Source organism: Oncorhynchus nerka, linkage group LG9b (genome assembly GCF_034236695.1).
Source record: "Oncorhynchus nerka isolate Pitt River linkage group LG9b, Oner_Uvic_2.0, whole genome shotgun sequence".
Classification (NCBI taxonomy): domain Eukaryota; kingdom Metazoa; phylum Chordata; class Actinopteri; order Salmoniformes; family Salmonidae; genus Oncorhynchus; species Oncorhynchus nerka.
In genome coordinates, this window is record NC_088424.1 from 6,655,239 (window position 1) to 6,715,848 (window position 60,610).

The following is a 60,610-nucleotide window of genomic DNA, read 5'->3' on the forward strand; positions in this document are numbered from 1 at the left end:
TCACCCCCCAAACTGTTGCCACAATGGCGGTGAGCTTTACACCACTCAATCGTATGGCATTGCGCATGGTGATCTTGTGTGCGGCTGCTTGGCCATGGAAACCCATTTCATGAAGTTCCCGACTAACCGTTATAGTGCTGACGTTGCTTACAGAGGCAGTTTGGAACTCGGTAGTTTGTGTTGCAACCAAGTACAGACAACTTTTATGCGCTAAGCGCTTCAGCACTCAGCGGTCCCATTCTGTGAGCTTGTGTGGCCTACCACTTCGCAGCTGAGCTTTTGTTGCTCCTAGATGTTTCCACTTGTTGCACTTCACAGTTCCACAATAAAAGCACGTACAGTTGACCAGGGCAGAAATTTGATAAACTGACTAGTTGGAAAGGTGGCATCCTATGATAGTGCTCTTCAGTAAGGACATTTTACTGCCAATGTTTGTCAATGGAGATTGCATGGCTGTGTCCACATACTTTTTTGTATATATATATATATAGTGTATTCTATTTATATCATATTTATCATCCTTGGTGTGGTAGAATGTGTTCAAAACGTGATGCATTACATTTCCTCTGGTCTCATGAAGTTTATTGGAGTGTGTTTTGCATCGACAGTACATTCACTATTTCATGTGATAAAATAATTAATAGAAAAACAAAGTTAAGACAGGTAAAATATCTTTCAGTCACCGTGAATGTGCTCATTCTGTACTATATAAGATGTCTTTGGCTTATAAGGTGCTGAATAAGACATTTATTTCAGGCATGCAGATGTTTCGCCATGCTTTTTCCACATCAAATCTGATGAATGGAAAGACAAAATATGGGATGGAATAAACTGCCATCCAGATCTTATCGCTTCATGATGATCAGAACCACAAGTCATGCAGTCTTAATAACTGCATTTAGTTATGGTACTAGGGAGGGCCTCATTCAAAGGGGTAAACTGTTACAATTTGTACATAGTATACACTTAGGGTGTCAGTATATAGAACAGATATAGCCTATATTTACTGTCATATCATTTGGATGGTGGAGAATGAATCCAAAACCTGACCTTACATTACATCTTAGCTTATTTAGTTGATTCAGTATGACCTAAACCATGTTGATATGTTAACAAGAATAACAAGTTATTGTTCTCTGCATCCCTTTCTTACATTTTACATATTGCCATGATGATTGACTAACACTTGGAGCCAGAAGTGTCAGTATCGTTAGATTGTCTTGTTTGTTTCTCTCCTCTCGCTCTCAGACGAGGGTAACAACTCGCCTGAGGGAGTTGTATTCAGGTCCTGCCTGGTGGGCTGACTGTTAGGAGTCGTTTGGGGGGTAGCATCGCCTGGTTTGGACAGCTGAGGCCCGTTGGCACATACCACTGCCCCCTCTGATCTGCTAAAGCTGAACAGCTTCCCTGGGCTGAAGGTCCTGTTGGGGGACTGGGACCTTTCCTGGTTCACGGACGCAGCCGTCACCACGGTCCCCGGTGCTGGTGTTACAGACAACGGCTCCTTCTTCAACTCCGGAGACTTCCGAAACTTGAAGCTGAGGAAGCCTGCTAGTTTGGCTTCTCCCCCGGTTGGGGACTGAGGGGTGAGGGCTGTGCCTGAGGAGAACTTCCCCTGCTGGGGGAAGATCTGCTTGAGCTTCATTACATTGCTGTTGCCCAGCAGAGAGCTGGGTCTCTTGGGCTTGTCCACAGGCTTCCACTGGGCCTTCTCATGGTGGTGCTGTTTGTCAGCCTTGTGGTACTCGCTTTCCTGCTGGGCCTCGGCCTGGAGCTCCACCTGACGCTGCAGCTCCTCCTCCTCAAGCTGCCTCCTCAGCTGTTGCTGGGAGTGCTGCTGGGCCTGACGCTCGTGCTTCTGCATATGAACAAGGTAATACTGTATGTATAATATGTGGCAGAAAGAAAGCAGACTTGGCAGTTAACACTATCTGTAACCACGTTCCCATACACAGTTTTTATGTGAGTAAAGTCATATATCATATATTATATCATAAGTTTCAGTGTAATTTTCGAAATGCCGGCAGATAATTTGTTAATTCGACATGATGGGATCTTTTTGCGTCTGTAAAATGTATTATGCTGGAAATGGCGGTGGAAATGCCTTTATACTTAAATATTGATATAATAACCATCACATCATCGTAAATCACATCATCGTAAATTTGGAGACACCCGATGATATGGTATGTGGTCCTCCCACTACGACTCGGGAGACAGTTTATTAGGCTACACTACAGTTTGTTAGGTCCGCACTACTCGCTGCCATTTCCGACTCCGACTCCAGCCATGTCTTCCTTCAAAAACACAACAGCCCAAGAAAGTTTTCTTCTTAGGCCTTGGATATCATTCACCATTTAGTCCACTTTTATCCATGGATTAGCAACATTTTACTTCTCATTCTGAACAAGTCATATGACATTACATGCATGCACTTCCGTCTGCTCTGGACTTTACATCGAGAGCCATGATTTCCTCTCGACAGCTGCTCTTGACGTCTTTCCTACTTCAAACTTTGAATTTCGGCGGATTTTTGGCCAAACATCAGTGGTGCGTGAAAACATCCCCATAACATGCTGACCACACCACTCTCATTACGTGTGCAAGCATTGCAAAATAAATGTACACAATACATGTTATTAAATAATTTCATCCAAACTGCTCGCGAGCGTCTGCATAGCCAGGCGCTACAATATAACTTGGTTCTATTTTTGACGCTTGACACGCTGCAAGTTCCGCCTCGCTGCAAGTCCCGCCTCTACCAACTCCTCATTGATTTAAGGAGCATATACCCATGTGTGCGATTGAAAGCTGAACTGAGGTCCATACTCTAGTCCAGTTGGTGGTGGCAATGCACCTATAAAGTCCACAGAAGACGACTGAAGGAGGAGAGATTATTAGAAACTAACAAAATGTCCCCTTTTTTCTGTGGATTAACTGTCGGAGTAAAAAACACACCATTTTGACTCAAAATGGGTCAAAATTCTACAAATATCCGGGACAAAAAGGACCTTGTGCATTTCAGGTAAAATAACACCCTTAATGTTTATATCCCAGGACAAATTAGCTAGCAACAGCAAGCTAGCTAGCTAAATTACCATGAATTTTTAATGCATTTCGACCTGTCCCCAAATTAATATAGTTGGTTCAGAGTTCGGTTTGATATTTCAACCTGCGTGTCCTGATCACGTCTGGTGTAGGTGGACAAAATCAACATGCGAGCGAGCGGTCTGGTCAGCATGTTAGAGTAGAGTGTTCGTTCTCCGCTGATCAAATTTGATCAACTAAATTGTCAAAAGAGCAGCACGACATCTTGCCTTGTAGTGCTGTTTTGTACAGATAACTGTACAAAACAAAATGATTTGTTGCCACTCCTGGCTCTGTCGCAGAATGCTTCCTTATGACTGCATGTGATAAGATAGCCTACTACAAGGGATTTTATTAACCAGCTTCATGAGGTAGTCACCTGGAATGCTATTCCAACAGTCTTGAAGGAGTTCCCACATACGCTGAGCACTTGTTGGATGCTTTTCCTTCACTCTGCGGTCCAACTCATCCCAAACCATCTCAATTGGGTTGAGTTCGGATGAATGTGGAGGCCAGGTCATCTGATGCAGCACTCCATCACTCTCCTTCTTGGTCAAATAGCCCTTACACATCCTGGAGGTGTGTTTTGGGTCATTGTCCGGTTGAAAAACAAAAGATATTCCCACTATGGGATGGCATATCGCAAACCAGATGGGATGGCATATCGCTGCAGAATGCTGTGGTAGCCATGCTGGTTAAGAGTGCCTTGAGTTCTAAATAAATCACAGACAGTGTCAACAGCAAAGCACCCTCTCACCATCACACCTCCTCCATGCTTCACGGTGGGAACCACACATGCGGAGATCATCCGTTCACCTACCCTGCGTCTCACAATGACGCGGCGGTTGGAAGCAAAATTCTCATTTTTGGAATCATCAGACCAAAGGACAGATTTCTACCATTCTAATGTCCACTGCTCGTGTTTCTTGACCTAAGCAAGTCTCTTCTTCTTATTGGTTCCCTTAAGTAGTGGTTTCTTTGCAGCAATTCGACCATGAAGGCCTGATTCACGCAGTCTCTGAACAGTTGATGATGAGATGTGTCTTTTACTTGAACTCTGTGAAGCATTTATTTGGGCTGCAATCTGAGGTGCAGTTAATTGACGATTTCTGAGGCTGGAAACTCTAATGAACTTAACCTCTGCAGCAGAGGTAACTCTGAGTCTTCCTTTCCTGACCTTCATGTCTTAAAGTAATGATGGACTGTTGTTTCTCTTGGCTATTTTGACCTGTTCTTGCCATAATATGGACTTGGTCTTTTACTAAATCGGGCCATCTTCTGTATACCAACCCTACCTTGTCACAACAAAACTGATTGGCTCAAACACATTAAGAAAAGACATTCCACAAATGAACTTTTAACAAGGTACACCTGTTAATTGAAATGCATTCCAGGTGACTACCTCCTGAAGCTGGCTGAGAGAATGCCAAGAGTGTGCAAAGTTGGCATCAAGGCAAAGGGTGGCTACTTTGAAGAATCTCAAATATAAAATATATTTTTATTATTTATTTTACTTTTTTGGTTACTACATGATTCCATATGTGTTATTTCAGAGTTTTGATGTCTTCACTATTATTCTACAATGTAGAAAATTGTAAAAAGAAAGAAAAATCCTGGAATGAGTAGGAGTGTCAACTTTTGACTGATACTGTAAACTTACGCGGAAAAAGTACATTTTGTGTGCACTATATCATCACGCACTGTTTAAAAAAAAATCCGCAACAAGTCTTTTTGGTGGAAACATACCACTGGTGGGGAAATGTACATATTTTCTTTATGCAGATTCTAGAATATTCGCATGCAAATCTGTCACGAATTGGATGGAAACCTAGCTTGTGACCAGCTTTGGTTTGTTTCATGACTGTGTAAAGTTAGATGCCATATGCTGACATCAGCTTTCATGACTGTATGAAATATGTCATGACATTATGACAGCATTATGTTATTATGAAGGCCAACGTTAACAGAGGGTTCAAATGAAGTTTCATACTTTTGTCAGTACAAAAGGATGCCCTTCCGTATGTATCAGAAAATGCAAAGAAAATCCACCAAAAGGACACAAACTTGGAGGATGTTAGTGATTGACAAAGGTGAGATGTGAAGTACATTATATGCTCTGTGGATTTAGCCAAGAGTGTTTTAGAGCTATGCGACTGTACCTTGAAAGCCTCCCTTCGACGGTACTCTAGTTTGGCCATCTCGTCTGCGACCCATCCAGGAATATCAGGGATGGCCACATGGATGACGTATTTGAGGAGGATGGCAAAATGCTGTATATCCCAAAACAAGAAAGGAAACAAACACTGACATGAGAACACAGAAAATTATAGATTGCTGGTATCAAATCCTAGATGCCATTGCCTGCCGTTGTGCCCTTGAGCAAGGCACTTAAACCCCCCCACAACAACTGCTCTGCGGGCATCCAATGTGGCAGCCCCTTGCTCCAACCTCTCCAACCTATGTATGTATATGTGTCTTACGGAGGGTTTGGGATAAAGCGGATGTCAAATTTCAGTTAGACCTTGCGTACAATTGAGGAATAATGTGATCTTAACCAGAGTGGATAGAGTATGTGTGATGTTGCAATGCTGTGTGTGGTGTGTAGAGGGAGCTGCTTGCTCTTCTCAAGCCCGGCTAGATCAGCCGGTGAAGCATTAGACTCTTACTCTCAGGGTCTTGGGTTTGAGCCACACATTGGGCACAAGCACTTTAGCAATAGTTTCTCAGTTACCTGTCCTTTCCTTTGTCATTTTGAAGACAGCACAATGTAGATCTAACCTATTGTACAATGCTGCAATTGATATTCAAAACAAGATGTCATCTTTGAGTGAAGGCTATTTACTTGGGTTTAGATAACACCTCCTCCTTTTTTTGCTATGGTCCATTGTTTTATATTCTGTAATCTTTGTGGATCTATGTACAGTGTCCTTGGTTTTGATAAAGGTAGTATATAAAAAGTACCACAATTGCTACGATTGTTGTCTGTATTTGTGGCATCGATCTACTCGGTGTCACAGAGTGAAGACAAAATGGCTGGCTACGTTTTACCTCCAGTACCACGATGGAGATGATGACCATCTCAGGGCTCAGCCAGGGGAAGAGACGCTGCAGCTGACCACACTGGCCAATGAGATAACAGTTCACCATAATGGCTATCAAGCCCATGGCCTCCATTGCTGTCTGCACACAGAGAGAGTGAAATCTCTGAGGAAAAATAACTTTATGAAATAAATAACAGTTAGCATGCTTTTTTTTGCAGAGATGCTTGAAATGCATGATTCTAAAATGGTTCTCTGACCTTAATTGCAGGTGGGGTAAATATACACTGAGTGTACAAATCATTATGAACACCTGTTCTTTCCAAGATATAGACTGACCAGGTGAATCCAGATGAAAGCTATGATCCCTTATTCAAATCAAATCAATGTTAATGCGAGTGTCGCAAAATGCTTGTGCTTCTAGTTCCGACAGTGCAGTAATATCTAACAAGTGACCTAACAATTGACCAACAACTACCAAATACACACAAATCTAAAGGGGTGAATGAGAATATATAAATATATGGATGAGCGATAGCCGAGCGGCATAGGCAAGGTGCAATAGATGGTATAAATACAGTAAACATTATTAAAGTGGCATTATTTAAAGTGACTAGTGATCCATTTATTAAGTGGCCAGTGATTGGGTCTCAATGTAGGCAGAAGCCTCTCTGAGTTAGTGATTGCTGATTAGCAGTCTGATGGCCTTGACATAGAAGTTGTTTTTAAGTCTCTCGGTCCCAGCTTTGATGCACCTGTACTGACCTCGCCTCCTGGAAGATAGCGGTGTGAATAGGCAGTGGCTCGGGTGGTTGTTGTCCTTGATTATCTTTTTGGCCTTTCTGTGACATTGGATGCTGTAGGTGTCATGGAGGGCAGGTAGTTTGCCCCGGTGATGCGTTGTGCAGACCGCACCACCCTCTGGAGAGCCTTGCGGTTGAGGGCGGTGCAGTTGCGTGATATAACCTGACAGGATGCTCTCGATTGTGCATCTTTAAAGGTTTGTCAGGGTTTTGGGTGACAAGCCACATTTCTTCAGCCTCCTGAGGTTGAAGAGGCGCTATTGCACCTCTTCTTTGGTACTGGAACAATGGTGGCCATCTTGAAGCATGTGGGGACAGCAGACTGGGATAGGGAGCAATTTAATATGTAAGGACAACACACCAGCAAGCTGGTCTGCACGCAGCTAGGGATGCCGTCTGGGCCAGCAGCCTTGCGAGGGTTAACACGTTTAAATGTTTTACTCACATCGCCCACAGAGAAGGAGAGGGGTGGGCGCAATCCTTGTTAGTGGGCTGTGACGGCGGCACTGTATTATCCTCTAAACTGGCAAAGAAGGTGTTTAGTTTGTCTGGAAGCTTGACGTCGGTGTCCTGGTTTTCTTTTTGTAGTCCGTGTCACATACGTCTCGTGTCTGAGCCGTTGAATTGCGACTCCACTTTGTCCCTGTACCGGCATTTCGCTTATTTGTTTGCCTTGCGGAGGGGATAACTACACTGTTTATATTCAGCCATATTCTCAGACCTCTTTCCATGGTTAAATGCAGTGGTTTGCCACCATTCATCCACGGTTTCTGGTTAGGGTAGATTTTAATAGTCACAGTGGGTACAACATCTCCAATGCACTTCTTTATAAACTCACTCACAGAGTCAGCGTATAGATCGATGTTGTTATCTGAGGCTGACCGGAACATATCCCAGACCGCGTGATCAAAACAATCTTGAAGCGTGGATTCCAATTGGTCAGACCAGCGTTTTGAATGTTTCTAGTCACTGGTTCATCCTGTTTGAATTTCTGCTTATAAGACGGTAGGAGCAAGATGGCGTCGTGGTCGGATTTTCCGAAGGGTGGGGGAGGGATTTGTATGCATCACAGGAGTTAGAGTAGCAGTGATCGAGTGTATTACACCCGTGCATAGTGCAATCAATATGCTGATAGAATTTAGGTAGCCTTGCTCTCAAAATTGCTCTATTAAAATCCTCAGCTACAATAAATGCAGCCTCAGGATATATGGTTCCAGTTTACATAGAGTCTAGTGAAGTTCCTTGAGGGCCGTCTTGGTGTCTGCTTGAGGGGGAATGTACACAGCGGTGACGATAACTGATGAGGATTCTCTTGGGAGATAATATAGCCGGCATTTGATTGTAAGGAATTATAGGTCGGGTGAGCAGAAAGACTTGAGTTCCTGTATGTTGTTATTATTACACCATCTTCCCAGAGAGGAGTTCTGTTGGCGCGATGCATGGAGAAGCCTGGTGGTTGAACTGATCCCGAGAGAGCCATGTTTCCATGAAACAGATAATGTTACAATCTCTGATGTCTCTCTGGAAGGCAACCCTTGCTCGAATTTCATCTACCTTGTTGTCAAGAGACTGGATATTTGTGAGTAGTATACTCGGGAGCGGTGGGCGATGTGCACGTCTATGGAACCTGACCTGGAGGTCGCTCCATCTGCGGCGCCGCTGTTTTAGGTCAGCTTCTGGGATTAGGTCCATTGTCCTGGGTGGTGGTCCGAACAGAGGATCCGCTTCGGGAAAGTCATATTCCTGGACGTAATGTTAGTAAGTTGACGTCGCTCTTATATCCAATAGTTCTTCCTGGCTGTATGTAATAAGACTTAAGATTTCCTGGGGTAACAATGTATGAAATAATGCATAAAAAAAACAAAATACTGCATAGTTTCCTAAGTACTCGAAGCGAGGCGACCATCTCTGTCGGCGCCATCTTGTTTTTCAGTATATTCACATAATTTAAACATACAGTATATAGATTTACATGGAGTGTATTGATGTCACTTGTTAAATCCACTTCAATCATTGTAGATGAAGGGGAGGAGACAACAGATTAAAGAAGGATTTTTATGCCTTGAGACAGTTGAGACATGGATTGTGTATGTGTGCTATTCAGAGGGTGAAAGGCAACACAAAAAGAAAAAAAAGTGCCTTTGAACGGGGTACCGTAGTTGGTGCCAGGCACACATGTTTGTGTCAAGAACTGCAACGCTGCTGGATTTTTCACACTTAACTGTCCACCAGCCAACTTGACGCGACTGTGGGAAGCATTGGAGTCAACATGGGCCAGCATCCCTGTGGAATGCTTTCGACACCTTGTAGAGTCCATGCCCAGATTAATTTAGGCTGTTCAGAGAGGGTGCAATTCATTATTTGGAAGGTGTTCTTAATGTTTTGTACACTCAGTGTAAATCTATATACTGTATGTCTAAATTATGTGAATATACTGTATGTCCTGGGTTATTCCAGGATAAACTCATATTGGAGAGTAGGAGTGCTGACCTAGGATGATTTTTACCATTTAGATCATAATGAATAGGATTATATGAACAAGGGGGGCCTGATTCTAGATCAACACTCCTACTATGAAACATATTTTAAATACGGGCCCAGATGTGAGCGACCAAATGACCTGCCACTGTCCAATGCTCTCCACCCTCTGGCCAAAGGGCCTCTGCAGGCCTGTGCAGAGCTTCAAGGCGTCACTCCGGATTTCGATGATGTTGTTGATGAGGGCCCACATGGCAGCCAGCGGAAAGGCGGAGGAGAAGAGCACCACGTAGCCAAACTGGATGAACATCTCCTGGTAGTCTTGCAGGGTGTCCTGTTGGGTCAGAGGTCAAAGGTATGAGGTCAAAGTCACAAAGTCACATAGAATAGCATTTGTGTTTCAAATCACTTTTTACTTTAGATTTGAATGTACTGCTGCATGTACCAGCTACTAACACTAGCCAGAAATACTCTCCAAGTCCATTAAATTAAACTAAACACGTGTCCAATATAAACTGACAGCAGGTCAGGTGCATAACAACAGATCTGATGACTAAGACACACCTCATATGTCTGCATGCAGCTCTCAACCTCTGATTGGCTGAGAATGACAGACTTGGGCTCATCAGGCGGGTCAATCCAGGACTTTGTTGCCTTTTTCTCTGGAATTGGACTCTTCCATCTCTGACATACTAGCGTGTCATAGTCATTTGGTGGGGAGACACTAGTCTCCTTGGTCTCAGAGGACTCATAGGTGACAATGTCAGTGACTATCTCAAAGATGCTGGAAGGATCCATGCCCTCCTCCACCAACGTGGGACTGTCCTCCAAGAAGCTGTCCTCTGGCTGAGTCGCCAAGGCAATGTCCCTGGCAACATGCACCTTCTCATTGAAGCTAATCTTCCGTTGCCTCAGTGTGTAATTTATGTCCCACTCTTCCTCTGTAAACCTATAGCCAGCTTTTAGATCTCCTCTCTTCTTCTGTTCTGTCTGTCCAGGAAGTGTGGCAGGGCCTTTGGGGCTTAGCAGGGACTGGATAGTCCATGAAGCCTGGGACTTTCCTAGAGCCAAGCGGCTGTATTTGAGCACTATGGCCTGGAGAATCTCCCACACGACCTTGGGGGTAAATACTCCTAGTTTGTGATGCTCGTACAGATAAGGCTGGAGCACTTCCTTGATGTTCTGGAGGAACTGGCGGAAGATCAGGAGAGTGGCTAGCGTCTGTGAGGAGACAGTGTGAGTGATTCAGTTGCTATTCATTGGGGATTTTTTTGTTGTTTGTTTGTTCAATCATGTTTTCCATTATCCAAATCTAATTGACAGATTTTACCTCCTTCAGTCGCTCCATGTCCTTGAGGTAGAATCCGATGTAGAAAAGGCTAAGGTAAGAATTGATAAACTCAAACTGCAAAATGAAGAGAAGGACTTTAAATCAGACATGGCATTTCTAAACATATATACAAAAGTGTTAGTCAATAATACACCCCCGTGAATAACAGTGGTTAGTATGGTCGAAAAAAAAGAAGAAGAAATATCTAACTTACAAAAACCATTTTAATGATGAGATTATTCTCATAGGCACTCTGAAGTCTGTAGTTCTCTGTAAGAAAATAATACCAATCATCAAAAGACATTGCTCCATTTGATACTGATTACTGAACAAACCTGTGTGATCACTTTGTACAACACTACATACCTGGTTTGAGGAGTTAGCGAGGTGACTTTGGTCAATTTTTGAGTTCAACTCGAGATATCCGGGGCTACAGAAGTGGCTCACATTTTAGACAGGTACATTTACATTTAACGATTCCTTCAGAACTAACCTGCTCCAGGGCAGGCTAACTCAGGGCTAACTCTACTAATCCTGAATGAAATGCCTGAGCTGCAAGTTGAGGACCAATTGAAACAGGTTTCCTCCCTTTGACAAAGATTGCGTTATCGGCATCTTCATTTGAGGAAAACGACTGATTTAAATATTGTTTCTGTGCGTGTTTAAGAAATAGTCATGTTAAAATACTTAATGAAAATATTTTTATCGATAGGAATGGGGAAAAAAAGCACACATTAATAAGCACACCAAAGACGACATTAACAATAAGTAATAAAATAAAGACGGGACTTGTAAAAGCCTACTTCACACCATAGCCTGCTAAATCTGCAAGATCACTTTTTAAATTTGGACTTCGGCACAAATGTGGCACTGAATCGCCCATGGATGTTTCAGCATTGTCTCAATGAAGAGTTCGGCATTCGACTAGCCACGTGCGACATGCACGCACAGTTTAAAGTCTGCTAGAGTTAGTGGCAGGTGGACGAGCAATATCCACCGTCAGTGGCGTAGCTGTGCCTGGAGAAGTGTGTATACTCTAATTTTGCTAAAATAAATCCAAACGGCCCGCCCGGTGAAGGAAAGGCGCCCTGTGTGAAAAATTCGGAGAAACCGTGACATACTCTGAATGATCTAAAATGATAAATCCCATATTGGTGTTTCACAGTCAGGCTGAGCAAGAAGGCTAATAGTAGGCCCACTATTGAAATAGATAAATGAGGCTGTCAACTGAGTCAGAAATTCACAGGTTTCAGATTTGTATTTTTTTTTTCTGGTTTCCCCTCTCAAAGTCACACTTTTATTCATAGAAAAACAACAAATTGCACGTTCTAAGTCCACAACAATGCTTAAACCACATCAGGTGACCACTTTTGAGGTCTGGGAAAAATCTGAGCTATTACATTTTTTTTGTGTTTTGTTACCCTTTTATTCAAGTGTGCAGGCACCTAGCACTGTTTGGTTAGCGGTGTTTTAGTAGCGCACATGAAATGGAGTTTGCAAAACAAATGGCCACTGTATTGATGCAAATAATCAAGATATTATTCTGCCAGGTACTAGGTAATAGGCTACTTTATAGCTAGTTAACATTTAACTGAGAAGATTTTTGTGAAAGCCTTTCCATCTACCCTAAGACAGTTAGGCCTATCATTAGCGCCAATATATTTCTTCTGTTCCTTACCTTGTTTCAAAGTAGCCAAGCCAAAAACTGATCATAGGAATGTTGAGGGATTTTTTAAAAACACTTCCTCATATGCGCTCTCCTGTTCTATTGGTTTTCAAATCAACTTTCTTGTCTATTGTCTAGCAGCCAAAGGCATTATCCTCGTCACAGTATTAGCAAACCGTGATAGTTGTTGCATCTTTAGATCTCCCCCTTTTTAAAATTCAAACAGATGTTTCCATCTCTGTCCATGAAACTGCTTGCTTGCGGTGAGCATTTTAGAACAGTGTTTTCCTACAAATTGCATTTTGGAACATTCGCGTGTAGGCCTACAGTACCACCATGTGCACGTTGCTGCACTTAAAATGTGAAAAAAATACTATTTTTATCCAAATTCTAAGCGAAACATTCAGATCTTTTCCATCAGCCTTATTAATTTATACGCCGTGTACCTCCACATCACTAATTTGATACCCATCAGTGGGGATTAAGAAATTAGTATATGCAATGCCGACTGAAAAAATAGTGGGTATATGGCGTATACCTGCGTATAGCCTCCACTACACCATTGTCCACAGTCGTAATACAGATGAAAAGCTAACTGAAGCTGGTTATCTTTTGAAAACCCTGAGTAGATCTAGCTTGCATCGTAGTATACCCCTCTGATGAGATCAAAGCCAGTGTTCTTAAAGCATCTCAGACTAAGAGTGCTGATCTAGGATCAGTTTTGCCTTGCATATCATAATGAATAAGATTGCATGGACAGGGAGGGACCTGATCCTAGATCCGTACTTCTATTCTGAGATGGGTGCTCACTGTTCCAATCATTCCTCACCTGTTGCTGATATGAATGAATCTCAGCTGCACAGCTTACCCATATAATTGAGCCAATGGGCGATCTTCCTATACACCTCATCACATACAGTCACAACGATGGCCAGCAGCATTTTAGGAATGAATCTTGTGATACTGGGTAACTCCTGAATTTCCATCACAAACTCCTATAAAAAGAGGAGATAAACCACAACATGGGCATATTGAATTACAGAAAGACAGGTTAATTAACACTGTAGCCATTCTCTTTTATCTTAAAAGTGCCTACTCCTCAAAAGTTCATTGGTTTGCATGTGATTTAAATGGGATAGTGTATTTAAATGGGGTGGCAGGTAGCCTAGTGGTTAGAGCATTAGGCCAGTAACTGAAAGGTTGCTAGATTGAATCCCTGAGCTGACAAGGTAACAAAATCTGTCATTCTGCCCCTGAACAAGGCAGTTAACCCACTGTTCCTAGGCTGTCATTGTAAATAAGAATTTGTTCTTAACTGACTTGCCTCGTTAAAAGAAAAAAAATCTCTGTAAAAAAAAAGAAGCACTAATCGTACCTGACATTAACACTACCAAGTGCTTTGACGAAAGGAGCTCCCCTCTAAACGTGTCAGCAATACATATTATTAACGGGAATTAAGCTGCCGCCCTGAACCTTCTTGCAATACCGGACCGTGTTTGATGATCATGACTTGGGAATATGTCGGATGAGGCTATTTCCTGTTGACTTAGCTGTCTCTTACCTGCATCTCCAGACAGACGAGCATGGCCAAGAAGACGAAGCAGAGACAGAGGAGACAGATGGGGAGGCTGACCATCCACCTGAACATTGTCCTCTTCCAGGGTGGGTAGTATAACTCCTCACAGCCTGTTATTGGACTGCACCGCTTCACACCCTGCACACAGAGATACAGGCTTCGTCGAGCACCAACTAAAATGCTTGCGCCCAGACTGGGGCTTGAACCTACGACCCTGAGACTAAGAGTCGCATGCTTTACTGAGTGAGCTAGCTCTGCCTTTATAAACCACAGGAGGCATGTGTCCCCCAAAAGATAAGACAGTAGTTGAGAAGCGGCTAACACATTACAGTAAAACGTGGGGCTCAAACCAACAACCCTGAGATGAAGAGTCCCACACGAGCTAGTCAGGCCTGATAGCAACAGTGACAACGGCCTGTTTAGAAACCACAGGAGGCATGTGTCCCCCCAAAGACACAATGGTAGTTGAGAAGATCAGGACCGCCAGCTAAAACATTTACGCCCAACGTGGGGCTCGAACCCACGACCCTGAGATTAAGAGTCTCATGCTCTACCGACTGAGCTAGCCGGGCCTGATAGCAACAGTAACAACTGCACGTTTAGAAATCTCAGGAGGCATGTCTCCCTGCCCCAACCCTTGGAATTCACACAACACTCTCCAAGCCTAGAGCTCATATTACTTATCACTGTAGACCCGTAAACTCTGGCCCTGGAACAACCCTGGAAAAGCTACTTGAGGCTGGTGATGGAATTTGTACTCTGGCCATAGTCCTGAAGGAACCAAACAGCACTGGTAGTAATCTAAGGCTGGGATTCAAACTAAGGTGTGTTGTAGAGCGCTATCGACAATACGTCTTTTAAATGCAATATTCCCACAGCAGATGTCGGCTCAATCGGAAAGTACCTTTAAATGTCAATGGCTCTACAACGCGCCACAGATTGAATCTCGGACTAATCTCCAGATCTAAAGTATTGCGTAATTGGCCCGCTGCTCGATCAAGTTCTGGGTCCAAACATTTTAAGAGAAGAGATGAAGAGATGCTAGAACAAGGAGCGGAACCAGAACGAGGAGCTCCACCCTCTCTCTTTGCACGTTACATCCCGAATGTTCCACCCCCTTCCAAAATTCGAAAGATTCTAACACCTTTGAAATCATGATATGTCCAAATAACCAGTGACTTTTGCTCATTAGCCACATTCCTTCCCGGCAGATTCTACGGTACCAGCTATGTTTACATAGATCTGTCCATGAGAGATTCATCTCAGCCTAACTCTGAAATGAGTAGGATGCAATAATAGGACACTCACCCGAAACTGGCGACGGGGCTCCTCAAGGGGCTCGGCGGGGGTGTCCAGTGTTCCCCACATGTATGCCAGCTCGGCCTCTCTCCGCTTCCATTTCTCCAGGAAGAGCGTCGCCCACACCACGTTGAAAAGGGCAAACACTACACAGCAGATGTCCTGGCTGGTCTGTTAGGGAGTGGGTGAGCCACATGAGATACATACAAAACACAGGGACCTTTGTACAGTAACTCAAAAGAACAAAGGGACTGTATCATTTTACATTGAAGTCATTTCGCAGACGCTCTTAATCCAGAGCGAATTAGATGAGCAATTAGGGTCAAGTGCCTTGCTCAAGGGTACGTCGACAGATTTGTCACCTTGTCGGCTTGGGGAATTAAGAGCTGTGGCGGGGGATACATTTTTGAAGTATCGGCCAACACATCCATGTTTTGTTACATGCTGTTTCATGCAGTGATTGTGAAAAGAAACACCTACACATATTCCCACAATAGGTGAGTCATTTGTATTGTATAACTGTGAAATCCCATTGTGTATGTTAGCTACATTTAGCCTAATCCACGATATGTTTGTGCTATCTTGCCAACTCCTACGTCACTGTCACTGGCAGATTAGGTAGTAGGCTGAACTACATTGTGTATGATACATTAGTTACCGTATATTGACAGGTTTATTGGCCAGTGTGTGGTCTCCATTGAGGCATGTGATGCTGGATCACCTACCTGGTCAGCCTCTGCCAGGATCCACATCAGGAAGCCAACGACGGCAGGGTACAGCATGGAGTTGGTGTAGAAGCCCAGCCAGGCAAAGTACATGCCGATTTTCACCCCAAAGTAATCACAGACGTCATCTAACACACAAGGATCAGCAGCCACGGACCAACAACATGGACAAAAGACAGACAAAATGGGTTATTGGTTTCAGCTAGTGAATGATCATTTGAAGAAATGTGCATCTTTCCATTGATATTGCATTTGTAGTGCAGATAATTGTAACAATAAGTAATGCTGTATTGTCTCAACAGTTGCTGCTCACCCAAAGGCTGTCTCTCACAGACAGCTTGGACCCATGACGTCATCAGCTGACTGAGGATCCGTTGCTCGTGTAGAGGAAACACTTGACAGATTACTCCTCTGGCCACCAGTTCTGGAACTATAATAAAAAGTGAATGCCATTTATCAGATGATTTTATCCATTGCAACTGACAGTCATATGAGTGCATATTTAAAAAAAACTTTTTTTAAAATTATTATTATTTTTTTTTTTTACGTATGTGTGGTCAGAGCTCCCTATCCTGACGTTTCAAACTCTACCAACTGAGCAATAGAGGAATACATTATTCATGTCCATACTCTCCAAGGATATTTAAACTCTACCAACTGAGCAATAGAGGAATACATTATTCATGTCCATACTCTCCAAGGATATTTAAACTCTACCAACTGAGCAATAGAGGAATGCATTATTCATGTCCATACTCTCCAAGGATATTTAAACTCTACCAACTGAGCAATAGAGGAATACATTATTCATGTCCATACTCTCCAAGGATATTTAAACTCTACCAACTGAGCAATAGAGGAATACATTATTCATGTCCATACTCTCCAAGGATATTTAAACTCTACCAACTGAGCAATAGAGGAATACATTATTCATGTCCAAACTCTCCAAGGATATTTAAACTCTACCAACTGAGCAATAGAGGAATACATTATTCATGTCCATACTCTCCAAGGATATTTAAACTCTACCAACTGAGCAATAGAGGAATACATTATTCATGTCCATACTCTCCAAGGATATTTAAACGTTTGGGATCAATCAACATAGTTATCAGTCAATAATGAAGCAGTCTTACTGTATATGTTGTCATGCTGTAGAGAAAGGGATTGATGAAATACAAAAATAACAGTTTACTGATTGGTTGTCCCTCCAGGAAGTGGATGTTGTGAAGGACCGCCCCTGGTTTGGCACGTAGGTTATCCAGCCAGTACTTGATGATACTCTGACGCTCCTAAAGACAAGGTAAGAGTGGAACAACCACATAGATTAAGGGATCAAGGTAAAAGTCAGCAACAGGACATACACTATATATGCAAAAGTATGTGGACACCCCTAGACATTAGTGGATTCGGCTATTTCAGTCACACCCGTTGCTGACAGGTGTATACAATCAAGCACACAGCCATGCAATCTCCATAGACAAACATTGACAGTAGAATGGCCTAACTGAAGAGCTTAGTGACTTTCAACGTGGCACTGTCATAGGATGCCACCTTTCCAACCAGTCAGTTTATCACATTTCTGCCCTGCTAGAGCTGCCCTGGTCAACTGTAAGTGCTGTTATTGTGAAGTGGAATCATCTAGGAGCAACAATGAAGTGGTAGGTAGGCCAGACAAGCTCACAGAACCGGACCGCCGAGTGCTGAAGCGCCTAGCACGTAAAAATCATCTGTCCTCGGTGGCAGCACTCACTACCGAGTTCCAAACTGACTCTGGAAGCAATGTTGCACAAGAACTGTTTGTCGGAGGCTTCATGAAATGGAAGATTACCATACACAATGCCAAGCGTCGGCTGGAGTGGTGTAAAGCTCGCCACCATTGGACTCTGGAGCAGTGGTCAAATGTTCTCTGGAGTGATGAATCACGCTTCACCATATGCCAGGCTGATGGACGAATCTGAGAACGCTACCTGCCCGAATGCGTAGTGCCAACTGTAAAGTTTGGTGATGGAGGAATAATAGTCTGGGGCTGTTTTTCATGGTTCAGGCCCCTTAGTTCCGGTAAAGGAAAATCTTAATGTTACAGCATACAATAACATTCTAGACGATTCTGTGCTTCCAACTTTGTGGCAACAGTTTAGGGAAGGCCCTTTCCTGTTTCAGCATGGCAATGCCCCCGTGCAGAAAGCAAGGTCCATACAGAAATGGTAGTCAAGATTGTTGTGGAAGAACTTGACTGGTCTGCACAGAGCCCTGACCTCAACCCCATCGAACACCTTTGGGATGAATTGGAACACCGACTGCGAGCCAGGCCTAATTGCCCAACATCAGTGCCCGACCTCATTAATGCTCTTATGGCTGAATGGAAGCAAGTCCCCGCAGCAATGTTCCAACATCTAGTGGAAAGCCTTCCCAGAAGAGTGGAGGCTGTTGTAGCAGCAATGGGGGGACCAACTACATGTTAATGCCCATGATTTTGGAATGAGATGTTCAACGAGCAGGTGTCCACATACTTCTGGATATTATGTGTATATCGGAGATGTTTAAATATATTTGCAGATTATGGCCATAACGGATACAAACCTGTGAGGTGAAAAAGATCAATTCGCTCTCTATGTTCTCATAGATGTTATCTTCATCACAGGAAAACCTGCGTGTTCCGCCTCCGTACTGTGGTTTCACCACTTTGTGCATTCCCAACAGCTCTGCACCACGCAGCAAGCTGAGGAGAAATGGAGGATGGGGGGATTAGGATTTCAGCGGGTCAGATATTGCCTTTAATTAACAGTCCTGTTTCAGTCTCTATTTACCGAGCCTGATCCCATATCTGACTTTGCTTGTCTTGCCAACTCCTCCTATGGTCATTGTGATACCAAACGTTGCGACACAGAACAAAAATACCTGGAACCAGGTCACTATTTACAAATTTGATGTTTACGAATGATGTGGTAACGATGTGAGTACGTCGGCTGCCAAATAGTGGTGCTTGTTTCAAACAATTACACAGAAACAAAATAGTACTTATTAGGTCATTATCAAGTTTTCAAGTTTTAATGTCATATGCACAAGTACAGTGAAATGCCTTTCTTGCAAGCTAACCCCAACAATGCAGTAATCAATCTCAATGTAACACAAAAAATTACATACCGTAGAACACTCGAGAGAAAAAAAAGAAGAAATGAGAAGAACATGAGAAAGTAAGTAAGCATACTATACAGTATGTCCATAGGGGCACAGGGGCATACTATACAGTGCCTTCTGAAAGTATTCAGAACTATTCACTAAGAGACCCTGTGAGTTAGCAGACCAGCACCGTGTCTCACAGATACAGCGGCCAGATGATTCTCTGAGGCGAAACGCCTTTCAATTCAATTCAGCAGGCGACACAAAATCAAATCAAATCAAATTGTATTGGTCACATACACATGGTTAGCAGATGTTATTGCGAGTGTAGCGAAATGCTTGTGCTTCCAGTTCCGACAGTGCAGTAATATAACAATTCCCCAACAACTATCTAATACACACACAGGAGTGAATGAGAATATATACATATACAGTTGAAGTCGGAAGTTTACATACACCTTAGCCAAATAGCCAGTTTTTCACAATTCCAAAAATTCTAGTACAAAATCCCTGTCTTAAGTCAGTTAGGATCATTTTAAGAATGTGAAATGTCAGCATAATAGTAGAGAGAATAATTTATTTCAGCTTTTATTTCTTTCATCACATTCCCAGTGGGTCAGAAGTTTACATACACTCAATTAGTATTTGGTTGCCTTTAAATTGGTTAACTTGGGTCAAACGTTTCAGGTAGCCTTCCACAAGTTTCCCACAATAAGTTGGGTGAATTTTGGCTCATTCCTCCAGACAGACAGAGCAGGTGTAACTGAGTCAGGTTTGTAAGCCTTGCTCGCACACACTTTTTCAGTTCTGCCCACACATTTTCTATAGGATTGAGGTCAGGGCTTTGTGATGGCCACTCCAATACCTTGACTCTGTTGTCCTTAAGCAATTTTGCCACATCTTTGGAAGTATGCTTGGGGTCATTGTCCATTTGGAAGACCCATTTGTGACCAAGCTTTAACTTGATGTCTTGAGATGATGCTTCAATATGTCCACTTAATTTTCCTCCCTCATGATGCCATCTATTTTGTGAAGTGCACCAGTCCCTCCTGCAGCAAAGCACCCCCACAACATGATGCTGCCACCCCGGTGCTTCACGGTTGGGATAGTGTTCTTCTGCTTGCAAGCCTCCCCCTTTTCCCTCCAAACATAACAATGGTCATCATGGCCAAACAGTTCTATTTTTGTTTCATCAGACCAGAGGACATTTCTCCAAAAAGTACAATCTTTGTCCCCATGTGCAAGCAAACCGTAGTCTGGCTTTTTTTATGGCGGTTTTGGAGCAGTGGCTTCTTCCTTGCTGAGCGGCCTTTCAGGTTATATCGATATTGGACTCGTTTTACTGTGGATATAGATACTCTTGTACCTATTTCCTCCAGCGTCTTCACAAGGTCCTTTGCTGTTGTTCTGGGATTGATTCACACTTTTCACACCAAAGTGCGTTAATCTCTAGGAGACAGAATGCGTCTCCTTCCTGAGCGGTATGACGGCTGCGTGGTCCCATGGTGTTTATACTTGCGTACTATTGTTTGTACAGATGAACGTGGTACCTTCAGGCGTTTGGAAATTGCTCCCAAGGATGAACCAGAGTTGTGGAGGTCTACAATATTTTCTCTGAGGTCTTGGCTGATTTCTTTAGATTTTCCCATGATGTCAAGCAAAGAAGCACTGAGTTTGAAGGTAGGCCTTGAAATACATCCACAGATACACTGCCAATTGACTCAAAGGATGTCAATTAGCCTATCAGAAGCTTCTTAAGCGATGACATCATTTTCTGGAATTTTCCAAGCTGTTTAAAGGCACAGTCAACTTAGTGTATGTAAACTTCTGACCCACTGGAATTGTGATACAGTGAATTACAAGTGGAATAATCTGTCTGTAAACAGTTGTTATAAAAATTACTTGTCATGCACAAAGTAGATGTCCTAACCGACTTGCCAAAACTATAGTTTGTTAACAAGAAATTTGTGGAGTGGTTGAAAAACGAGTTTTAATGACTCCAACCTAAGTGTATGTAAACTTCCGACTTCAACTGTAAGTATATGGATGAGCGATGGCCGAGCGGCATAGTCAAGGTGCAGTAGATGGTATAAAATATAATATAAACATGTGATATGAATAATGTAAGATATGTAAACATTATTATTTAAAGTGGCATTGCTTAAACACTGCAGGTCCTCGCTGCCACTCAGAAGCGTCATGCCCATAGGGGCGCAGGGGCATGTATACAGTGCCTTCGGTAAGTATTCAGACCCCTTGACTTTTTCCACATTTTGTTAAGTTACAGCCTTATTGTAAAATTTATTAATGCCATCTTGCTGTGGGGGAACCAGCCCAAATCTCTCCGGGTACTCATCAACTCTGGGGCCGATGAGAGCTTTGTGGACGCTACCCTGGCGTCCGAGCTGGGAATTCCCACTCAGCCCCTCTCCATTCCCATGGACATTAGAGCATTGGACGGGCACTCTATAGGCCGGGTCACCCACAATTACCACCCCATCAACCTACGTGTGTCAGGGAACCACAGCGAGAGAATCCAATTTCTGCATAAGTCTCCTCATGTTCCCATTGTATTGGGATTCTCTTGGCTTCAGCGACACAATCCCTCTGCTGGTGCCAACATGGTCTGGAGCCCATCCTGCCACTCTCATTGCCTGAAGTCAGCGCAGCCTGCCCACGGGACGTCTTCCTGGCGGCTCGGAAGTTGCACCGGACGTCTCCGCCGTTCCCGCGGAGTACCAGGACCTCTCGGAGGTGTTCGGTAAGGATCGACCTTCTCCCTGGCACCACTCTGCTCCGGGGACGACTGTACTCTCTGGCTATGGAGACCTACATTGAGGACTCCCTAGCTGCAGGGTTCATCCATCTTTCTGCCTCCCCTGCCGAGGCAGGGTTCCTCTTTGTGGAGAAGAAGGACAAAACCCTGCACCTGTGCATCGACTACCAGGGCCTCAACAACATCACTTGAAAAACCGCTACCCGCTACCACTCATCAACCTCGGCATTCGAGCCGCTCCAGGGGGCCACCATGTTCTCCAAGCTGGACCTTGGAGAACAAGTTGGAGTGTCAGTGTGCAAGAGTGTGTAGAGTTCTGTGAGTGTGCAAAGAGACCGTGCAAAAGGGTCAGCTCAGATAGTTAACATATAACCATTTCATTTTTGACAAAAATGTCAGGTCAGAAGTGGGATATCTTACTTCTCGAATGTGCTTGTAATGCAGAACGCATATCCCTGTGTGTGTTGATGCTGTCTGATCTGGATTTTAGCTTGTGGGATTCCCAGTCGGATATGGTTCAGCAGCCATAGCAAGGTGTGGTCATCTATGGTGTCTACAAAAAAAAAAAAAAAGTCAGTTTCTAGATCAGCTTTTGCATTCATTTTATGTAGGAGCCCATTTCCATGCATTAATATTGAACCTGTCGCAATTGCATGACCATTTTTTTAAACATTTTATATTCTTCTCATTCATCAGACAGTCTTGGAGCCACTTAATGAGTGTATTCACATAAGGATGTTGAAACAACGACATTCTCCAGAGCTTGGCAGAAGTAGCAGCAGTAACCGTGGGAGGACGGAGCCGTGGAAAGGTCAATCCAATCAAATAAGGTAAACACCTGAGAGTGTATGGGGCAAGGCACCACTGCATTAATGTCATCCCTTCTAACAGGAATAAGTGCAATAATTAATATCCAATTTGGATCCATGTTGGAAACTTGGTTTGACTTTGATTACTGAAATTGATCCATGTGTAGCATGCATTCCCACAGCATGTGCAGAATCCTAGAGTACCTTACTCTGTAATACACATACAGGTAATGCAGGGCTGCCCAACCATCTTCCTGGAGATCTACTGTCCAGTAGGTCTTCAGTCCAACCCTCTTATTGGAGATCTACTGTCCAGTAGGTCTTCAGTCCAACCCTCTTATTGGAGATCTACTGTCCTGTAGGTCTTCAGTCCAACCCTCTTATTGGAGATCTACTGTCCTGTGGGTTTTCAGTCCAACCCTCTTACTGGAGATCTACTGTCCTGTAGGTTTTCAGTCCAACCCTCTTACTGGAGATCTACTGTCCTGTACGTTTTCAGTCCAACCTTAATTTAGCATATCTGATTCAGCTATTTAAAGTCTTGTTGGGCAGCTAATTAGTAGAATCAGGTCTGTTAAATTAGCGTTGGACTGAAAAACCACAGGAAGGTAGATCTCCAGGAAGAGGGTTGGGCAGCCCTGAGGTAATGGATGTGATTCAGTATTCCCCGTGAACTGTTTCATGTCACGTCTCCGAGTGATTGGCTCATTGCCCACAACGGCTAATAAGATTCCCATCTACATTTCCCATCATGATTGAGGGGACTGAACCATAGAAGATGAATGTGGCGATTAAGTGTACCTGAGAATGTCATTAGGATATCACAGTCTTCCGTGGGAACCATTTTCAGCCAGGATTTATGGGACATGATGTACCGTCTGGCCTGCGATAGGCGTTTCCCAAACAATTTGTCTAAAGGAGGAGAGGTAGAAGGGAGGAGAGAGAGGGCAAAGGGGGGATGCATAGACAGATGGAGGGTAAGAACAGTTCTCATCAGTGCCGTGTAGTGGGGAAAGAGGTGACAGAAGGAGAGACGGAGGATTCTGCCAAAGTGCCAAATCCTCACGGCCAGCTTTGTCACTTTTCTAACTCGTCAACAAGGCCAAAGCAGTTTGTTACTCCTTTCTCTCCTCAGACAATTTGAAATGCGCACAGATCATCCCAAATCGTGAAAGAATCAGAAATGACATTTTTCTACATTTGCACAGGGCTTGTGCAATTCAAGTAGCTTCCTGCGCAACAGAACACGAGGCTCACCATTACATAAACACCAAACAAGTGTTTACTCCACTAAGCTGCAGTACTTGTAGGGTAGCTTTTGAAAACTGCTCTTGAAAACCACGTGGGAGGTACAAACCACAGGCTCCAACTTAATCAGGTCAAAGGACAGGATAACAATGAGAATCTGGAATGCTCTTGTCAGTGCATTTACCCACTGAAGTGGGATCTCACTCGTACATCACCTACTACTGGCATGAGAAGTAGTCCTCTAACCTTCCTTGCCCCTTCCCTCTCTCCTGTTCTCTCTCACACGCATACAGACACCCACAAACACCACTGGGCTGCAGTGGGTGAGCCTTGTGTATAGCTTGTGCAGTGAAATGCATCTTGTCACTCTCACAGGGCGCCACTGTAAGGGCTTGTGTTCTGAATAACATGCAGTACTCGATCCTTCCCCTTTCTTGCACAACCACATCTTATACTTTTATCTTCACTGCCAAGTTACAATGTTTAAACCAATGACAGCTCCATACCCGGGACTTTTAGTGCTGGGACTGTTAAGGGACTAATAGCTACACTTCACTGAACAAAAATATAAACGCAACATGTAAAGTGTTGGTCCCATATTTCATGAGCTGAAATAAAAGATCACAGAAATGTTCCATATGCACAAAAAGCTTATTTCTCTCAAATTTTGTGCACAAATTTGTTTACTTCCTAGTTATTGAGCATTTCTCCTTTGCCAAGATAATCCATCCACCTGACAGGTGTGGCAGAAGCTGATTAAACAGCATGAGCATTACACAGGTGCAGCTTGCGCTGGGGACAATAAAAGGCCATTCTAAAATGTGCAGTTTTGTCACACAACACAATGCCACAGATGTCTCAAGTTTTGAGGGGGCGTGCAATTGGCATGCTGACTGCAGGAATGTCCACCAGAGCTGTTGCCAGAGAATTGAATGTTAATTTCTCTACCATAAGTCGCCTCAAACATAGTTTTAGAGAAGTTCGCAGTACATCCAACCGGCCTCACAACCGCAGACCATGGTTTTTTTATGGTATCTGTGACTAACAGATGCATATCTGTATTCCCAGTCATGAGAAATCTGTAGATTAGGTAGGACCTAATGAATTTATTTTAATTTACTGATTTCCTCATATGACCTGTAAATTGTTGCATGTTGCGTGTATATTTTTGTTCATTATAGTAGCAGCACGTAAAACAGCAAATATAGACAACGTAACTTTGTGATTGTACCTACTACGGCTGTCCCCAACTAAAAAAATTGGTCGACCTAGTCATATGTTCTTTCAACCAAACGATTGGTCGAAATGTTAAAACGTGTATTTTTCCGTATATAGACATATCCTATGTGTTTTTCTTTTTGTTTTTTTTGTGTGTGTTTAAAAAAATGATTTTACCCCCTTTTTCTCCCCAATTTTGTGGTATCCAATTGGTAGTTAGTCTCGTCTCATCACTGCAACTACCGTACGAACTCCGGAGAGGCGAAGGTCAGGCGCCGTGCGTCCCCCGAAACACAACATGGCCAAGCCGCATTGCTTCTTGTCACAACACCCGCTTAACCCGGAATGAAATATAGGCGTAAATTACGATACAAAGACTAAACAAGATGCGCTCTTTGGCCTATACTAAGCCTAATGATAATGACATGACTTATTATTATAATGACAGTCATAATAGTAGTAACAACAATAAGAAGGAGATCAAGAAAAAGTAATGTTATTATTATAAAAATACTTTTTCTGACTATTTGGAAGAGTGTAAACAACACTAAATACATTCTAAGGAATACCAGAGAGGCTGTTCTAATGGGGAAAAAAATGTGTAAAGCCTTTATTACAGCATTTCAAAGATTAAAATCAGACGAATTTGTGAAATTGTTTATCCGACATGTTGTGGGTGCGTGAGTCTTGGTGCTCACGGAATCAGTAGGCTATTAAACAAACACTCAATCAGAAGCAGGATCTGTCTTATTTCTGTAGATATATATGTATGATTTATAAAGCCAGACACATTTAACAGTTAGGAATTGATTATACATCTAATTAAGTTGGCGTTTCCTCTCTCCTCTCACTTTTCTTAGACAAGTAAGACAAGTGCTGTTTTCTCGTCTCCTAACTCCGCTGCTGCCTCGTCTCCTAACTCCGCTGCTGCCTCGTCTCCTAACTCCGCTGCTGCCTCGTCTCCTAACTCCGCTGCTGCCTCCGCTGCATTGTTCTCAACAGTATATGCAGGTTAACGTTGCTATTATGCACATAGCAACATGTTCTAGGAAAAGGCGCCAATTCAACTGCGCACTGATGTTTCAGAACTGCGGACAGCGACCGATATCCAACGCGGTAGGAAGTGAATTTGCTATAGGGTAGCCAAGTGGTTAGAGCATTGGACTAGAGACTGAAAGGTTGCAAGTTCAAATCCACAAGCTGACAAGGTACAAATCTGTCGTTCTGCCCCTGAACAGGCAGTTAACCCACTGTTCGTAGGCCGTCATTGAAAATAAGAATTTGTTCTTAACTGACTTGCCTAGTTAAATAAAGGTAAAATATATATTTTATTTGTATTAGTGTTGCACCATTGTTCTTATGTAATATAACCATATACAATTTCAGTTGCACATGTCTTAGTAATGGACTGTGCCATCCCCACGGCCTCCTCAATGGATTAGTCCAGGTGCGAATCAGACAGATGTCTTGTACACCATGAAATTATTATTTTTTTGCTACTGCTCGACTAAAGAAATCTTGGTCGACCAACAGCCTATCGACCAAACAATTGATCAGTCGACTAAATGGGGTCAGCCCTAGTACCTACTGCCTTTACTATGGTGTTATTTTCCTAACCAAAGCTTTAATTTGAAGACCAATTCAATTTTGCCCAACTTTGTGTGTGTTGTGTGTGTGTGTGTGTGTGTGTGTGTGTGTGTGTGTGTGTACTGAATGGAGAATACTTTAGTCTAACAGTAAACATTTTTACAAATGCAGCCCAAAGCCTTTAAAATGGGCTGTCCCCTCATCCAATAGCACATTGGGCCCCTATTCATATCCTAGATCAGTGATCCTACTCCGAAATGCTTTATGAATACAAGCTCTGAGCATCACCTCATTAACCCTCATCACCCCAGTAATTATTTCAATTACCTCATTGCTCATAGGCTTCCCCCACATTGCTAGATAACAGTGACAGCTAGGCATTGGCAGCAGAACACTTCAAGAATATAATATCTTCGATTACAGATGATTGGATTCTTATCTATCGACCTCCATTTCCAAATTCACAGAAAGGCCAAATCCTGTGCCATACTGTTTTCCTCTGCTGCTCTTTGAGGACTTTCTTCAACCATTGCAAGAAATACCAGTCAGTCAGCTCTCACCTCCACCACATAGTTGTGACAGAATATGCTAAACAAAAGGAAGTGCAGTAAAATGTGTCTGTGATGTTCTCGCCTTGACATCTTCATGATATGTCACCAATTGTGTCCTGAGTATATGTTCACTGGTACTGTAAACACTTGAAGATTAGGCTGTGTGTGTTCACTGGTAGAGTAAACACATGCAAAGTAGGCTAAGCATGTTCACTGGTAGAGGGGAACGGGGTAAAGGGGGATACCTAGTCAGTTGTCCAACTGAATGTATTCAACTGAAATGTCTTCTGCATTTAATCCAACCCCTCTGAATCAGAGAGGTGCGGAGGGCTGTCTTAATCGACATCCACGTCTTTGGTGCCTGGGGAACAGTGGGTTAAACTGCCTTGCTCAGGGGCAGAACGACAGATTTTTACCTTGTCAGCTCGGCAGGTAGCCTAGCTAACCAGTAGGCTACCTGCCGCCACAGTAAACACATGCAGAGTAGGCTGTGTGTTCGGTTGTTTCAGTTTAATGTAAACATTAAAGATGCACTATGCAGGAATCGCTATGTAATTTCCTGGTTGCTAAAATTCTAATAGTTTGCCTAATTTCAGTTTATGTGACAAAACAAGCAAGTATAGTGTACAACAGTATTCCCCAAACTCTGTCCTGGATATTGCAGCTTTAAGTATAGGCCTACAAAAATGTGGACTTGGAAGACATGTGTGTGGTTGCTTAATGTTATGCACAATGCAGTTTTTCAGAAGAACAAAGTTGTAATACAATAACCACTGTAGGCTACTAAAATCCAACATTAAATATTTAGTTTTTAATCTTACAGTTTCTGTTTAAAGGAACTGTCCAGTGTTTCCAGATTTCTATGAAATATGACCTATAATTAATTACAATATGTGTAAAATAGTTTTTCCTTCCAATTTCTCTGTGTTAGAATGGTGTGGGCATACTCCAACAACAGAATGGTGTGGGCGTATACCGGTCATTAAAAATATTCATGAAATTAGAGCGCTGATTGGCCAGCTCCTTAGGAGGATGACATCATCCTTTGTGAGGAAATATCAAGCATTTTTAAACAGTCTGTTTGAGATACAAGTTTGAGGTTGGGCTTTTGAAGTGTTTTCCACCTCACATTTATGCTTTGGCCACAAATAGGAGTATAGGATTAGTCAACAACATTATTTGTGTATGATTTAACAGAATATTAACTTTTAAACGTGAGATTTTTACTGGACAATTACTTTACCACTTTGACATCTAGACAACTGGAATAAATAATTAACATCTAATATTTAACAAAATACAAAGGCTACATTAAAACAATATAATGAATTGGAAATGCGGTTGTACAAAAGCCAGCACAGCCGTAACTTGGCCCTTCTCATTCTCATTGGAATACGCACAATGTTATAGGTCACGATGCACTACCAAATAAATAAAACATGTGGCATGAAAGATGAAAGGTGAAGGCTAAACTATAGGATTAACCTCGAAGGCTGGGGTCAATTGCATGTTTCGTGAATGTATGAGAATACGGCATCATAGTTTACCACCACAAATATTATCATTGATAATAATCCCCTCTGTAACCATCGATCTCGAATTTACGCACCCTGTCACGACGACAAAATGCTGTGTTCCTCAAGACACTTACCCAGTACACCTGACGACATTGAAGATATTTGCTCTTGCTTAGTTATCTTGTCCTCTTCGGTGGGCACTGTCTTCTCCATCCCCTCCCCTGCACTGTCGCTGTCTGCGGTGCAGTTGTGTTTACAGACGCGGCGATATTAGGTGCCGCACGCTCACGTCATAAGTATGGTGCATGAATTCACTGTCAAGTGCAGGTCCTGTGCTGGAAAGACAGCACTGCAACTATGGAAGATGATGTTCCATGTATGAACAAATTTGGGGATACCCGCCTACCCTACCTGATGATGGACTGCACACGCCAGTCTTCCTTGAATGAGCAGTGAATAAGGAGTTAGGAGGTCGACACGAAGTCCCGTCCAATATAGTGTAACAACCCTGGGTTTATAAGCGCGGAAATCGACCCTGCCGCATGAGCATGTTTTTGCGGCACAGTCGATAGCGCGCCGGACCTCGGGCTAGAAGACAACTGATGGTAGAGCTACAGCAAAGGTGGATCTCTTCTTGCTTTGCAATATCTGTCGTCAATGATGCAGTGATAACAAATATATCAATATCTGCTACCTTCCATTTGAGTGGAGTAAAACATTATGTGAGGTGGTTTTGTGACATGAAAGGGCTATAAAAAGGGCATCTTATATTGCGACTCCATCCATCATGTAGGCTAGACATAACATAACAGGTTAATCAGACAAAACAATCCTGGAAGCACTGTGGAGTTTTATCTGTGTTGTAGCCTACATTTAGGTATTTGATTCATGGGTCACAGACAATTTGCTACTTATTGAATATTCTGTATGTACAGTGCATTCAGGAAAGTATTCCGACCCATTGACTTTTTCCACATTTTGTTACTTTACAGTCTTATTCTAAAATGGATTAAATCGTTTTTCCACTCACCAATCTACACACAATACCTCACAATGACGAAGGAAAAGCAGGTTTTTAGACATTTTTGCAAATGTATAACCCCCCCACCCCGGAAATATCACATTTACATAAGTATTCAGACCCTTTACTCAGTACTTTCTTGAAGCACCTTTGACAGCAATTACAGCCTCAAGTCCTCTTGGGTGTGACGCTACAAGCTTGGCACACCTGTATTTGGGGAGTTTATCCCATTTTTCTCTGCAGATCTGTGGATGGGGAGCGTCGCTGCACAGCTATTTTCAGATCTATCCAAAGATGTTCGATCGGTTTCAAGTCCAGGCTCTCACTGGGCCACTCAAGGACATTCAGAGACTTGTCCCGAAACCACCCCTGCGTTGTCTTGGCTCTGTGCTTAGGGTCAAAGGTGAACCTTCGCCCCCAGTCTGAGGTCCTGAGCGCTCTGAAGCAGGTTTTAAATCAAGGATCTCTCTGTACTTTAGTCCGTTCATCTTTCCCTCTATCCTGACTAGTATCCCAGTCCCTGCCGCTGAAAAACCTCCCCACAGTTCCCTGACCAAGGCCCTTCTCCCCCATTGCTCAGTTTGGCCGGGCGGCCAGCTCTAGGAAGAGTCTTGGTGGTTCCAAACTTCTTCCATTTAAGAATGATGGAGGCCACAGTGTTCTTGGGGACCTTCAATGCTGCAGAAATGTTTTGGTACCCTTCCTCAGATCTGTGAACTGGCTTCTCAAGTTCTCAAGCTCAACTACTTTGCCGTTGAAAAACACTTTTTCCTTCAAGTTAGTGGAAATGCTATGGGCTCCACCTTGCCCCTAATTATGTGTTATATGTGTGCTATTTTGAGCAAAAGTTTATCTGTGATGAGACCAGGATCCCTTACTTCTCCATGATCCTCAAATGATTCAGGTATATTGATGATATTCTCTCTGTGTGGATTGGCACTGAACAAGAACTCCATGAATTCACTTCCTTTTTGAACAGCATGAACTCTGACCTGAAGTTCTCTATTGAATATGACCACAAGCGGGTCCATTTCTTGAACATGTGGAATAGAGGTTGCTAATTGGGAACTTTATCGCCACTCTACATCAGAAAGAGACTGGCAGTTACACTTTTCTCCTAGCAAGGTAGCGCTCATTTTAGTGCCCTTGAAAGAGGGTTACCTAAGAGCCAGTTCTATAGGCTCAGACTTGTGTGTCATTCGACAAAGGACTTGATTGATAACGCTGTCAACGTGAAACAAACGTTTTCTGGACAGGGGTTACTCCACCCGTTGTGCGGAAGATGCATACCGAATTGCGCTCTCTAAACCTGGCCAGGATATACTAAAAAAATGTGTTAAAACTTCTAAGGAGTTCTACTACTTGCATATCTACATTCACCCCCAAAGCCTGTTTGATTAAAAACATAGTAATGAAGCACTGGCATATGCTCACCTCAGACCCAGAGCTCGGCCAGGAATTCAAGGAACCCCCCTTTAATTGTCTACAAACGGGGCTCCAATCTCCGCAGTAGACTAGTCAGAGCCAGCTTCAACATGGGCTCTAAACAAACCGTCCTTACTCCACCGAGAGATGTAAACTGCCCTTATGGCAATTGTGCTCAGTGCAACAGAACCGAAAAAGTCTCAGTTCTGACACCCGAGGTCTAGATACAGTGTTAAAGGCGTGATCACATGCAACACAAAACGTTTGATTTACACCCTGTTTGTGACAACATGTACGAGGGAAAGACAACTAGAAGCTTGAAACAGAGAATAAGCCAACATGAGACGCAAGGAGGAAAATGACCCTGTTACTTGTCACTTTGTCCAGTGCTCTCACATTGTGTCTTCTCTACAATTCCAGAGCATTGACATGGTGGAAGTGTCACCAAGAGGAGGAGACAAGGACCGCAAACTCTGCCAGAAAGAACTCTTCTGGATTCATACTTGAGGCACCCTAAAGCCGTTAGGATATAATAAGAATTTAATATGAGGGTCATGTTGTAATTCCCACTGTCATTATCTTAGCTTCACACACATGCACGCACGCACACACGCACGCACACGCACACACACACACACACACACACACACACACACACACACACACACACACACACACACACACACACACACACACACACACACACACACACACACACACACACACACACACACACACACACACACACACACACACACACACACACACTGGTGTAGGTGTCCTGTAATCATGAAGGCCCTAGTGCCTGACAGGTTACCTTAACCTTTATCTAGTTGTTTTCTAGAGTTCTGCATACAGTAGCAGTCAAAAAAGTTTGGACACACCTGCACATTCCAGGGTGTTTCTTTATTTTCTACATTGTAGAATAATAGTGAAGACATCAAAACTATGAAATAACACATATGGCATCATGTAGTAACCAAAGAAAGTGTTAAACAAATCAACATATATTTGAGTTTTGAGATTCTTCAAAGTAGCCACCCTTTGCCTTGATGACAGCTTTGCACACTCTTGGCATTCTCTCAACCAGCTTCATGAGGTAGTCACCAGGAATCAATTTCAATTAACAAATGTGCCTCGTTATAAGTGCATTTGTGGAATTTCTTTCCTTAATGCGTTTGAGCCAATCAGTTGTGTTATGACAAGGTAGAGGTGGCATACAGAAGATAACCCTATTTGGTAAAAGACCAAGTCCATATTATGGGAAGAACAGCTCAAAAAGCAAAGGGAAACAACAGTCCATCATTACTTTAAGACATGAAGGTCAGTCAATCTTTGAACTTTGAAAGTTACTTCAAGTGCAGTCGCAAAAACCATCAAGCGCTATGATGAAACTGGCTCTCATGAGGACCGCCACAGGAGAGGAAGACCCAGAGTTACCTCTGCTGCAGAGAATCAGTTCATTAGAGTTTTAACTGCACCTCAGATTGCAGCCAAGTTTTCCTTTTCTTTCTTTTCTTTTGTCGCTTTTTTGACTTTATTGCTCTTTGAGAGTATGGATTCCTTATACTAACACCACATACCCCTGTGTTTGTGAGTTTTGTTCTAGCAGTAATACTGTACATCTATAACATGTTCTATTCTATCCTGTATTTCTATCTCATGTTACGACATCTAGTGGCCCCTTTGGGTACCTTAGATTACCACAGGCGTCTACAATTACATCTGGCTCACTGTGTGGACATATCTGTCCCCACTATTGTTTGTGGTGATATGCTCTGATGAAAGCTCAGCTATAATTAAAATACATTTGCATCTAACTGGAAGTGTGCAGAGACTTTTTTCTGTTTCTCCAGTTTTGCCTTTTGCCTCAAGCTTTGGGTGTGTGGTAGATTCAGCCTATTATCAACATGCGATACCATGAAATTAAATGTGAAAACATCTGAGCACATGTGAAAGCTGAGGAGTCAAATGTAATTTTGAATACTTTACTTTAAAAGGCGTCATTGACATTAATTACAGTTTTGTTTCTGATTGCTTAGGCACTATCTTTGAAATTATAGGCTATTTTTTTCAAAAGATTTTTTATGAATTTATTTGCAAATTATGGTGGAAAATAAGTATTTGGTCACCTACAAACAAGCAAGATTTCTGGCTCTCACAGACCTGTAACTTCTTCTTTAAGAGGCTCCTCTGTCCTCCACTCGTTACCTGTATTAATAGCACCTGTTTGAACTTGTTATCAGTGTAAAAGACACCTGTCCACAACCTCAAACAGACACACTCCAAACTCCACTATGGCCAAGACCAAAGAGCTGTCAAAGGACACCAGAAACAAAATTGTAGACCTGCACCAGGCTGGGAAGACTGAATCTGCAATAGGTAAGCAGCTTGGTTTGAAGAAATCAACTGTGGGAGCAATTATTAGGAAATGGAAGACATACAAGACCACTAATAATCTCCCTCGATCTGGGGCTCCACGCAAGATCTCACCCCGTGGGGTCAAAATGATCACAAGAACGGTGAGCAAAAATCCCAGAACCACACGGGGGGACCTAGTGAATGACCTGCAGAAAGCTGGGACCAAAGTAACAAAGCCTACCATCAGTAACACACTACGCCGCTAGGGACTCAAATCCTGCAGTGCCAGACGTGTCCCCCTGCTTAAGCCAGTACATGTCCAGGCCCGTCTGAAGTTTGCTATAGAGCATTTGGATGATCCAGAAGAAGATTGGGAGAATGTCATATGGTCAGATGAAACCAAAATATGACTTTTTGGTTAAAACTCAACTCGTCGTGTTTGGAGGACAAAGAATGCTGAGTTGCATCTAAAGAACACCATACCTACTGTGAATCATGGGGGTGGAAACATCATGCTTTGGGGCTGTTTTTCTGCAAAGGGACCAGGACGACTGATCCGTGTAAAGGAAAGAATGAATGGGGCTATGTATCGTGAGATTTTGAGTGAAAACCTCCTTCCATCAGCAAGGGCATTGAAGATGAAACGTGGCTGGGTCTTTCAGCATGACAATGATCCCAAACACACCGCCCGGGCAACGAAGGAGTGGCTTCGTAAGAAGCATTTCAAGATCCTGGAGTGGCCTAGCCAGTCTCCAGATCTCAACCCTGTAGAAAATCTTTGGAGGGAGTTGAAAGTCCGTGTTGCCCAGCAACATCCCCAAAACATCACTGCTCTAGAGGAGATCTGCATGGAGGAATGGGCCAAAATACCAGCAACAGTGTGTTAAAACCTTGTGACGACTTACAGAAAACGTTTGACCTCTGTCATTGCCAACAAAGGGTATATAACAAAGTATTGAGATACACTTTTGTTATTGAGCAAATACTTATTTTCCACCATAATTTGCAAATAAATTCATTAAAAATCCTACAATGTGATTTTCTGGATTTTTTCTCTAATTTTTTCTAATTTTGTCTGTCATAGTTGAAGTATACCTATGATGAAAATTACAGGCCTCTCTCATCTTTTTAAGTGGGAGAACTTGCACAATTGGTGGCTGACTAAATACTTGTGTATAACAGAAAATAGTGAGCATGAGCTGATGTTGTGATCCGCAAGTCATTATTATAAATGCTCACCATGTGAGTCTTTGGACTTACCAATTGGCAATGAGAAACCGGTCTTTGCAATAGATATAGCTTGTGTTTAAAAAGTCCCTCTGAAATCCATTGGAGGCACCACTTTGTAGAAGATCCTACTTCTCAATTCCATCAGATACCGTATTTCAGATCCTCCATTAAGATATAATAGCCGCTAGAGAGATCTTGTGTTGAAGTGTGAGAAAAGGCATGTTTCCCATCCAAAACACTTTGTGCATATATTATGACGACATGTTGTGACGTTTTTGTTCGTTTTGGTGTTTGGCAAGGTCCTTTTGGGCTGTTTGTGCACACAACATGTTTTTGTTAGCCGAAGTCTACGGCACTTCGACGGTGATTCTTCAATTAAGTGTTTGTTGTCATTCAACAAGAGACAACTAGTTTTCATGCACATTTTTTCACTTGAGAAATACTGCACCAAACATATTAGCTAGGTGTAAAATTGCTTGACTAAGATCCACTCTGCAAAAATTTCCAAAATCACAGATTTCTTGAGTTATCTTGAAGAAGTGTATACTGGCTACGGCATCTCAAGATGGACAAACAGTACTATTTTTCTCTAGTTTTTCAAGCAAAGGTCTAAAGGAGTATGCATGGCAAAAAAAAAGTTCAATTTGCCTGGGCACGTTTTGTTAGGAGCAAACTGAACTTAGTATGCGGATGCCTAAAGGCAGATACACTTCTTATTGGTTGGTATACAGGGCAAGAGACAGAACACCCTGATGAGGTGCCAGGCTGCTTGCTACCTTTAGCCCCTAACCCCTTCCATCGAACACTGGGTGAAGGACCTGGGCCGGTATGCATAAAGGGTTTTAGAGTCGAAGTACTGATCTAGGATCAGGTCCCCATGTCCACATAATCTGATTAATTATGGTCTAAAAGGTTCAACTGATCCTAGATCAGTAACGGGCCCAGATATGGGGCAGTATCTGACTGGCTCTGCTGACCTGAGTAAATGATCTGTAGTCCACTGTCTCTCCCTACTCTAGCAGAATACAATTGGGTCTCTCAGTTTGATGGATAATCAATGGGGTCGATAGATTACAGTAAATCTAGTCTGGCGACATGCTAAAATTGAGCAGAATTGCCATTGAGGATTATTGATGGTCTTGTTAGCCTTTTGTTGAGGAGAGGCCATGAGTCTATGTACCGGGGAAAAGGTTTCAATCGTGTATTTAGTATTCATTGTACATTTCCGTTTTATCTTAGTTTGAATAGGATTGGAAAAATTCATTTTGAAATACAAGTGAGAAATCCAGTATACATTTTAAATTGCTTACAATAACTTTACGATTAGATATGGAAAGATACTAGACTTCCGAGCAGCGCTACAGGAACGAAGGTCCCCCCCCAAAAAAAAAACCCATAGATGACTGGGTCATCTACAAGGAAATATGCCGATGTAACTGATAGTAATGCAATGACAAGTGCTTGACCTGACATAAGAGGCCAAGGTGAGCTTAGGTTATGTTGGACAGATCCAGGGACGCCATCGAGGCTCATTGTTTCCTTCCAACTGCTTCCACTGTTTACCACAGCCTCGACTATCAACAAGAGAAAGGTTTTGCCCTCTAATGTTTTTACCAGTCTGGCAGCCACGGGACTGAAGGGGCCAGCCAAACAGGAAGTGTAATTAGCAATCATGGTCAAGAGGGAACGTTAGTAGCCAGAGACAAAAGGGGTCAGAGTTCTGCAACCCCGGGTAGGAAGGAGGTAGCAATAATAAGCGGCCATTCCTTTCCTGCAGTTTGGGCGGAGTGGGGAGACTTGGCGCCCTAGGCTTTTCTGGGCTCCAAATGGCCCCTAAAGTCTCCCAGACCCGAGCGAACCCAGTATTCTCAGACACCATTGTGACACCAATCTGCGTCATCTAGAAGGGTTTTGACCTAATTGGCCTCAGATACTTTGGGACGCCCAATAGCAAATGACCCGTGGCAGTAGAAGACAAGCAGGGATAACCTAAAAAGGTTATTGTGAATACTACCCATCATGCTTTCATGTTACTGAACCTACAACACTACAGAGGGATAAGCAGGCAATTCTTCATGCAGTTGAAGTCGGAAGTTTACATTCACTTAGGTTGGAGTCATTAAAACTTGTTTTTCAACCACTCCACAAATTTCTTGTTAAAACAAACTATAGTTTTGGCATGTCGGTTAGGACATCTACTTTGTGCATGACACAAGTCATTTTTCCAATAATTGTTTACAGGCAGATTATTTCACCTATAATTCACTGTATCACAATTCCAGTGGGTCAGAAGTTTACATACACTAAGTTGACTGTGCCTTTAAACAGCTTGGAAAATTCCAGAAAATGATGTCATGGCTTTAGAAGCTTCTGATAGGCTAATTGATATAATTTGAGTCAATTGGAGGTGTACCTGTGGATGTTTTTCAAGGCCTACCTTCAAACTCAGTGCCTCTTTGCTTGACATCATGGGAAAATCTAAAGAAATCAGCCAAGACCTCAGAGAAAAAGTTGTAGACCTCCACAAGTCTGGAGCAATATACAAACGCCTGAAGGTACCACATTCATCTGTATCTGTACAAACAATAGTAAGCAAGTATATACACTATGGGACCACGCCGAGATGAACGTACTTTGGTGCGAAAAGTGCAAATCAATCCCAGAATAACAGCAAAGGACCGTGTGGGACAAAGCTCGTACTTTTGGTCTGATGAAACAAAAATAGAACTGTTTGGCCATAATGACCATCATTATGTTTGGAGGAAAAAGGGGGAGGCTTGCAAGTCGAAGAACATCATCCCAACCGTGAAGCACGGGGGTGGCAGCATCATGTTGTGGGGGTGCTTTGCTGCAGGATGGACTGGAGCACTTCACAAAATAGATGGCATCATGAGGCTGGAAAATTATGTGGATATATTAAAGCAACATTTCAAGACATCAATCAAGAAGTTAAAGCTTGGTCGCAAATGGGTCTTCCAAATGGACATTGACCCCAAGCATACTTCCAAAGTTGTGGCAAAATGGCTTAAGGACAACAGAGTCAAGGTATTGGAGTGGCCATGACAAAGCCCTGATCTCGATCCTATAGAAAATTTGTGGGCAGAACTGAAAAAGCGCGTGCAAGCAAGGAGGCCTACAAACTTGACTCAGTTACACCAGCTCTGTCAGGAGGAATGGGCCAAAATTCACCCAACTTATTGTGGGAAGCTTGTGGAAGGCTATTTGACCCAAGTTAAACAATTTAAAGGTAATGCTACCAAATACTAATTGTATGTAAACTTCTGACCGACTGGGAATGTGATGAAAGAAATAAAAGCTGAAATAAATCATTATCTCTACTTTTATTCTGACATTTCACATTCTTAAAATAAAGTGGTGATCCAAATTTTTACTCGGATTAAATGTCAGGAATTGTGAAAACTGAGTTTAAATGTATTTGGCTAAGGTGTATATAAACTTCAGACTTCAACTGTATATCAAATTAAGACGAGTAGGCACAGGTTTAAAGGGATAAACACTTTCAAAAGATTTTCTAATCTTTTGTTGGTTGTTGTTGATTGACCCAGTTTTAAAGTCCATATTCTGGTTGTTTGGTTAGTTTCAGCAGCATCTGTCTACTAGCGCACCACTGGGCAGGGCTGGACAGGGCTACCTGTAAGTAAGTGGACATTTCCACTCCAAAGTTAGTCAAGTTAGCCAGCTAGGTAGCTTGAGTTATTTACATTTTTTTTTAAAAATACAGTCAACCAGGTTAGATACCACTCCTACACTCTTTTGCTAGATACCAGTCACACTGCTTCATGAACATTGTGTCGATTGTGACGTATCCACTTCATATCCACTGCATATTCAAGCCTGCTTGCACTATAACCCGCAGTGCAATTTACACAATGCATAGCGCTCCCCTGTTTGAACCCACTCTATTACATGGATAATGGAAAATTAAAGTCAGTTTTGATGAGTTTCATTTATTCATTTGAAATCAGCAACATCTGCAGCGTTGATGTCTCTATCTCAGGTATTTTCCATGGAATTGAGTCTAAGATACTATGTGGTCCAGTTTGGTAGAGTGTGCTCAAGTGGAATCCGATCAGAACACAGACATGCTATCTCCTCATATGGCTTCTCTCAATGTGAATTGGAGGTCCAATCGTCCTGACTGGAAAAACACTTGATGTTAATTAAACAAAGGATTTCCTTTAGACAGGAGAGAGGTCTCCCGTCCTGAACTCTACCATATATTAGTTGGCAAACAGTCAAACCACTTTACGTATTTAAATTGTTTGAATTAACAGTTGGTCCCCTTGGGAATTGTTTCCAACGGGGTTTTTGCCACCAACATTTCTCAGTCGTTCTACTGTTCTACTTTAATTGTGCTTAAATGTAGGCCAGATGGTGTGCCAGATAGACTTTGATTCAGAAATGGAACAGGATGTGCTAATTTAATAGAATAACGCCGTGCAAATGGTTTATGGGACGCTTTCGAGATTCCGTTGAGACAAATTGAAATGGAGCTGTGGTACACAATGGATGATCCTCTGTAGCTCTGTTGGTAGAGTATGGTTCTTGCAATGCTAGGATAGTGAGTTTGATTCTCGGGGCCACCTATACATAAAAAAAAAATGTATGCATGTTTAACTGTAAATTGCTTTGGATAGAAGCTGTTGGCCTAATGGCATACTGTATAATATCTGGGTTGGCATGTTCCTATATGTAATTTAAGCATGATACTTTCCCATTGAGGCAAGAATGCTGTTATAGACTGATAAAGTTAGTGTTTGTATTATTGGACAAGGGGTTGCTAGGATACTATTTCCAATAGTTTATATATCCCATAGACACAGCAATAACAAAATAAAACATTGCTTGGTGTCCAAGGCTATTTTAGGGGCTGGTTTTGGGGAAAGAACATACTGAAGATTTGATGGATAACTTTATCCTTCCGTTTCTCAAAGTTTTTTTACAAGAGTTGTTTCATGTTCTTATTAAGTGTAAATATATAGTCTGTAGCCCAGGAGGTATTGTCATGTTCTTATTAAGTGTAAATATATAGTCTGTAGCCCAGGAGGTATTGTCATGTTCTTATTAAGTGTATGGAAATATATAGTCTGTAGCCCAGGAGGTATTGTTAGTGTTGGGTTTTGTATACACCAGTGTTTGTACCTTTCCCTCCCTTCCGCTCCAATTGGTCTGACAGGTTGGCAGACATAAACATAAACATCTTGGTCGGATAAAATGGTCTTCCAGTAAATGATGTCTGTAACGTGACGAAGGGGAGGGACTGTCAGCCGTGGGACTATTATCCTCACAATGGGTGACGCAAATGGGGACAAACAATTCATATCCGTCTTGGATGGGGTACATGTTTCTGAAATCAGCGGTGTGGAATTCAAAAGTCGTGCCTTAAACACTGATGTCGTCACGCATCATTCATAGAACCGGAGTTACAATAACTACCCTTTTGTTTTAATAAAAGTATATACAGTACATTAAAAACAGATTATTTATGACTTTCACACCTTTTTCCTGATTAAATCAACATATTCAAATAATATGCATTCATATTTGTTTACCAATGACATTCAAGCCCCCAAAAAGTGCAAAAAATTTGAATACATGTCACAGAAGCAACAGACCTTCTTTTATGATATATTACAATGCAGCTGCTGCTGATAGAAATGTTATTATACATACACTAGAAAACATTAAGGACACCTTCCCAGCACTGAGTTGCACCCCCAGCCTCAATTCTTCGGGGCGTGGACTCTATAAGGTGTAGGTAGCATTCCACAGGCATGCTGGCCCATGTCGACTCCAATGCTTCCCACAGTTCTGTCAAGTTGATACACACAGGAAACTGTTGAGGGTGAATAACCCAGAAGCTTTGCAGTTGTTGACACAAACCGGTACCTACTACCATACCCCATTCAAAGGCACTTACATCTTTTGTTTTGCCCCTTCACCCTCTGAATGGCACACATACACAATCCGTGTCTAGATTGTCTCAAGGCTCAAAAATCCTTCTCTTACCTGTCCCCTCCCCTTAATCTACACGGATTGAAGTGGATTTAACAAGTGACATCAATAAGGGATCAGAGCTTTCACCTGGATTCACCTGGTCAGTCTGTGTCATGGAAAGAGCGGGTGTCCTTAATGTTTTGTACACTCAGTGTATTAACATACCATAACTCAATATCAGGAGACTGGGTTTTATAGCAGAGGGTCCCATTCCTTCTCCATTTTCCTCTGAGGTGCCATGGATTACCCAGATACTCTGCAGACAAGAAGAAACAATATAAATACTTGTTCAGTTCATTGTGTCTACTGCAGGCAGCAGATCACATTTGAACGTAATCATTAAACGTTCTCTCAGCCGCGTTGAATTAAAACATCTAGAAACACGGTCATTTCTGGCACAAACACATTTATTTTACGGGTCACTTTGCTGTACAGGGGGTTTGAACTCACTCTGAGCCGGAGTTGGGCTTGGAATACTGCTGCAGCTCGCGTAAGTATTGATTGATATTTGCTGTGGAAACAACAGAACAACGTCATTAGCCATCACCCATCACCCATAGCATATCAGTCTTAATAAGAAGTGATTATATCAAGCCTTGGCACTAGTATGTCTTACCTAAACTGTAACTGTTGGGGCTACCCAAGCCTGGTCCAATTTTCTTTGCAACACCTGATGGTGACCCGGCACCACTCAGTCCAGTCCCTCCTGATCCCCTAGTACCCACTCCTGTTGCACTTGACCCTGGCCCGCCCATTCCTGTGTTGCCAAACACTGTATTGCCGTTTCCTGTTGCAGATGGAGATGCGCCCCACCCACCTAATCCTGCCATCGATCCTGTTCCAGCAGTTGACCCCCGGTTACCTTGCCCCGTTGCACTCGGCCCTACCCAGCCCATCCCTGTGTTACCAGTTGCACCCGGGCTACCCATTCCGGTCTGAAATATAATAAGACAAAAGAGAATGATGTTAGGCGAAAATACTGACATCAAATATAGTTCTTTGAGAATATATGTGAGCTATCTCACTGTGGCAGTGGTTCTCAATCCTGGTGCTGGGGACACAAAGGGATGCACCTTTTTGTTTTTGCATTGGCACTACAGGCCTGATTCAAATCATCAAAGATTGGACTTTCAAAGCTCGGGCGGCAGGTAGCCTAGCAGTTAAGAACGTTCGGCCAGTAACTGAAAAGTCGGCAACTAGGGGGAAAATCTGTAGATCTGGCCTTGAGCAAGGCATTTAACCCGAATTGTACCTGTAAGTCACTCTGGAAAAGTGTATGCTGAATGAATGTATGTAAAGCATGAGTTGCTCATTTGAAAAATGTGCATCCCTTTGGTTCCTCAGATACTTCTGGTGGAACGACCCTTTCTGGGCTGTAAAGCCTTGCTATTATATTTTGCAATACAATAGCCTCCACCATCCAAAGATAGCCATTAGCTAGTTAGGGGGCCTCTCTTGCAGGGAGGTTCCCCCCAAAAATGCAGGAGTCGTTGTCGCTCTCTCGTGCAATACTCTCGCTTTCATCCAAGCAAATGCTCAAGGCGCATGCTAGACACAAATGTTGGAGAAGCGGGTATAACTACAAGCTCCAGGGAGAGAGAACACAGTTTGCCGCTGACCCCAGGCATACAGGCAGAGTTTGGGTTCCAAGGTACCCAGGAGGACCCCGGGGCAAACTGGAAGCACGAACGGGGGGGGCTGACAGCACTTGCAACCCACACACTCAGGCGTAGGGTAGACAGAAAAGTGGGTGCTTTCCTGTGGCAAAAAAAAGAAGCACAATAGACTGTCCTATGTGATGGGGTGAAGGCTTGGAGCCTCAAAACGATACAACATAAGGTAGAGTCCTGTGTGAAAGGTGAGGTAGCAGTTAAATGGTCCTAGAAGATCTTCCCTCTGTTTCCAAGGAATGATCTGTGTAGGTCACACCACTTCTCTGAAAACGCATCGCTCATTTATCAAACAGTGGGCGTGTGGGAGGGGCACTGGCACTAAGCCTACACATTATACCTTGAGCATGCACTGTGCTCTTCTGCTGTGACTCTATCGTAGTCTGTCCCGTGCATCCCCAATACATTTGTAGTACTATTTAAATTCTGCTATTACAGCCTTTGGCCTTTCTGTATCCTACCATGTTTTCAAATATTTAATTTTGCATTGGCTGGGAGAGCCCTTCTTCTCTCATGAATATCTTTATTTATAGATAGCTAGGGAGCAGAAAAGCATAGTGCATAGAGGAAGTAACAAAACACCTTGATATCAGGGATGCGCATTCAAGCAGATGCAGAAATGTAGTTAGGATGGAAGAAATTGCATAGTAAAACCTGCAAAAGTGTGAATGTAAACCAGGGAAAATATGCAGAAAAGATACCCTCCCTGTGTCCAATAAAAAAACACACATCCCTCCGCAAAGAAAAAACTAAAGTTAGACAACCCTCCCCTATTCTGGACCCCCCCCCACCTGGATACATTTTTGACTTTCCCATAGCTTTCATTTTCAACTAAAGTCTTTTCCTAGAGATAATTGTCATTGTAAATCTCATTTACATGATTAGATCTTTTGACCAGTGTCTCAACTCTATCCCTACAGCAAGGACGGAAACAATTTCTGGCCTCAGTTTGACTTCTAAATCATTTTCTGTCTATATTTAAACGCCCCTTATCTCTGACTTGGATGAAAGCCCAGTACTAAACCACAGAACAGATCTTCCTTTACCCTGGAGCCACAGTTGGCCAGGGAGGCGTTGAGGCTCCGGATCTTGTCGTTGAGGATTTTGATCTCGCCCTCCTTCACCTTCATCGCTGTCTCCCCCAGGTCCTTGTCCCCCTGCAGCCTCATGCGGCCCGTCAGCAGCTTCTCCATCTCTCGGTCGTATTTCTCCTGGGTCTTCTGCAACTTTTCTTGGTGCTCCAGGGCCATGGCGCTGCGGTTATGGCTGCACCAGTTGTGGTCCTCGGCTAGCTGGTCTTTCTCCGCCTGCAGCCTGGCGCTACGGCCCTGGATCTCCGACACCTGGGAGCCTACGTTGTCCAGGTAGTGCTGGAACTTGGTCTCCACCTCGCGGGACAGACTGGAGCAGTTGTTGCGGATCTGGTCCAGGTGGTCGCGCTGCTTCTCACAGGTGAGCAGGAAGGGGCTGACTTTGGGCAGGAGGGTGTCGATCTTCAACAGGAAGGCTTTGGAGACGTTGGAGATGCCGTCGAGGGATTGGACGAAGTCCTCCTTGCACTTCTTCCTGTAGCTCTCCAGCTGTTTCAGCAGGGAGGTCTTGTCCCTCCGGAGGGAGATGGCATCCAAGGTGAGGGTGTCCCGGTCCTTGGCTGTGTTCTCTATCTCAATCCTCATGAACTGCACCGTCTGACTGAAGTTGGCGCTCACTAGCTTTAACAATTGCTCTAGCCGCTGGACCTGGTTTTCATGTATATTGTTGTTGTTGCCTGGAAATGTTTTTGAGGAAGAAAAAAAGAAAGAAACATGTTTTGTGTTAATACTTCTGAACCACTATCAGATTTTGTCCTGGATTCAATCTGAGGAGCGCTGTCGACAATGCACCTTTTAAAGGCAATGTTCCTGCGTTGTGGATATAATATTCACAGTAAACACTGCAGATTTGGGCTCAACAGAAAATTCCCTTTAAACCAAGCACGCTACAAGGCGGCTTGGGTTGAACCCCAGCCCTGTGTTGGTGGATTGTGAATTCAGAACGGCGAATAAATCACTTAAATTATATTTTCACGATTTCTGTTCTTACTTAGGTACTACAACAGCAAGCATTTTCCTAAAACTATGAAGACAAAATATCATTGCCAAGTTGTAATTTGCTCCTTGCTTATTCTTGTTCAAAGAAATACCAGTTAGGAAAGTTAGGAAACCTCTTAGGAATAGGAAAGCTCATCTGTGAATTACAAGGATGAGATTCTGTGTGGACGTTTGAACATATGTAACACTAGTGCAGAGCAGAGCAATGAAAGCATTGGTTTGTCTTAAAGTTCAATTGTCTTACCATTTAGTGTTATCATTGGTGTCATGGCTCTGGGGCATCGGTTCATGCTAAGTTGAATCTGACAGCTTCTCTTATCGTTATCGCATTGATTCTGTGGATATTAATAACAGATATGCATCACATTTTGTCAGCTAATTATTGTTGACAGTTGTTTTATACATATATTTCATACAACTGACAAACTTAAATCTGAACGTAACTAGTGATTGCTAATGTTTATGAAATAACACTGTTTTAACCTTTTCAGTTATACATTTGCTGAAATGAATGGATATAATGATCGCTGAAATAATAATGCATATAATATACATAATGTACCTGAATGTGGTGTGTTTGTTGTTAGGTGTGTTATTTCATGTTCAATTACACTAAAATCTAAATCAGTTACCACATTAAAAATGTCTATCCACTAATACAACTAACCTGACATTGTAATATTCAATAAACCATTCACTGTGACCCCACTATATGTACTGATGTCGTTGTGTTGAATATAAAAAAACAAACTATTTCAAAATATCAAAAAACATCCACCGCAACCCTCTAGCATTGACCACTGAACCAGTCTCAGCACTTACCGCTTGGTCTCTGAGATGGGTGATGAATATGACAGATTTGTTTGCCATTTGACGCAGATTGATCATTTCCTTGTTGTTGCGCATCTTGTCAGTCTGAGTGGCATTCAGGAGAAGCGTCAGATTCTTTTTCTGCTGCCGGAGGTTCATGTTGTCAACGGAGAGGCGGTTGAAGCTCTTCTCCAGGTCTCGGACCCGGCTCTCGGCTGCCGCGTCCGGGGACCTCCCGTAGACCAGGAAGAGAACGAGACTGACGATGATGAGCGACTGGATCAGAGAGGAGAAGAAGAAGACAACCCTCATGTAGTAGCCACAGCTCTTCCCACTGGGCTTCTGGATCTTCCTCCTGGCCTCCAAGCCAAACTTGGCCTGGGAGTAGCTACTGTTGTACATGGGTGCTCAGCCTCAGATGCACAGTACAGTACAGTACAGTACAGAACACCCTTACTACAGCCAAGCCCAGACAGAACTAAGACGGTTCAAATGGGTTCCACTTCTTGAGGACCAAATGAAATACCAAATAAATAGAAAACTCAGTCCCTGGTAGTGGTGTGGTTCGGCGGTAGTATCCCCCTTCTGACTTAAGGTAGCGCACAGTGGCAGTCCAAACAGTAAAGTTCTAGCCGTTTCCTCTCCTGAGCATTGTCTGAGAGTGAGAAGACAGGATTGTGTAAACATCGTCATGAGTTTTATAAACACCTCGCCACACTTCCCATTCTGGGAACACCTTCCTGACCCCCTCCCCACCCCTGGACATCATGTCAGAGGTTAACATAACATTACACACACACACACACACACACACACACACACACACACACACACACACACACACACACACACACACACACACACACACACACACACACACACACACACACACACACACACACACACATGAAAACACACTGTTTTTTTACCCCTGGCCCCCTGCGGTGTCAGCCACCCCTTTGTTTGACAACATGTCAGCACACGTGACAAGAGATAGTCGTCCTGAAATTCCATGCTCCGAAGAGGGAAAGAGATAATAATCTTAGGAAAAGTCTTTGGGTATAACAGTCCTAAGTACTATTTAACAAGGTGTACCTAAACTGTACCGGTATATGTACCTAATATGTATTAGGGACACTTAAATGTGAGGGTTTTTGTAGGCATCATATATAATGGTCTTTCATTTTCCTTGAGCGATCTAAACCCTTACCCGCTCTCTGATTAGTTGTAAGGTTCAGAGAGGTTATTGTTGACAAATATTTAGCATAGGTAGGTACATGCATGTTCACACTCTTGACAGGTATATGATCCATTAACAATTGTTCTGACCTTTGTGCTGACCTTTGTGCTGACAATTGTGCTGGCCATTGTTCTGACCATTGTTCTGAAGATATTATTTGTTCTGAAGATTTGATCTGTATATATTATCTTCCTCCATAACTGCCTTTCTCAAAATGACACATTGTAAAGACCTAATCCCCCCCCCCCAAAAAAAAAGCTTTTTTATGGGATCATGAACATGGTTTCCTGTGCACGGCTCCACTAGTTAAGTGGCAGGACAATAGTAGGCCTACACGTTGTTCCACAGAGTATCAGAGCCAGCAACCCTTTGATGCTGTGCGTCTCAACCCAACTTGCTGACGTGGGCAGCCATTGTTGCTGTGCCAACCCCCGTCTTTAGAGGAAGCGGTAATTCACCAAGGTATTAGAATTGGCCATTTCCGAGTTTTTACCATCAGGACAGATCACAGATAAAGCTTGGGAACAAAAGCAGGATATCAGGGACAAACACAGAAGTACACACAAAATGTTGAATATTGAGAATGAATTGGGTTGTTTATTTGGAGCATAAACAACCGGTATTCTGGTAAATGTTGTCAGAATAAAATTGTGGTTCGAACCACACGTGTAATAAAAATGTGCATCCCCTTTGGTACCTGTCTCCTAGAATTCTATTCTGGCGACTCAACTCCTTCACTCTACTGTTGTAGATGGCCCTTTAGGACCATGACAGAACGTGGTACTGGTGTAGTTTTCCGCCTATAGTTTCCACCTAGGAGTACAGAGAAGCAACTGCCAGATGTATCATAATAGCCAAGAAGTAAAGCTGCACTGAGAGCCGCATTGAAATAGAATACATTGAATACACTGAAATGTATTTTCGGAAGGGCTGTGGTCACTATTCAATTAATACATGAAATATATACAGTGCCTTCAGAAAGTATTCACACCCAAATGTTTCCTCTAAGCGGCACGTGGCGCTGCTCCCAAGTGATTGGCTCAGAAAAAAATCAGCCTGTGCAGATGTAACCAGTGTGAAATGGCTAGCTAGTTAGCAGGGTACACGCTAATCGCGTTTCAATCGGTGATGTCACTCGCTCGGAGACCTTGAAGTAGTTGTTTCCCTTGCTCTGCTGTGGCTGTTGTGGAGCGATGGGTACCGGTGCTTTCAGGGCGACTGTTGTCGATGTGCGCAGAGGGTCCCTGGTTCAAGCCCAGCGAGGAGAGGGATGGAAGCAACACTGTTACATTGGTGCAGTGACCCAGGTCGCTGGTTGCTGCAGAAAAGGAGGAGATCAAAGGGGGGTGAGTGTAACCTGTGTGAAATGGCTAGCTAGTTAGCAGGGTGTGTGCTAATATTGTTTATGTCACTTGCTCTGAGACTTTGAAGTAGTTGTTTCCCTTGCTCTCCAAGGGCTGTGACTTTTGTCGAGTGATGGGTAACGGTGCTTCGAGGGTGACTGTTGTCGATGTGTGGAGAGGGTCCCTGGTTCAATCCCAGTTACACAGAGAAGCTCGAGATTGAATTTCACTTTTTTAGAGTTTTCATCGTTAGTTACCACTATCAACTTTTCCCTTTACTGTGGGAATTGTGATCAAATCAATGCAATATTATCCACTTTCAAAGCAACATAACAAAACAAAACAAATTATGCAAGACTTATTAGTATGCAAGAGTTCTTGTCGTTGTCACGCCTGCTCTCTGGTGCTCGAGGGTGTCAGGCTGCCCTTCATTATGCACATCTGTCACCATCATTAACCTATCAGCGCTCATTGGACTCACCTGGACTTGTTGATTGCCCCATCTATGTCTGTCTGTTCCTCCGTTGGTTAACCGTGTCTGCATTTTTGTCGTTTTGTTTTCCAGATTCTGTTTCTGTCCGTTTCTTTAAATGTTCACTCCCTGTACCTGCTTCTCATCTCCAGCGTCTGTCCACACAGTTGTAGGCAGAGCACATCCGAGTTTTGTCAATTTATTCATCATCTTTTGTTTGAAACACAATGTTGAGCAAGGACACGCACCTGATTACGCATATAGAGGTAGCACTAGTCTACCTGGCAAGCACGCAACTCTATGCGCATAAATGTGACCATTTGGAGATGTCTGATATTCTTAACTCACCACCATTCTTCACCTCAAACAGCAAGTAATCGAAGTCTGTTTTTAGAATCAATTCAGAATGACAATAGTTCCTCAAAGTATTTTAACAATATTTCCAGCTCTCCCCCTTTCGATAACCACTCGGCATTAAAAATGTAATGATCTGATCCAGTGATAAGTATTTTCTACCTGCAGGCTGCAATGTTTTTATGTGTTGGCTTTATGTAGGTTATTATTACATTATGACAAAGTTACTTTTAGATTTGTATAATTTTCATTTAGATTTAGATAGAATGTAGATTAACCTCTGACAATGATTTTGAGATACAAAGACTATTATAAATTAAATGAAACTGTTCCACGAAGATTTACATATGAAAATCATTTGTGGCATGCAGATTGGTATAAATGGTAAGATGAATTGTCACTGCAAATAAAAAAGGTTGCCGACCGCAGTTGTAACCTATTACCAGCAATTTCAGGAGGATAACGGCAGAATCTGCAAAGGCTAGCAGTAGTGGTAGGAGGGTAGGGAACAGATTTTGTTTCTTCTGATTAGGCTATCTTGATCTCTGGCTCCCTCTTGAGTCACTTGTGTGTCTTCAGTATTTAATAAAACAGCATGCATAAAGCATAAGACAAGTTCAGTACATACAGATGATTTTATTACAACACATAGAATGTATCTATCTATACGGAAAAATACATGTTTTCAAATTTTGACCAATCAATTGGTTGAAAGACTACTCTTGGGCAGAGATATTTTTTGTTGGGGTAAGCCCTAGTTGAAATGCAGGAAAGGAGCTTTAGATGCTCCAAAAAATTGTGAGGGAGGACCCCCTGCCAGGTTATGTCCCCCCCACTTCTAAAACCAAAGTTGCGCCCCTGATTGTATTGCATTGACAGGCATGACTCAGGCCTCTACTCTACACAGACCGGTGTGCCATAACCAATCAGAGCTGCAAATAAACCATTGCCATGTATCGATTTGTGCCTTTCACTTTGAAGTGGACTATTTTACAGCATGAGCGGTGGCGATTATTATGCGCTTGTTTTGAGATCAAAGCGAGAGCTGCATGTTGCCAAGTATGCACATTTGTTCAAATTATTTTGCACAGTTATAGCTAATTTGTAGTTAGCAATGTGAGAGTGATTGCTTCCTAGAAGAGAACAAGACGTTTACATTTCAAGCCATCATTGAAAAGCGACCCAGGTAAAGAGCTCTTTTATGTCTTATTAAAGGGGGCAGTGTTGTATTTTGAGACAGGCTTGAATAAATTAAGTAGCCATAGGTAGATTGTAGCATAATGTGTCTGATTCTCTGTAAAAAAAAATGGTATTGGAATAATAATGAATTTCATTTTGTATGGTTTCTTACATCAGACAACACTACAAAATGTTCAGTCAGCTCGTCTGAAGGACAAGTGGATAAACAGGTTAATGTCAAGCCCTACATGTTTTTTCAAAGTCTCGTGGAATGCAGGCCTACATTGAACACCACACATTGGTTGCTACCGTAGGCTGAAGGATATAACCACTATTTCCATATTAAAATGTTATGTGATGCATTTTCTCCATAGTTTTTTATGGTGGGCCACTCTGGTAGGCCTACATTATGATCAAATAGCCAGAGTAGCCTGATTGGACACTGTTAAAGCAGTAAATTAAAGTGGGTACAGCCTCTGTGTTCACAGTAAACGTGCACCAGAAGTTGCACAGAAATGTCACAAGGTTTAAGAGCAGACATTGAATACACCTTTGAGCATGGTGAGGTCATGAATTACACTTTGGATGGTGTATCAATACACCCAGTCACTACAAAGATGCAGGCGTCCTTCCTAACTCAGTTGCTGGAAAGAAAGGAAAACGCTCTGGGATTTCACCATGAGGCCAATGGTGACTTTTAAACAGTTACAGAGTTTAATGGCTGTGATAAGAGGAAACTGAGAATGGATCAACAACAATGTAGTTACTCCACAATACCAACCTAATTGACAGAGGGAAAAGAAAGAAACTAAAACATGCATCCTGTTCCAACTAGGCACTAAAATAATACTGCAAAAAATGTGTCAAACAATTAACTTTTTCTCCTGAATACTAAGTGTTATGTTTGGGGCAAATCCAATACAATGCATTAATGAGTACCACTTTCCATATTGTCAGCATACTGGTGGCGGCATCATATTATGGGCATGCTTGTAATCATCAAGGACTAGGGAATCTTTCAGGATAAAAAAACAGAATAGAACTAAGCACAGGCAAAATCCTAGAGGAAAACCTAGTTCAGTCTGCTTTCCACCAGAAATTAGGAGAGGAATTCACCTTTCAGCAGGACAATAACTTAAAACACAAGGCCAAATATACACTGGAGTTTCTTACCAACATGACATTGAATGTTTGAATGGCCTAGTTACAGTTTTCACATAGTATCCCTTACCTGTTGTAGAATGACCAGAAGTACCCTCTAGTGGCCTCATGGGTAGAATGTTATTAATATCTTTCATAATTTATAAACATTGAGTCTAGCATGTATTGACTAAGGGGTGTGAAAAATACTTATGTAAATGCGATATTTCTGTTTTTCATTTGCAATAAATCTGCTAAAATGTCTAAAAACATGTTTTCACTTTGTCCTCATGGGGTATTGTGTGTAGATGGGTCTAAGGCTGTAACACAACTAAATGTGAAATAAGTAAAGGGGTATGAATACTTTCTGATGGTAGTGGGGAGCTATTTTATAGTTTTTTTCACAGGTCCATGCTTTTCCCATTTCGGTCTATAGCAACCTTCTATTCTTTGCAGCCCTAGTGTGTGAAGGGGAGGAATGGCAGAGAAGACCTTCATATGACTCTAAATATTTTGATGTGCAACTTCAATAGCAAAAATAAATAAAAAAGATCTAACATCAGTGTAATTTGATGTGTAACTGCTTCTAAAGGTTTGTATAAAAATAAAGTGTATAGGCTATTAAGCCTACTATTTCACTTTTCACCGAATCTAAACTGATTGGATCCCCCAGACCTAATTCACCCTCTCACCTTCCCCCCCTACTCACAAGGCAGGCAATACGCTCGACCTCATCTTTACTAGATGCTGTTCCTCCACTAACCTCATTGCAACTCCCCTCCAAGTCTCCGACCACTACCTTGTATCCTTTTCCCTCTCGCTCTCATCCAACACTTCCCACACTGCCCCTACTCGGATGGTATCGCGCCGTCCCAACCTTCGCTCTCTCTCCCCCGCTACTCTCTCCTCTTCCATCCTATCATCTCTTCCCTCTGCTCAAACCTTCTCCAACCTATCTCCTGATTCTGCCTCCTCAACCCTCCTCTCCTCCCTTTCTGCATCCTTTGACTCTCTATGTCCCCTATCCTCCAGGCCGGCTCGGTCCTCCCCTCCCGCTCCGTGGCTCGACGACTCATTGCGAGCTCACAGAACAGGGCTCCGGGCAGCCGAGCGGAAATGGAGGAAAACTCGCCTCCCTGCAGACCTGGCATCCTTTCACTCCCTCCTCTCTACATTTTCCTCCTCTGTCTCTGCTGCTAAAGCCACTTTCTACCACTCTAAATTCCAAGCATCTGCCTCTAACCCTAGGAAGCTCTTTGCCACCTTCTCCTCCCTCTTGAATCCTCCTCCCCCTCCCCCCCTCCTCCCTCTCTGCAGATGACTTCGTCAACCATTTTGAAAAGAAGGTCGACGACATCCGATCCTCGTTTGCTAAGTCAAACGACACCGCTGGTTCTGCTCACACTGCCCTACCCTGTGCTCTGACCTCTTTCTCCCTCTCTCTCCAGATGACATCTCGCGTCTTGTGACGGCCGGCCGCCCAACAACCTGCCCGCTTGACCCTATCCCCTCCTCTCTTCTCCAGACCATCTCCGGTGACCTTCTCCCTTACCTCACCTCGCTCATCAACTCATCCCTGACCGCTGGCTACGTCCCTCCCGTCTTCAAGAGAGCGAGAGTTGCACCCCTTCTGAAAAAACCTACACTCGATCCCTCCGATGTCAACAACTACAGACCAGTATCCCTTCTTTCTTTTCTCTCCAAAACTCTTGAACGTGCCGTCCTTGGCCAGCTCTCCCGCTATCTCTCTCAGAATGACCTTCTTGATCCAAATCAGTCAGGTTTCAAGACTAGTCATTCAACTGAGACTGCTCTTCTCTGTATCACGGAGGCGCTCCGCACTGCTAAAGCTAACTCTCTCTCCTCTGCTCTCATCCTTCTAGACCTATCGGCTGCCTTCGATACTGTGAACCATCAGATCCTCCTCTCCACCCTCTCCGAGTTGGGCATCTCCGGCGCGGCCCACGCTTGGATTGCGTCCTACCTGACAGGTCGCTCCTACCAGGTGGCGTGGCGAGAATCCGTCTCCTCACCACGTGCTCTCACCACTGGTGTCCCCAGGGCTCTGTTCTAGGCCCTCTCCTATTCTCGCTATACACCAAGTCACTTGGCTCTGTCATAACCTCACATGGTCTCTCCTATCATTGCTATGCAGACGACACACAATTAATCTTCTCCTTTCCCCCTTCTGACGACCAGGTGGCGAATCGCATCTCTGCATGTCTGGCAGACATATCAGTGTGGATGACGGATCATCACCTCAAGCTGAACCTCGGCAAGACGGAGCTGCTCTTCCTCCCGGGGAAGGACTGCCCGTTCCATGATCTCGCCATCACGGTTGACAACTCCATTGTGTCCTCGTCCCAGAGCGCTAAGAACCTTGGCGTGATCCTGGACAACACCCTGTCGTTCTCAAATAACATCAAGGTGGTGGCCCGTTCCTGTAGGTTCATGCTCTACAACATCCGCAGAGTACGACCCTGCCTCACACAGGAAGCGGCGCAGGTCCTAATCCAGGCACTTGTCATCTCCCGTCTGGATTACTGCAACTCGCTGTTGGCTGGGCTCCCTGCCTGTGCCATTAAACCCCTACAACTCATCCAGAACGCCGCAGCCCGTCTGGTGTTCAACCTTCCCAAGTTCTCTCACGTCACCCCGCTCCTCCGCTCGCTTCCAGTTGAAGCTCGCATCCGCTACAAGACCATGGTGCTTGCCTACGGAGCTGTGAGGGGAACGGCACCTCACTACCTCCAGGCTCTGATCAGGCCCTACACCCAAACAAGGGCACTGCGTTCATCCACCTCTGGCCTGCTCGCCTCCCTACCACTGAGGAAGTACAGTTCCCGCTCAGCCCAGTCAAAACTGTTCGCTGCTCTGGCCCCCCAATGGTGGAACAAACTCCCTCACGACGCCAGGACAGCGGAGTCAATCACCACCTTCCGGAGACACCTGAAACCCCACCTCTTTAAGGAATACCTAGGATAGGATAAAGTAATCCTTCTCCCCTCCCCCCTTAAAAGACCTAGATGCACTATTGTAAAGTGGCTGTTCCACTGGATGTCATAAGGTGAAAGCACCAATTTGTAAGTCGCTCTGGATAAGAGCGTCTGCTAAATGACTTAAATGTAATGTAAATGTACTGAACGAACATGGTATACAGCACAAAGCCCGCCATATGATCTCCAATTTAGACCACTGACTCCACCACTGCTCTGATCGCCCATCAGGTCAGCGAAATCAGTCAATTAAATGGCGCGCAGTGTGTGCTTCGGCAGGAGTTTCATCCCATGGGCTATGATTATTATGAACAACACCCCATTTTGGCATACTGTAAAACTGGATAGGGTCAGCCTCTACAGGTTCAGTGGGTCCGTAGGATAATGTGATTAGCATGAGGTTGTAAGTAACAAGAACATTTCCTAGGACAAAGACATATCTGATATTGGCAGAAAGGTTAAATTCTTGTTAATCTAACTGCACTGTCCAATTTACAGTAGCTATTACAGTGAAAGAATACCGTGCTATTGTTTGAGAGTGCACAGTTATGAACTTGAAAAGTTATTAATAAACCAATTAGGCACATTTGGGGAGTCTTGATACAAACTTTTGAACAGAAATGCAATGGTTAATTGGAATAGTCTAAAACTTTGCACATACACTGCCAAAATCTAAATTGCACCGGGCTGGAATAGTACATTATGGCCTTTCTCTTGCATGTCAAAGCTGATGGTATAAAAAAAAGCAAAAAAAACGCATTGTTTTTTTCTTTGTATTATCTTTTACCAGATCTAATGTGTTATATTCCCCTACATTAATTTCACATTTCCACAAACATCAAAGTGCTTCTTTTCAAATGCTATCAAGAATATGCATATCCTTGCTTCAGGTCCTGAGCAACAGGTAGTTAGATTTGGGTATGTGATTTTAGGCGAAAATTGAAAAAAAGGGGCGGATCCTCAAGAAACTTAAATAGCTGAAGTGAGCAGTACAACCTTCGTATGAGTAATACAAATGCAGTTTTTTGTGTATGTGTACATGAACAGCCCCACTAAGCCACGCCTCCAATCATTTCCCAGTGCGCCTTGCCTTTTTGATTGACTTGTAGAGTTACCACCCATGACTGTATTTGTTAATGAAAGAGAAATGGTTGTTGAATTTGTTCATTTTTAGTTCTGTGGCCTTCACCAAGTGTGTCCCTAAGTGATTATTAACATTATAATTGCACCATCACGTCTATAATAAGGCCTTATACAGTGGTCATAAACTCATAGTTTGCAAGCCACATCAGGCCTGCAATTTTGTTAGCACATTTTTTTCCAATGAGGATTTCTGGAAAATCTGGGAAATGTACCTGGAATTTGAAACCCTAACCGTAAATGACATTATGCTGGCTTGTAAAGTGAGGTGTAATTTCTATTGGAATCTAGCCAGCGTTTGGCTATCCAACAGATAAATATTTTATTCACCTGCAACCTGCATTCATAATGACTGTCAAGCGTTAAGAACAGTGGGAGGAAACTAGTCATTTAACCTGGAACAACCACTTCAGTAATGTGCACAATAATTCAATAATTGGATTAGTTTAGAAAATAAATCATAAAAAGTGAATTAGGTATCATATCTTTAAAACAAATTGTTGGTGTGACTTCTCGTTTAGTTTCGAGTCAGTAACGTTACACACTGTCAGTAATTGTTACACGCCTCGGATTGAGGCGTGTCCGGCAGATAAATAAACCTGAATTAACAGGCGAAAATGAAGAGATGGAGAAAACGTTAGTGGTGTTCAGGCATTCTCCAAGATTAAAATATGATATTTTTTGTTGTTGTCAAAATCAATTATGCATGACAATTATATTGTCGTATTAAATCTTCCCATTCCATATTCCAGTTTCCAAAAAAACAAAAGGTCTGAGGTTTAAAAAAACCTATCACCATTCTTCAACACATTCACATTATATATAACTTACTGTACTATCAGTGTCAATGTTGAAAAGTAGTAAATTACTGGAGGCCGGTGCTAAACAATGCTATAACAATTACACTAAACCACCTAAATGTAAGCTAACATTGACCAAACTAACTAGCCTAGAGCTAGCTAGTGTCCAGTCAAGCTAAATTTTGTTTAGCATCAAGCTAGCGAACTGTTAAAAGTAAATTTCTTGTACAAATATTAACACTTTAACACATTTGATCATCACCTGGCATATTTACATATATTCCCTGAACTACAGTAAACTGAGCCTTCGTTCATAGGAAAGAAAACAAATAGCAGCTAAAATGTTGTTTAAAACAAGTACAAAAAGTTTGGCCGCCATCTTAATCCTCCTTAATCAATATTTTGAGAGTCATATTGCACTTTTGCACATTACATGAGACGGAGAAATGTTGTTGATGATGTTCAGTAGTAGGCATTCTCCAAGATTTAAGAAGAAAACCTCCAAGATTTAAGACGAAACCTCCAAGGTCTCACAATCTTACTAACGCTCCCATTTGACATCACAGCTCCGCCTAGTGGCAGTACTCATATTACATGAATTTAAAAGCAAATACCTAGAAGGCCTAGAAAATTATAAAAGGGATAAAATAGCAAACTAAAATAAAACATAAAAAATATGACATACATATTTGTGTGTGTCACATAATAAAGACTTTTCATTGACTTTGAGTACAACTTACTAGAATTATTTCAGATACTTGTGGTTTACAGTGCAGGTGGGGAACATTAACATAATGTGGGATGTGATGGGTATATAGTCCTCTCTATTCGCTACAGAAAATTGTAATTGAATAACATTACGAAACAAGAATCTCAACCTACAGAGGTCAAATTGTTCGGCAGAAATGTATCGAAACAAGCACCAACAGCTTGATAGAATGTGTAAAACACACATGTGAAAGCCAAATTACAATTTTAGTGGGAATATGTCCATGATAAAAACAAGAGAATGGAATATAATTGGATAAATTAGATAAAAGATTAGTTGAGATGCAGCCACCACTCGCGTGTGGATCTCCACTTCTAAAATCGAGACGGACATCGCCGAATGTAAATGTACAAATAAGAGGGTTTTGTTGGAACACTAAGAAATAAAAGGTAGGCTTACATGTTTGACAAACGCAATTACATAATCCACATATTTTTGTCAGTACAGCCATTTCCTCCAATACTGTCACTATGCATTCCTTAACCTTTATTTAACTAGGCAAGTCAATTAAGAATGTGTAATGTAGGGCTATGAATTGGGTATGTTCTGGCCCGCCAACTAGCTACAAGTGCAGGAACAAATTGGCTGGAGGCCAAACCTAGTTGCCAACCCCGTTGTATATTTCCTTAAGTAAATTATATAGTTTTTAAAAATATAAATGAGAAAAAATGTCTAAAAACCTGTTTTTGCTTTATCATTAAGGGGTATTGTGTGTACTGTAGATTGATGAGGGGAAAAAACTATTTAATCAATTTGTAAAATAAGGCTGTAACCTAACAAAATGTGAAAAAAGTCAAGTGGTCTGAATACTTTCCCAAGACACTGTATCTATTTAATGTAATACATTAATGATGACCACAGCTCTTGGCTCTTTGAAGTCAACCCAGGTTGGGCTGGCCTTGGTGGGCTAGTTCAAATTGCATTTCCACTACCTCCAGAAATTAGAACCTCCAGAAATTCGAATTATGTCATGTTGCTAGGTAGCCAATATGTGACAACAGCTGACTTCACTAATGTTGCTAGCTAGCTAGCAAAATGTTGAAGAGTTTAATTCACCCTCACCATGCTTTAAGTAACGTTACCCCATACTCCTGCCAGTGCCCGTCAGACTCAAAGCCATATATTTAGCTTGCTGACGTTAGCTAGCTAGCTAGCTAAATGGTTAGTGTTATTGCTAGCATAACAGGCTAGCTAGATTAATTCCTACCTTGCTTGCCAATGCATTGGCTATTAGCTAGCTAACCAACCCAACCAGATGACAGATTTGATATGATGTAGTAGCTAGCTAGCTTTCAATACAACCTGCCCAGCTAAAATTTCTGCTAGCTTGTTTCAATTCTGATTTGCTAGCTAACATTAGGTAGCTAGCATTTGAGAGCTGACTGTTCTCCTACCAGCTTACTGTGTAGTGCAAAAAAGAAATTAAGGATACAGCTTTGGTGGTAATTCGTGTCATGTCTGAGTACTGCTTGTCCATGTGCTAGCCAACAAAAACAAGCCCAGATGAGCTAGCTTTGTGTCACCAGCTCAAATTCCAATCGAGCTAGCAGCAGTTGTGAAACTGGGCTGCGCTGACCCGGGTTTCCCTCGACCCAGCTCTAATTTTTGGATTCCATTCGAGCCAGCTCAAATTTGTCCCTAATTATATATTTTTTGTACTTTTACTCCTTTATTGTGATATCTAATTGTTAGTTATAGTCTTGTCCCATCCCTGCAACTCCTCTACAGACTCGCGAGAGGCGAAGGTCGAGATCCAATGTGTCCTCCGAAAAACACAACCCTGCCAAGCTGCACTGCTTCCAAGCTGCACTGCTTCAGGAAGCCAGCCGGCACCAATGTCTCGGAGGAAACGCCGTCCAGCTGGCAACCGAAGTCAGCTTGCAGTTCCCTGGCCCACCAAAAGGATTCGCTAGAGCAAAAGGAAATCCCGGCAGACCAAACCCTCCCCTAACCCAGACGAGGCTGGGCCAATTGTGCACCGCTTCATGGGTCTCCCAGTCACGGCTGTGACACAGTCTGGGATCGCACTCGGGTCTGTAGTGACACCTCTAGCACTGCAATGCATCGCCTTAGACGGCTGCACCACTCAGGAGGCTATTTTGTCCTAATTTTAAATTCCAGTGGAAACGGGGCTTACGGCTTTCAGATCTCGGGGTGAGTCAACAAAGACAGGATCAAAAACATGGATTATTATTGAAATAGAATGGAACCACTCATGTCCATAACACAAACTACTACCTAGCGGTGACAACAAGTCCTGAAACCAACTTTCCCTCCAACCAATTTACATCAGAGAGAATTTCAGAAATTGACTTATTATGGAATGACTGAATGAAAGGACTTCTTAAAGAAATAAGTAAATATCAATTTAGCTTGAGTTTAGTTCTCAAGAGTAAGAACACAGTTGTGTATGCTTAGAAATGTTTCATCCACATTGAATTGCACAAATCATGGTGTGATTCTCTTTTTATAAGTATATTCAGTATTTGTATCCTATATATAAGGCATACTGACTTAAGAGCAAAAGAAAGAGCTACTGGTATGTATAAATCCAAATGAGCATGTCTTCCACTAAAAAGACAATACTGTAGGCCGAATTTGCAACTAAAAAGAATGCACAAGGGATCCCTCAAACTTGTGATCTCAGGGAGACCACACTTCGGGAATGAAGCAGATGGACCCACCTTTGATCTGAGAGGCAGCGAGCCGAGTGGATACCACATCTTGAACTTCATTTTAAAATAAATTAAGAAGTGAGTGAAACACGTGAAGTGAAGTTTTTAGATAAGCCTCTTTTGTAGGCTCTGAGTGTGTGTATATCTGTGTGTGGGGGGCACCTTGGAGGCGTAAACAGGGCCGAGTCAGTGGAGGATGATCTGAGAGCTATTAGACTCAAAGACACCTTGGACGGTTGCGGGCGACCTAGAGCCATCCTGACACTGAATTGATCACAGTGGGGATTGGTGCGGTCTGTAGAGGCGAGGGGCCAGGGTGACTGTGGGTTCTGTGTGAAACATGGTACCTGGTGAAACCCTATTGGAAGAAGGACATCATTCTGAAAAGTGTCTGTGAGACCTTCTAAGTGATAATCAGAAGTGGTGATATCCAATTATTTTAAATGTGCTAGCCAGGTATGCCCTTGGTTACCCTGTGTGAGTGTTTTGTTTTTGGACCACTAGGTAATATTTTAATAACATTTACAGGGTTTCCCTGTACATATAGATAGGGTTTGAAATCCTGTGTGGGTAATCTTTGTAGGAGCGTTCTGTTTGGGCGCGGTAGGTTGACTCTGTGTGGGTAACCTTTCAATTATGTGCTGATGTTCTGTGTGGTCATCTGACCAGTTCTGTGTGAGCATCTGACCAGTTTTGTGTGAGCATCTGACCAATCCTGTGTGGGTGATCATTAAAGTTGTGTGAGTACCTAACACGGAACCCAAACCGGCTCCGCTCGTGCGCCATCGTGCATAAATGTATTTTGTCTCCCACACCAAATGCAATCACGACATGCAGGTTCAAATATCAAAACAAACTCTGAACCAATTAATTTGGGGACAGGTTCGAAAGCATTAAACATTTAAGGCAATTTAGCTAGCTAGCTTGCACTTGCTAGCTAATTTGTCCTATTTAGCTAGCTTGCTGTTGCTAGCTAATTTGTCCTGGGATATAAACATTGAATCGTTTCTAGTCATATCTCCTCCTTCCATGCTTTTTCTTGA

At 42.8% G+C, this 60,610-nt stretch overlaps 2 protein-coding genes and 1 non-coding gene across 3 annotated transcripts; all 3 read right to left on the reverse strand.

The window, feature by feature from the left end:
* Positions 1 to 566: 566 nt before the first annotated feature.
* LOC115114199 (anoctamin-8-like) lies at positions 567 to 29,222 on the reverse strand. Its single transcript, XM_029642263.2, is given in 18 exon segments — positions 567 to 1,224; positions 1,226 to 1,858; positions 5,247 to 5,357; positions 6,136 to 6,267; positions 9,549 to 9,740; positions 9,971 to 10,627; positions 10,737 to 10,811; positions 10,951 to 11,006; positions 13,271 to 13,397; positions 13,964 to 14,116; positions 15,287 to 15,448; positions 16,003 to 16,130; positions 16,316 to 16,432; positions 17,201 to 17,297; positions 18,589 to 18,727; positions 22,325 to 22,457; positions 23,515 to 23,625; positions 28,969 to 29,222. Coding segments are annotated over 18 exon segments (3,147 nt in total). The 5' UTR covers positions 29,048 to 29,222; the 3' UTR covers positions 567 to 1,179.
* On the reverse strand, positions 14,478 to 14,550 carry trnak-cuu (transfer RNA lysine (anticodon CUU)). The gene has a single exon. It is a non-coding gene; the product is annotated as a tRNA-Lys (tRNA).
* Positions 29,223 to 40,315: 11,093 nt separating the features above from the next.
* plvapa (plasmalemma vesicle associated protein a) lies at positions 40,316 to 46,141 on the reverse strand. Its single transcript, XM_029642265.2, has 6 exons — positions 45,472 to 46,141; positions 44,894 to 44,984; positions 43,606 to 44,327; positions 41,506 to 41,824; positions 41,340 to 41,400; positions 40,316 to 41,145 (listed from the first exon to the last, which is right to left on the reverse strand). Exons 1-6 carry the CDS (start codon positions 45,859 to 45,861, stop codon positions 41,133 to 41,135), a joined length of 1,596 nt encoding a protein of 531 aa, XP_029498125.1. The 5' UTR covers positions 45,862 to 46,141; the 3' UTR covers positions 40,316 to 41,132.
* Between the last annotated feature and the right edge of the window lie 14,469 nt (positions 46,142 to 60,610).

Bases quoted from the DNA above. Each gene is read 5' to 3' on its own strand.
- plvapa (XM_029642265.2), bottom strand. From the start codon at position 45,861: ATGTACAACAGTAGCTACTCCCAGGCCAAGTTTGGCTTGGAGGCCAGG. The intron at 44,985-45,471 runs GTAAGTGCTGAG...TAATATCCACAG, and splicing joins CCCATCTCAGAGACCAAGCG to AATCAATGCGATAACGATAA. The intron at 44,328-44,893 runs GTAAGACAATTG...AAACATTTCCAG, and splicing joins ACCAATGATAACACTAAATG to GCAACAACAACAATATACAT.